Genomic DNA, 71762 nt, shown 5'->3' with positions numbered 1-71762 from the left:
TCAAATTTGTTAATATTCTTATTAATCACATTCAAATAATAATCCTTATTCATATGTACAAATATTCCACAATGAAATCCACTATTCTCAATAATTAAATTGTACAAATAAATAGTTAAAAAAGATTAAATAATAAGTTTGGGTTTAAAATAAAACAATCTAAATTCACATTATTTCATTCTGAAACAAAAGCTGCCACACAAGCAGAAAATTGCCTACTTTGCAAAATTACTCAGAGTAGGAGGCTAAAACGTAGTCCTAGAAAACAAAATATTTACTCAAAATATATTAAGCTAAGTCCTAGACTTTTAAGAATAAATGTAAGCAAACAATCCAACACATAGCTCTAACAGCCCAGAAATGGTCACCAGAACACATACAGTTTTATTTCTAAGTATTGTGCACTTTGGGTATAGTCAGATTTATGAACTGATCAAATTGTATACTGTAGTATAAAGTCCAAAACAGGTGTGCTGTTTTGGAATGTTAAGACTAGAAATATTTTATGACTAGATATATTGGAGTGTTGATCCTAAATTTCAACCTTCCTTGATTCTATGGCTTTAGGCCAGGAGCTGAGCTTCTTGCATTTTACTTTTACTATTCCTTAAATTGGTACAACATAACCCAATGTGACTTGGCCTCATTCTGCCAATATGCCTATATAATACCTAATTCTTAGGATTCCATTGTTCTTCTTGGCTTTTCAAAGTCATCATCTGAGGCAAGATATTTCTACTTCCCCCTTTGTAAAGTTAACTTTTAATGTATATTCAGTTTCTGCCTTAATTTTGAGAGTGTTTACATATCATTCTACTTATTAATTCAAAAAAAATAAATAACACAATATAGTATTTATGCTAATTCCAACTCTCTCTAGGCCTATCCTACATATCAGTCTGAATGTGGAGATACATATATGATAAAGAGGAAGAGGACTTCTAATTAGATGTGTACATTGGCAAATTGTAAGCTGATTTCCTTGTGAGCCAAGTTGAAATAAATCCCATATTCAACCTGGAAGTAATTACCTTGAACAATTGAACTGAGACAGATTGCTTTTTGCCTTCTTTATTCCTGAACAGTCAGTCATTAGTTGAAGTAATAAATATTGATATGGAGTATAATACTCAAAAAAGTCTATTAAAAATAATTTTGAAGTCCACAGTGGTTTTGTTATCCTGGGTCATGCCATTTGCAGAAGTGTGATGAGTGCTTCTGTGGTTTTCTTAGATTTTGTTTTTGAGTTGTTTATGGCTCTGATAATATTTTATACAAGGATTCATTAACAATTGAAAAATTTCTGATATGATAAAGCACTCTTGTCAACTTTGGCTTCTAGACACATGAAATGCATCACTAAAAAGAGGGGATGTGACTGATAGAATTCATATTAATTGGAAGCTGCTTTTGGGGGGCCACTCGGTCTCTGAGGGGTACTGCTGGAGAGGGCAGAACTGCTTCCTGGTATGTGATGTCATTCTGATTACTTTGTTAGGGCCCCAATTTACAAGCTTCACTCTCTGATAACTGATGTCTTGAAAAGTATTTCCATCTCTTTCCTGTTGTACAATTCAGAAAAGATATAAGGTCATCATTTAGAGAATGGTTTCAATATATAAAAGAGAGTAATTCTCACACAATAGGTGCATCATCTAAATGAGCTTATACCTCAGACAAAAAATATTGTTCTAATGGCAACTCCTTGGGTATGTTAATGATTCTGTCCAGATCTGTTCAACAAAGGTTAGGGTACTGGTTGGGATAGACAATGGAAAACAGGCAAACAACTCCCCCCCAATCCTTTCAAAAACCTTTACTCCTTACTCAACTGAAGAAAATGGAGCAACTCTCAGAACTACTTATTAAGTACTGAGCTTTCTGCTGCTATGCAGTGATTTGGAAGGACTGAGACTGAAATTAGATCTATTTTAGTATTGATTAGGGCTTGAAATAAATGTTTACATCCTTGAAATAACTTCTTGGTGATTGTTTATTCATTAATGTCTTTAAATATTAAGTGGAAAGTCCATTCGTCTCCTACAAGTTCTAGATGGGCTAATTAGCCATTTTGTAAATCAATATACTACAGTATTTCATTTAAATAAATTAATTTATAATCTTTCATTGACATGGAATTAAAATGTTAGTACAACTAGTTTTTAGTCCCTAATTAATCTATAATCAATGTTACTATATACATGAATTGAATAAAAAATTTCATTATCAATTTTCTTGGGCAAAAGATAGTGTGTAATAACTTTCTCTGATTGCCAGACCTGCAGAACAATACCCTGACTTCAGCTTTCTAAGCAAAATTGTCTAAGAATTAGAATCCTAAGAATTAGGTATTATATAGGCATATCGGCACACCATTTTTAAGGATATAGAGATGAACATGCTACTAGTTGTTTGGATGATGTTTTTCTGGTCCTTGATGTTGCCCTTATACTTGAAATTGCTTATCTCACAAATATGAAATTCAGTTGTTTTTACTGCAGGTTTAGGCAATATTCCCTTATTTTGTTCTTCCTAACTAAATACAATGAACAATGCATATCAATTTGTCTGCTAATGCTACTTAAAAGCAAATTTCAACATTGACACTTATCCATTCAATTATTTATTCTGTCATACAACAAATAGTTATGTATGGATGCACTCTCTAAATATTGGGCTAAACAGAGCCTAAGGTGTTATTTGAGGAACAACAAAACAAAGACAATATGAAATTAGTCCAATTAAAAAATTTAAAGGTCATATCAGGGCTGGGTTTGTGGCTCATTGGTAAAGAACTCACCTAATACATGCGAAAGGCTGGGTTCAATCCTGAGCACCACATAAAAATAAAAAATAAAAATAAAGATATTGTGTCCAACTACACCTAAAAATATTTTAAAGATTTTAGTGTTATATTTTAGTAGAAGAAAGCTAAAGTGATGATGAAATATCAGTAATATGATGCATTTTCACAACTATAAGTGTAAATAATTGTGAAAACACAAACTTAAATTTCCTTAAATAGTGATATTATTAGAATTTTAAATTGCTTGACAAATAGCCTTTAAAAACACCATACACCTTTCTTATGTATGTACACAATCCAGTGACTGATCAGCACTGGAGTGGCTCCAGAGCTCAGTAACCTCCAACACCCTATCACTGTGTTAAAAACATGGTCACCCATCTTGGTGTATGGCATCTAATAACTCACCTATGGTAGTACTTTAGCAAAATTTTGCTCAGCAGAAACTCTGCTCAAGGTACCATGGGAAAATAGAACTATCTATCAGATGTAGGTAATCAAGCACTACAGACTCCTAGGGTAGCAGAAAAATTGGGGTTTATATGGACACTTTTCTGATGTTCTGTTTTTATACAGAGTACCATTTTCAAAATTCATTGTCCTTTTAGTGTTTCCCCAAGGATGTTGGTTTTAATGCTATTCTCAATTAGTTCTCTGCAAGAAGAAGTTTTCCAAGGTCAAATACATTTGAGAAGCAATAGCTACCATAGAGGCTCTGAGTATTCCTGCTAAAATTAAACCTACTTAAATTAACCTGGTGTTTGTACCAACCAATTTGATTACAAAAAAAATAAAAAATCTTTCACATATTACTTTCAGTATTCTATTTAGTATTGTATTCACAGAAAATGACTCAGGGTATCCTTTTTCAGATAATACATACTTATTTATAGAAACATAAAATTGTGTTTGGCTTTTTGAACTCATGTGTAGCTGTTATTTGACTCTTAGAGTTTTTTTAGTCTGCTTACTTTTTAGACACATCTTCATGATTTACTTTGCTTGACTTCTTAAATGTAAATACCAGTTTTCTTTCTTTTTTAAAAAATGTCATTTTTAGTGTTCAGCAGACGCTCGTGGTCTTAGTCTCCGGTCTCTCCGCCCGCCCCTCCCCCGCCCACCGCGGTCACCCGGGAAACCGGCAGCGATAGCCGGCGGACTTGAAGCTGGTTTCATGGCAGCGGCGAAGAAAGCAGTTTTGGGGCTGTTGGTGGGGGCAGTGGACCAGGGTACCAGCTCGACACGCTTTTTGGTTTTCAATTCAAAAACAGCTGAACTACTTAGTCATCATCAAGTAGAAATAAAACAGGAGTTCCCAAGAGAAGGGTATGTTTCCTAATTTGATTTGTGAAGACAAATTGTGTTTATTGGTTCATTTTACCCTTCCCTGTAGATTTGTAAAGTAACCTTCCCCGGGCACCCTCCTGAGAAGACTTGAGGGATTGGTATTAGTCAAGAAAAAAAGTAATAACTTTAGATGGGTGGAACAAGATCCTAAGGAAATTCTGCAGTCTGTCTATGAATGCATAGAGAAAACATGTGAGAAACTTGGACAGCTCAATATTGATATTTCCAACATAAAAGCTATTGGCGTCAGCAACCAGAGGGAAACCACTGTAGTCTGGGACAAGTTAACAGGAGAGCCTCTCTACAATGCTGTGGTGTGGCTTGATCTAAGAACCCAGTCTACCGTTGAAAATCTTTATAAAAGAATTCCAGGAAATAATAACTTTGTCAAGTCCAAGACAGGCCTTCCACTTAGCACTTACTTCAGTGCAGTGAAACTTCGTTGGCTCCTTGACAATGTGAGAAAAGTTCAAAAGGCTGTTGAAGAAAATAGAGCTCTTTTTGGGACCATTGATTCATGGCTTATTTGGAGTTTGACAGGAGGAGTCAATGGAGGCGTCCACTGTACTGATGTAACGAATGCAAGTAGGACAATGCTTTTCAACATTCATTCTTTGGAATGGGATAAAGAGCTCTGCGATTTTTTTGGAATTCCAATGGAAATTCTTCCCAATGTTCGGAGTTCTTCTGAGATCTATGGCCTAATGAAAGCTGGGGCCTTGGAAGGTGTGCCAATATCTGGGTGTCTGGGGGACCAGTCTGCTGCTTTGGTGGGACAAATGTGTTTCCAGGATGGACAAGCCAAAAACACGTATGGTACAGGATGTTTCTTACTATGTAATACAGGCCATAAGTGTGTATTTTCTGAACATGGCCTTCTGACCACAGTGGCTTACAAACTTGGCAGAGACAAACCAGTATATTATGCATTGGAAGGTTCTGTAGCTATAGCTGGAGCTGTTATTTGCTGGCTACGAGACAATCTTGGTATTATCAAGTCCTCAGGGGAAATTGAAAAACTCGCTAAAGAAGTAGGTACTTCTTATGGCTGCTACTTTGTTCCGGCATTTTCAGGGTTATATGCACCTTATTGGGAACCTAGTGCAAGAGGGATAATCTGTGGACTTACTCAATTCACCAATAAATGCCATATCGCTTTTGCTGCACTAGAAGCTGTTTGTTTTCAAACCCGAGAGATTTTGGATGCCATGAATCGCGACTGTGGAATTCCACTCAGCCATTTGCAGGTAGATGGAGGAATGACCAGCAACAAAATTCTTATGCAGCTGCAAGCGGACATCCTGTATATTCCAGTAGTGAAGCCCTCCATGCCTGAAACAACTGCACTCGGTGCTGCAATGGCAGCAGGGGCTGCAGAAGGAGTTGGCGTTTGGAGTCTTGAACCTGAGGATTTGTCAGCTGTCACGATGGAGCGGTTTGAACCTCAGATCAATGCTGAGGAAAGTGAAATTCGTTATTCTACGTGGAAGAAAGCTGTGATGAAGTCAATGGGTTGGGTTACAACTCAGTCTCCGGAAAGTGGTGACCCTAGTATCTTCTGTAGTCTGCCCTTGGGCATTTTTATAGTGAGTAGCATGGTAATGTTAATCGGAGCAAGGTACATCTCAGGTATCCCATAAATAATACCAACTCATGGATTCCCAAGATGCAAGCTTTTTATGTAATGAGAGAATCCAGCAATTCTGTCTCTTAATGTGATGACACTATTCATAGACTCTGATTTTATTTATAAGCCACTTGCTGCATGATCCTCCAAGTAGACCTGTGGCTTGAGGTAAAGAAAATGCCACAGAAAGAATGCTACAGAAATATTTGGTGTGTTTTTTAACACTGACAGTTAAGGTTGGGCCAGCTACATTTGGGGCTGACCCCCTCCATTGTCATAACATCCTGCCCCATTCCCTCTAAGATTTAGGAAGAATTCAGATCCTATCCATTGGAGTCTTTCATCAAACATATTCAGATTCTAACGGACCAGGATTTTGATTATCTGCACCTTACATGCCTGATTAAGGGGTTAATACTAACCTGTTAAAAAGAGTGATTTTTTTGGTTTGCCAAAAGTTTTCTTTTCTATATATTAGAAAACCACATCTTCATTGAATGTTTAAATGTAAAATTCTACTAAAATTATTAAGACAACAATTTAGTATCTCATAGTTTGGATATTTTTCTGAAAAGTATTTGCCAAAACTGAAATGCTTCAGTATTTTACATTGTCTGACTAATTAGAGTGACTTTTTGTCTGGATCTTATAGGAAAGGATGTTTTCTTTTTCTTATTTCTTCCATCTTTCCTTTTTATATTTTTTTACTTTATATGTATAACATACATGCCTATATATTTTATATACTACTGGTAGCCCATTTATAAATTTAGGAGCACATTGTATTTAGTAGGTTAACATGGCTGGTTTTAAGTGGACTACTATGTATATAAATAGTTTGGGGGAAACAGCTGTATACATGTTTGGGCAACGGTTATGCATATTATTTAACCAAGAGAAATTTTTCTTAAAGAGCCAATATTTAAAATTTAAGTATATCTCCTATGTCAATAAAAGAAAATGTACTTAAAAAAAAATGTCATTTTATTGGATCCAACCTATGTTTCCAGCTTTCCATTTTGGATCGTCGGTATATTATATTATGCACTCATCATCAGTTTGAGATATTTGCTATTTACAAATGCCATGAGCATCTTTATGTCAATTATAGAAAAGAGATAAGGAGAAGGAATGGGCAATAATGGAACCATACTATAAACCATCACTCTCTGATTATGACTGCTGATCTCATTAACTAGTGACACATCCTTCAGAAGGGAAATTCACATAGCTCATGCCTCTAGTCTTTGTGATTTTCAAATTTTTATTCAAGAGGGAAATAATATTTTCCTATTTTTAGCTCCTTCAGTTTTTCCATAATAAAATCATTAATAATTTGGTTTCTAAGAACAATGGATGTCTTCTAAAGAAGTAACACTGGTCAAGATCTTGATTTTTATTTTGCAGAAATAAAAATATGTCCTATAACACCCAGTGTCTTTCCTTGCTAAGTTTTTGTGATTTCAATGAATTTGTATTGCAATTTCTATATTAACGAATAGCCACATGAAACTGTATATACCAATTAGTGTAGTTTGTTAATAAATACATTTGAATGCATGAGATGTAAGGCTTTCAAATTAAGCATTTAAATATAATTGCTGTTTAAACATCATTTGACTTAACAGATGAGTAGTTTTTTATAATTCCATGTTTGGAGTGGTCTATTATTAATTTATCTCTACACAAAGGAAAAATACAATGTGTTGCTTAAATTTAGCCAAACCAAACTATTTTTAATGTAATTTGTTTATATTTATTTAAATGTATTTGCACATGTTTAGCCCCAACTTTTCATTTCCACTAATTTGAATCCTGGAGGAGGAGTTTTGGTTTTTGTACAAATCACTAAGTTAGTATTATTGAGAATTTGAATCTACTTTACAATAGAAGACCATCTTTTAATTTTCATTGTTAACATTAATTAAGAAAGGAATGTACCAGAAGTAGTAGAGAGCTCAAATCCTAAGACTGACAAGTCCTGAGTTCATGATTGACTCTGTGCCATTTTCTATCTGAGGCATCATGAATAAGTTATTCTGTGCATTAAAACTTCAGTTCCCCGTTTGTAAAACGGACATTAGGATGGTGATGAATACCTACCTCATAGCATTGTTTTAAAGACTACATGGAATGAATTCAAGTAAAGGCCCTACTACATTGTCTTACAAACATTAAGTGTTGGGTAATGTGATTACCAATCTCTTAGTTTTATTTGTAAGCAAAATGTCTAAACTGTCCAGAAAAAAAGTTAACATGTAAAATTAAACTTTTATTTGCATGAGGCTCTGGCAATCAAAACAGACATATTTCTCAAAAATTTTCTATTTTTATGATTACCTTGTATATATTATCTAATTAATACAACCTGGCAGTATATTTTAAATTTAGAATATTCCAAAAGCACTTAATATGCCACCATACCAACAGCATCCAAGACATTTAAATCACAACATTTACCACATTTGGCAGAAATGTATATTGTAAGTGGGATAATAGGGTCTACTGTTGTTGCATGGCCCATGTGTGGCCCAAACAGTCTATAATAAAACCAACAAAGCAGTAATTCTTTCTCATTGACACACAAGTATTCCAAATTTGTCCAGTTGGAAATGGAGCTCTTTAAAATAATTTAATTTTAGGACATTGATCTAGATATTTTGTTTCCTTTTCAAAGCTATATAATTTGATTAAAATTTTGTTTGAATGTTTTTCTTTTCTTAAATATAGCAGATGTTACAAAAATAAAATGGGAAGGCTATGGGTAAAATGCCTTTGTTTGAAATATGCTATTATTTAATACTACAAATTCTATGAGGTTTAATTATGATCAGTCCATTAAGTACCAGAAAAACAGACTAGCCAGCACTCTAAGTCATCTGAAGAGACAGGCTCGGTGAAAACATCTAGTACATAGTACCCACACAATCAGCAAGTCCTTATGGATGCTCATATAGACTATTTCTGCACAAAGAAGCATTGTTGAAGGGATGTAAGTTTAGGATGAAATATAACCTGCACTTCACTCACTGTGGGTTCTTAGTTGTTCTCTCAGAAGATAGTAATTCTTCTATCCAGAGGGCTACTTCTGTATAATGCAAAGGTTCTTCAGGGGGAGTGAATATTTACCCTCATTTCCACTCTGCCTTTACCACTGGTGCTTTCTGACTGTATCTTTAAGGGATAGGAGCCTTCAATAGAGAACTTTATGGTAGGGACTGAGAAAGGATAACCTGGTTCCTTTTCCCCCCATGGAGCAATTAGCTTATTCTATAACAATTTTTTTTCTCAGTTAAAGACCACCTAATACATACACTAAATTGTTTTGTGTTTTTTAAATTTCATAAAACTAAAAAACCTCTTGACTAATGAAGCCTATGCGTATTTCTCCTAAACAAGATGGCTCAATAAGTTGACTAAATAATAAGATGCTCAATAAATTAGAGGAACAATTTGAAATGACAGGATTTTCCAATAGATAAGAAAATAAGAAAGTGAACTTTTAAAATTTATGTTATTCTCATTTGAAACCATTTTAAACTATTTTTTATATTTCTAAAGAAATATCTTATTTGTTTTCATTAGTAATACATGACAGTAGAATGCTTTTATGCATATTGAAATATCATACATTCATGGGTTATATTTTCTTATTTTTCTTCTTCTACATGTTGTTTAATCTCATATATATATATATATACATATATATATATATATATATATGATTATATATATTAATATATATAATATATAATTATACTGTTACATAATACTCATCTTCCTTAGTCCATATCCTCTCACCTTACCCCACTCTCCTCTACCTCATCTGAAGTAACCACATTCTTCTGTAGTGCCTCCCGACCTTATTGGGAATTAGCATTTATATATTAGAGAAAACATTTGTGTTTTGATTTCACAGGATTTGCTTGTTTCACTGAAGGTAATATTCTCCATGTCCACCCATATATCAGCAAATATTATGACTTCATTCTTCTTTTAAGCTGAGTAATACTCCATTGAATATATATTCCACATTTTCTTTATTCATTCATCTATTGAAGGACACCTAGTTTGGTTCCATAGATTAGCTACAGTGAATTGAGCTGCTATAAACATTGACATGACTGCATCACTATAGTATGCTGATTTTAAGTCCTTTGGCTTTAAACCAAGGAACAAATGGCTTGGTGTAAAGGTGATTCCATTCTATGTATTCTGCAGAAGCTGCATACTGCTATCCACAGTTGTTCTAACAATTTGAAGTCCCATATCAATGCATAAGTGTACCTATCCCCCCACATACTTGCCAACATTTATTGTTGCCTATATTCTTGATGATTGCCATTCTGAATGGAGTGGCTTAAAATTTTAGGGTAGGTTTGATTTGCATTACTCTAATTGCTAAATATATTGAACCTTTCTTCATAAATTTATTGATCCATTGTATTTATTTTCCTGTGAAATCAAACTAATTTCTGAATACTTTTTTATTTCATTAAAATTATTCTTAAATTACCTGAACAGTAATAAAAGCAATGTGTTATAAACCACAAGTGAGAAATTCATATGTTCCATGAGTACCAAGACAGTACAGACTAAACAATTAGAATAACATGATTTAAAATCAGAAAGCATGTATTTTGGAGAAATTTTTCAGTGTACCTCAAGGGGACTTTTGGGGAAAGAAATGTTGTGCAGGAATAATCACACACACACACATTTGGGATAAGAAGCAGGTTTATTATCAGGATCTGACAAGGCTGCTCTGCAAAAAGAGAGGAACAGCATCAGCAAGGATGAAAATCAGACCCAAATCCTCCTTGAGTGTTACCTTTTAAAGGATAGAAACATGGCCACACACTTGGGGTGGTTTTAATCTTGACTGATATAGTAAGCATCCCTTGATCTTATGGAAGGCAAGTTTATTTCTTAGGAAACAAGCAAGGCTGGCAGTATTTCTGTCTCACAGAGAAAGAATAGGGAAACTGGTATGTCTGTTTTATCTTCTCAAGGAGAGAACAGGGAAACTAGTATGTCTCCATATCAGAGGCATAAGCAAACATATCCATTTTCACACATAAACACACATATGCATGCACAATTAAAGCTCCAATGATACTTAGTCCTAAAGTGGACCATTGATTGGAAAATGTGCATATTCAAATCAATTTCAAACAAAAGCAATGCATCCCACATGATTTGTAAAGATTTGCGCAAGTATGAATCCTCTCATGCTTGATAACACTTGAATTGTACATAGAATTTTCCCCACATTCTTTACCTTTGTATAACCTTTCCAGTGTGAATTCCCCTGTGTTGACTAAGGCCTACACTTCAAATAAAAGCCCTGAAACATTCTTTACATTTTTATGGTTTTTCTCCAGTATGAGTTCTTTGATTTTTATTAAGGTATGATGTTTCATTAAAATCGTTGTCACATTCTTTACATTTATATGGTGTCTCTCCATTATGAATACGATTGTGAACAATAAGCCTTTGCCTAACACTAAACTTTTGCCACATTCTTTACATTTGTATGGTTTTTCTCTAGTGTGATTTCTTTGGTGCACATCAAAGCTGTTCTGAACAGTAAATTCTTTGCCACATTCCTTACATTTCTATGGTTGCTCTCCAGTGAGAATTCTCTGGTGCACAATAAGTGTGCCTAACATTAAAATATTTGTCACATTCTTTATATTTGTAAGGTTTCTCTCCAGTATGAATTCTCTGGTTTTGAATAAAATGTGATCTTTTATTAAAACCTTTGCTACATTCTTTACATTTGTATGGTTTCTCTATAGTATGAATTCTCTGGTGTTTACCAAGGAATAAAATTTGATTAAAAGATTTGACACATTCTTACATTTGTATCACATCTCTTCGGTGTGAATTCTCTGATATTGAGAAAGCTATTGTGTCTGAGTAAAAAAATTTTGCCACAATATTGATATTTGTTTCTTTTTTCTCCAGTATGAATTCTTTGGTGAATTATAAAGTTTGATATTTGATTAAAATTCTTGCCACATTCTTTATATTTGTATGGTTTCTCTCCAGTGTGAGTTCTCCTGTACCCTATAGTGTTTGGCCTAATATTAAAACTTTGCCACATTCTTTATATTTGTATGGTTTCATTCCACTATGAATTCTCAGAAAGCTGGTGATGTGACTGTCACAATCCTGTCCATCTGACTTTCAGGGGCTCATTTTGGTGACCCTGTTATTCATGTTTCTCATTTGTCTTGGGATTATTGCTCTAGTTTTCCCAAAATTTTCCATTGCCAAGCCAGTTTTATTTTCTCTCAGCTACTAATTCCATCTTTTCATCTCATTCATTACATCTCTAGGAGTCTGGAAGCCAGTGGTGTCCTTCTCAGCAGATGTCAGGTATGTGCCATATGTGCCCTCTAATCTACCCACCAACTTCATGTTTATTAATTTATACCCATCTTGACCCTCACAGGGCTGTCCTTGCACTGAGATCCTTACATCTTTACTGATCCAGAACTTTCCATGCCCATCTTTGGCTCTATTTCTGCCCACATTTATAGTCATCTGTTCCTGCATATCTGTAGTGACCTGAAAATGTAGGGAGATTAAACAACTGAATTTTATCATGTCACCCCATTTTGTCAGTGTTCAGCAGGGCTTGGCTAATGGGCATCAGCTGTTTACCTGGTGGTACTTAGCTGGTGTGTAGGCATCACTCACGTGCCAGGCAGCTTGGTGAGGATGGCTGGTGGTGGGGCTCACATGGGCCCTTCTCCATCTCCCCATACTCTTGGAGTTCCTCTGTGTGTTCTCTCCATCAGTGCAGTTGGACATAGTCAGTAGCACAATGCTTCTAGAGAGTAATTACTTTTGAAGTCATACCTAGAGTTAGCACAGTACTTCTGATATAACCCAGAGACCAAATCACTCAAAGGCCAATGCATTTGGGGAAAGGTGATACATACTGCAGTTCTTGATGATAGATATATTTTTTAAATGTAGTCATTTTGAATTTATTATACCTACTCATACTAGAACTAGGAATTTACTTTTCCTGGAGTCACTGGAGACTAATCTGAGCCCAGGCATCCTCCACTTAGGTTTATTGCTTCTGGACTGGCACAGACACGTGGTAGTGTGGCCTGAGAAGGCATTCGACAGAACTGCTTCCTCTACTCAGTTATTGTAGCCATGCAGAGACAGCTTCTGGATTTCTCTTTCAAGGAGGTATGCTGCCTAATACAAAGGAGTGCAAATGGCAGCCTTTACCATCAGTCTCTACCTCAATTGCAGAGAGCATTTCCCCCAGCATCATGCCTTTCTGGGCAGCCCACATCCAATGGTGAATGAAGTAGGAAGATCAAGGCCTGGGCACTTTGGTCTAGACCTTTCCATCTGAGTAAGATAACATTTACTAGTGACACTTGTTTCAGAACTCTCTACTGTCTTATACAGGCACTGTCAAGCTACATTGAAATTTCACTTCTTCTATTGCCAAACACAACTTCTTTTCTCTTCCTTTCATGAGTGCAGATCACCAATGAGCATGTTATACACAGACAATATCAGCCTCTGCTTCCAGAGTATGTGTCCTATGACACACTTCAACAACTATTTACCCATACCTAGGTAAGCACACTTGTATGTCTATATAAACCCACACATGTGCATACCCACTCAAGGCATGCATTGATACATGTATACATACACATACATATAAAATACATAGCATATACACACATATATAAAACACTCACATATACAGTGTTAGAGAGATGCCTTAGTTTCCATCCAAGACACTACATTTAGGTGATACTGTTTCTGTGTCCCTATATATGAGTTCCTCCTAACCAGAGAGTTCAATGTACATAACTTTTGTGGGAGAGTTAAGAAGAGCTTCTCCAACCATCCTGTGTTTGTCCTGTGGACTGTCAATCTTAAGACTGTCTTCTCCCTCTTTCTGTAGCCTTAGGTCTGGACACAAAACAAACAGGACCAATCAGAATCCTGATGGCATTGAACTGGATCTGGGAAGAAATCCTTTTGGTTCTGATGGAAATGTTGGAAAAATGTGTGCCAGGAGCAGCCTGTGGAGTGGATCTATCCTATACTTGGCTTTACAGAAGAGAAAATCAGCCATATACAGAGGGTGGCAGTGAATAACCAGTGGTCTGCCACTCTCATCCTCTGCTGCATAGAAACATTTCTTTTAATTGTGGAGCAGGCACACTCTTGCATCCCTATTACTATTTTCTTAATGCCCTACTTTCATTTTTCCCTTCTCACCTCTCTTCCAAATCCAGTGATCTACAAACAGCCACCAAAAAGCAGCTTCTTCTCAGGCTCACCATGGATCTATTTCTCACCTATGTCATTGTCATCACTCATCTTGTTACCCTCTCTGTCAATATGTGGCCTTGGACTTCTCCTCCTAGAGACCCTGCATTCCCCTGCTATTGCTGAGGAGGAAGGTTAATGTAGTCACAAGGAGAGTATCAGAACTTGCAGAATGAGACTCACCTTTACTTTAGTGTTAGACAAAATCTCTGTGGAGGTGGTTTAAAGACCAGCAGTTGGAAATTGAGGGAACTTGTTTGTGTATATTTGTTCTTTTTCCAGAGACAAGGCCATCAGCCCACAGTGTGAAAGATTAAGTAGATATGTCAATCTTGAAAAAAGGGAGTGGATGTTAGAAATATTAGAAATTTAAAAGGAAAGTTCATTTACAAACAAGCAACAAGTGCCTAGAGAAAGAAAATAGCTTGTATTTCTCAATCTCATAGATTTTTGCCAAAAGTCTATGTTGGAGGAAACCAATTAAGTGACATTTGCCAGCTAATAGGCATCATGGAAGGGATCTAGAGTGGGTAAGGGCAAGGCCAGTAGATAATCTAACCTCCAGATCATAGCAAATATTAGTTTAGCAAATTTAAGGGCCTGAAAATAAGTGATGGCAAGAAAATGAAGAAGAGATATTTTGGAGTAAAAAGTTTCCTACTGATGATGATGTACATGATCCATGGTGTGGCCATACTTAGTCCTGGTAGATCTAAAAGTTCAGTGTGTCTGAATGACCTGCAGAGCCTGGTTAAGCACAGACTGCTGCTTCACTCTCTGTTAGGTCTGAGATTTAACCTGAATAGGGTGGACCTTGAGAATTTGTCTTTCTAACACAACTCCAGTTTGGTTATGCTACTGTTCCAAGGGCCATGCTTTGAGAAACACAGACTGTGTTATGAGAAAGAGAAAGGAGATTAAGATAACTGATGTTGAGTTGATTAAGATCCTGAGGGGCAAAGAACATCAGTTATCAGCACAATTTAATGGGCTTATGAAGTAAAAGTTAAGCAGGTGCTCAAAGGGTTCAGGGTCAAAAGACCACATCAAAGTCTCAGGAAGGATGTGTGCAAAGAAGGGCTCTCATGCAATGTGCTGTAAAGCAGAAAAAAATCAGGATATTAGAAAGTGAGATTTTTCTACTTATATTAGTACATAAAACATAACTCTGACATAAACTCTGTCCAATAATTTGCAAAATATTTTTGATTTTTCAGAAGTAATATTTCATAAACATCAATTTAAAAATCTCCAAGCTAGTACTCTATAGATATTTGAAAAATGTATTCCAACTTTTTCACATTGACATAGAGATTACCATACTGATTTGCTTACAAATTAATAATACTCTTTCATGGGCTCTATACACTTTCTACATGTGGGCTCTCAATTCTTTTCCAGAGCCCTTTCATTAATTGTTCTTAGGTAATCAATAAAGCATTTGAAAAAGTATACTCTCAGGAAGCAGCAAATATGTAAAGTATTCAAGCAAACAAAAATACATATTTCTTACTGATGAAATTCAGCAGAGGCATTGTAAGGAAATTTTGTAGGCAATAAATTCTGGACCATTATTTCCTTGTGATTCCTCAGGTAAAAGATATTGACTTGCTTTCATCATCTGGAATTATGCCAACAACGTATACTATATTACTAAAATAATTTCAAAATCCTCATTATAAAAGGATTTCCCATGAAATAAACTATAAACTCATCATTCCTTCAGCAACTATTTATTGAGATGATAAAGATGAATGGGGTACAGTTACTGTCTTTTAGAAGCTTATAAGCTTGAGAAAAAGAAATCCATAACAGGTAACAAATTCTATCCATATAAAGTGATGGTAATGTATTACCTCTTTTAGGAGAATCCAAGAAAGACTTCAGTGAGGATGTGACTTCCAAGCTGTCTGAGTCTTTCGAGACAGCTGTGTGAGGGATGGTGAGGGATATGTGGATTCAAAGGGGTGTGAAGGCTAAAATAGATTAGAATTTGGCTGTGTATATTCTCGGAGATTTTCACAATGAAGCTGATAATGGAAACTAAAATCCTTTAATAGGGTTGGACATTTCTGTAATACAATGTATTAAGGTGATGGACAGCTTGGCACTTAAAGATGGTACTTATTATTGGTAGGGGCTAAATCTTGCAAGAAATTCTGAGGCCATTCTTATACACAATTATGAGGCTTTTCTCTTTCATCCTATACACACAATCTCAGAACTTGGTTTGCCTTTTGGGGGTGGGTTGGTGGGGATTGAACTCAGGACTATACCCCCAGTTCTTTTCCTTTTAAACAGACATTGTCCAAGGCTTATTTAGGAAGGTAGATACACATTCAAGGAAAATGTAGGAGAGAGAGAGAGAGAGAGAGAGAGAGAGAGAGAGAGAGAGAGAGAGAGACAGACAGCCCTGACTTGGGCTGAGGATCCAATATGTATAAAAGGACTGTACCAGCAGCTGAACTAAAGGTGGATCATGGTGTATTTTCACAATTTTGCACCATTTTCAGTCCTTTTTATATTTTATTTTCATACCAGGTCTCACTAAATTCCCCAGGCTGGACTCAATCTTGCAATCCTCCTAAATCTTTTATGGTATTTAGTATATCTGGTTGACTTTACCCTATCTTTTAAATTCTGTTGTTAAAAACTGTTTTTATTCTTTGGCTATAAACCATAAAGAGTTGATAAACAATGATGTAGATTGTCACTTAATTATTTGAACTTGTCTATGAATTTAGGACAATGAACAAAGGCTGATTAAGCCATACAGATGTGTATACATTTTGTATGAGATAAAGAAAAGGCAGCATAACATTTCCACATCTTTATATTGTTTTTCATGTATGTTGAGGACTAATACATGGAACAGATCTAGCTGGTAGACTATGAGTCATTCTAGGTCTAGAGAGGGATCTTTTGGACATCACTGTTGATGGGCAGTAGAACTATTTATGTTAAATTGTTTCTAACTATTTTAATCTTTGCCAAATTCTACAAAATAAAGATTATGTTTTGATATTTTGTTTGAAAGGGAATTATATTGAAATGTTATTCTATATTAAACCACTGAGATAAAAAATGTTTTGATTTTGCTGGGATTTATTTCATCTGATTGTTCATGACCCATAGTAAGCATTCTAGTGTTAGCTTCTGCTATTATAATTATTATCATTTCCTTGTACTATGTGATTGCTACTTTGTTTATCCACATTTTAAGAAACCAAGTTATGCTGGGTATGGTGGATTTAGTCATCCCAGCAACTTGCAAGGCTGAGATAGGAGGATTGCAAGATCAAGGCTAGCTTCAGAAAATTCTGCCCTAAACAATTAAGCAAGACCCAGTCTCAAAATCAAACAAATAAGCAAGAAAAACAGCTAGGGATAAAACTCAGTGGAAAAGTGCCCCTGGGTTAAATCCCCAGTTCCAAAAGTGAAAAAAAAAAAAAAAAAACTGAGTTATGCACAAACTTGTACAAGGTTACTCACCTAAAAGATCTCCCTAAGCTTTTCTGCCAATCAAAAGGTCTATTCCTCATTATTATGGGTTCCTTATTCCAGAGTCCTTCAAGGATGACTGAATTTGTGAAGTAGATATTTCTAGCCCACCATAAGCCTTCTCTGGCCTCTTCACTATGGGCAATCACAGGTAGTCACTAGGCAGGCAGATGAGTTTACCTGGTGAGCACTTCTGTGTTCAAAGAAAGAGTAGGGAAGTTATTGACCCAGCAGCCAGCTGGGCATGAGGAGAGAATGTGGGGAAAACACACTTCAAATTCAACATGGGCTGTCAAAGTGCTAATTAAACATACACATGTGAACATGCACACTCATACATGGACTGCTTAAAATCAAAGAGTTCCTAGTTGATATTTTTTTGCTACCCATTTGCCCTACTTTTATATTTCTAGTCATAGATTTCTGTGAGATGGATAAATGTCAAATAAAATGTATCTTTTGGGTACCATGTATCTTTCTAGGTAGAAGTTCTTAACTGGTACATTTTTTAAATTCAAAATGACGTTTTACACCTTTTATCTAGTTTAGAACCCAAGACAGACTTAGGTTCATCAGGGAAGCTTTCTCTGGCTCCCTGAGGTGGCATGAGCACCTCCCTATACACCAGCCTATTGCACATAGTGCTTGTCCCTGTCACAGTAACAGTGGACATTTGAGTTTTCTTTAAGTTATTGGGCACAGAGACCCTGATCATTTATAACCTTAACTATTCTTTGTAATCATCAATCCATGAAATTCAAAACTGCTGTGGAATGTACTCAGGGTTTCCAGGTTATAAGTGGTGGCCAGGGTTCTAAACCCTTGGCCTGGGCCTCCACTGATGACAGAACTTTAACCAACCACCTGCCTGCATCTGTCTCCTGAAAGAGTTCCAGTTTGAAACTGAGAGCACTCCATAATTCCCAAAGTTACTTCTGCACATTTAAGATGCTCTGAAAAACAGTTGTGTTATCACTTTTATGCCATTGTTGTTTGAATTAACTTTCAAAGGCTTGAAGTACAAGAGAAGGGAGATTATGAAAAATTTCTTACTACCAAGTAAGAGCTTCCTGTATTCTTGTGATTCCTATACGTAACTACTAAAGTCTCTCCTTAACTTTCAGAAGGGTCATTGCACTAGTGAGTATGTTTGACCAGCAAATCCTTCATTTCTCACCTATCTGTGTCATTTGATGAATGTTTTACTTAAAAAGACAGTCCATTTTCAGAATTTCGGTTATGTGCACACTGATTTGATTTGTAATTTATTTAATGGCAGAATATTTAAATGTTTCTTCACAAGAATTCAAAAAAGAAGTTTTTGTATGTATTCTCACTTTTCCAAAAAACTTTGTGTGTGTGTGTGTGTGTGTGTGTTCTAGACATACTCCATTTTTTATCATTCCTATTTATTGGAGCCAGAATGGACAGGTGGCATCATGTTTAAATTATGATGATGATAAAATGAGTATATTCATTTCTAGGTGATGACAAACTATTGTCTGTTAGTACTGTTGCTGGGATTACTAGGAAATAAAAATATCTGCAAGTGTAGCACATAAAATTCTGTGCTTGATAAATCTCTAAATTTAGAATTTCATAGCATATCTTTTGTGTTGCTTCAACCTTATAACTTGGCATTGAGTCTGTGGAATTGTTGGATGAATAGACACAGTAACTTAAAATATGCAATTAGTTCTGTCTCCCTTTGTTCAGTTACTGGTTTTTAACAGATGCTAATGTTAGTCTATCAGAGGGAGTAATTACACAATTGTAAATCAATTCCTCAAGAGAGACTCCCATAATTCAGGGAGAAGTAGCATCTCATTCAAAATTGAGGGTTGACTGTTAAAAGAAAGAAGAATACCACCCTCTTGTACTCATCATGACAGAGATAAGTTCCTGTCCTTTTTAGACTGTGGACAGTCTCAGTGGGTGCAAACCAGTTCTCAAACAGCACTGGAATGGACATGGTGTGGAGCTGGTGGTGGCAGTTCTTTGGAGGGCTTTGAATAGTTTGTGTTTTTCTTCTAAGCCAGGGTATAGGGTCTACTTCACGGCATTTAGTCTCCCAAGTTGAAGAAAAATGAACTAAATTAATTTTTGCTTGGTAAAGAAAGACTAAAAGTATGCTTCATTCCCAGTTACTTAAATCTCTATAGCGTACCCATTTATTATTAACATTAACATTTAAGACTAACATTTACTATCAACCTTACATCGGGATCATATTTTCTTGCCCAGGACCAAGGAGGCAAGGTGGAAGTTGGCTCTGGTCCGGGACTATGAGGGGATGCCAAAACCTACCTCCAATCATGTAGGCTGGCCCATAGGGTCCCATGACTGTTGGCCTAGGCCTATATTTTTTATTATTCTTTTCCTTATGACCTACTTTATCAGGAAGGGCCTTTGGACTTTCAGGAGTATTTACTTAAGCTTATTTAGATTAAATTTAACAAGCTTTTCATAAACTTCCTTAACTGTTTATTTCTTAGGGAGTTTTGCTATAATGCTTAACTGTTTATGAGAATTGGTTGCAAAATTGCAGTTGTTGCAAGCTGACCTATTTTCCAGGATTGTTATGTTTACCTAGAGAGCAACGTTAATTCCCCTAGACTCCATGGTCACATGAGAGGTGAGTAATATTCCAATAAAAATAAAGCCAAACAAAAACCATTCAATTCCCAGAAACATGATGCACTCCCCTGGAGGTGGGTTGCCTTGCACCATCCACCTCAGGAAGGCCTTGCCATTTCCTGGGTCAGGGGAGGGGTGAAGCAATTAACCAGTCTTCTAAAAGTTTTACCTAAGAGTACCAACTTATTTGTAAGATAAAGAAAAGTCAGATTAAACTAATGTCCCCTAGTAAGTCAGATCTCTAAAAGTAAGAAATTTTACTTTCTTCAGTTCCAAGATGAAGAAAGTACCCTACATGTGAGTGTACTCAAATCAATCAATGAATAATCAATGACATTAGGGTCAGAGTGGTTTATCCATATAACTACCATAAAACACTCAAACAACAGGTGCAATAACCATGTTACTTTCATCATTGTGCAGGAATCCCAATAATACCAGCAAGAACTACTGCTGCTACTAGGTCCTCTTACACAGGTGATAGAAATGTCTTCGCACATCAACCCTGTGGATCCACTCTGTTATCCAACTATTATTTCAAAAGGGAATGGGGACATGTCCCAAATAATAGCACTCAAACAACACAGAGCTACTCAGGTCACACTTACATTTGACTATGGGACACAGACACTTGAGAAGGTGTGCAGAAGAAATCAACATAATCTGCTTCTAGAAAGCATGGCTGAAGGAAGGAAGAGAGCACAAAGGAGAGAAGATCATGATACTACTACTGAAGCAGTTCCTACACTGGGGCACTGTGCTGTGTGCATGAAGAATCCTTCTCAACAAACAGGGGACCCCAAGCTATAGTGTGCAGTATCTGTTACACTTTCAATATTAGATGTCCCTCAATAGCTCATGTGTGAGACAATGCAAGAAGGTTTAGAGGTTATATATTACTGAGTTATAAGAGCCTTAACACAATCAGTGAATTAATCCCTTGATATAGATTAATGATTTGGTAACTGTAGGCAGGTAGGTTATGGCTGCAGGAGGTGGGTCTCTGGCGATGTGCCTTTGGGATATATGTCTTTTGAGTTGGGCTTAGCTCTCTGATTCCTGGCCTCTGACCAATTCTCCCACCAATGTTTTGCCTCACATAAATTCCCAAGGAATGGAGCCTGCTGTAAATGCACAGAGATCTATGAAACTGTGAGCTCCAAATAAACTTTTCCTCATCTAAATTTGTCCTTGTTGGCTCTTTTAGTCAAAGTAGTTACAAAGTTCACTAAAACAGTTATCACATTTCACATATGAGAAACCAATCCAGATAAACCAATGGTTCCAGGTCACTCAGTCAGATTCTCAGGTCCTCCTCATGTAGATATGGGAGCTCCACACTGTCTCAGATGAATTTACAAATGAAGTGACTCCTTATTACACTATTCTAATGTGTGTATGCTTAAAATTTTCCATAAAGCTATTTTTTTTAAAGTTGCTCATCTAAGTGATCCAAAATGTACTTGAACCATTTATTTAAGATCAAGGAATTAGAAAATATTTTTTTTTATATTTACTATCAACTTTGATTTGAAAACTACAGAGGATATTGTCAAAGTTATATATAGCATTCCGATTATGTAAATATTTTTAAATCACCTAGATGGATACCAAATTTAACATTCACTCATTCATTCATCTATTTTGGTGCTAGGGTAGAACCCAAGGCTTTGTGCATGCTAAGCACATGTTCCACCACTGAGCTATACCCCCAGCCTCAACTTTAATTTTTGATTAACCAACTGGATAGTACCACTTTTGTTGGCAAGAGAAGTTGTTTGTAGTTTGTTTTCAAGATCTTCCTTATTTTTCTATTTCTTTTTCAACAGCACTGAATCTGGCACACAAGAACTGAGGAAGTTGTAGATATAAACTATATTATTATTTATAAAAGATAGTCAGTTGTAAATAACTAATAAGCCCTTTTCCCCAACCTATAATTTCCACTGTTAAGCAGTCCAAAGAAGTACCAGAATATGAGAAAAGAGAAACTGCTTTCCATATATGTAAGGAGGCTCTATTTATTTAGTCACTGGTGATATACAATGGTAGTTTTCCCATGAAGGATACTTAATAGAAATGTACAAGAGTAACCTTAACATGTTAAATCATCAAGAGTTCCATAAGCCACTGCAAACATTTGTTACTAAAGGGCATAGTTGTCTTCCCTGGTTGGTGTCATTAAACAGATGAGAAGCATCACAAACCACCAACTGTGGCTGATCAGTTACATTTATCTCAACTTATAAAAACCCATTACATTTTTATTGACTACTTCACTTATTTTTCTGCCTAATGCATCCCTTAACATTACTATCTACACAAGTTCCTCTTAATGAGAGGGAAATCTCCTCTGTTCTTAGAGTAAAAGTGAAGAATCTAATCTCCTCAGGTTTACACATACAACTGTTCCTACAATGCAATGCTCCTCACTTCAAGGCTCTTCAGAAAATACAGCATTACTTGTCCTTGGCCTTCTTCAGCATCCACATGAAAAATTTCCCTATCACTAACAGAGTCTCATATGTAATGGGGTTCCCAAGCTGATGTAGAGGATATTAGCTGATGAGGATTTTTTTTTGCCCCCACAAACTTCATGCTACAAAACAAGACAATGTTTGTAAAGAACAGAAGATCAGCATGAGAACAGAAATGCATAATCAAAAATATCACTCAATGTCTATCCATGCATTTCACCAAGTCTTGTTGATGGACATATCACTGGTGACTGCTGGATTTCTAATTCAGGTGGCTGGGATCATAAAGTCTCAGGTAAATGAGATCCCCAAATCCATTATCAACACACATTGCCTAACTTCTAGTCCTGGTCCCCAGAATATTTTACACAAGCTGAAAATTGGAAACGAAGACCATTTAAGGTCACAGCTACCACTTGGCTATGTCATAAAAGCATAGTGCCACATCTCTTGGAACTATGAAAAGAGTGACAGCCACAAGCCTCACACAGCTTACCTAGGAATTTAGGATAGATATAAAATGATTCTCCAGAGACCCTCCTGCCGTATACTGTTGTGATTGCTGCAGGCTGAAAATGTTAAAATGGACCTCCATGCTTATCTCCACCACCTAAAAAACAAACATTGGGAACACATTTAGACTAAGGAGGATGAGATGAGACATTAGAAGTCGAATGTTCTCATCTATTAACTCAGTCCAAATGATACCTAAGTCAACCACAGAATGTGGAAGAATCACTCACTGCCCAAGATTCCTCAGGTCATCTGAGCTGTGTAAAGCTCAGATGGGACTCAGAAGAACATGTCTTAGTTTGAAGGACAAATAGAAGGTTCAGAAGATGGCTTGCCTTTTCCTTCAGTGTGTTGGAAGAACACCTTCCTTTAAGTTAATATGTGGGGGTAAATGTTCTTGTGTGTGTGTGCTTTCTTGCCTCTCCACTCCTTCCTCACTACCCCTTTCCTATGTCCTTCTCTGCATTCTGAACCTTCTTTTCTTCTGCATCACTTAAACTGGGTTCTTAAAAGTCTTAAAAGGAAAAAGAAAAGAATGCTATTCAAACGTTATCCCAATGATGACTTATTAAATGTGATATCTACTGCATCTGACCACCAATAGCCAAGCTTTGTCAAACTCTTACACAAAGTCACACATACAAAAAGAGAAAAATGGGCAAGAAATCACTTTAGAGAAGAACTAGATTAGCTCAAGGACTTTTGAAAAATTACACCATACACCAGGAGTACAAATCTCAGGCAGGCATATTTCTCATTGAAAGGAACACAATTCAAACACAGTAAGACTGGGTACTTTTGGTGAAACTGTCATATTTACTTTGTATTTCTCTCAAGGTTGTTAGTAAAGTAGAAAAGGAAAATAAATCCTTCTATAAGAGGTCCTTCATTTAGTTTTATGATTCTGATCATCTCTCTTCAAAAAATCTCAAACTTCAAGTTACAATACAAAACCCTTAATTATTCTGTATACCCAAAATAATTAGCAGGGATAAAATTAAAATCCAAGCAAGGAAACAACAAAAATACCTTCCTCTTAGTGTAATCAAAATAATATACAATGCTGGGTGCAGAGGGGCACGCCTGTAATCCTAGCAGTTTAGGAGGCTGAGACAGAAGGATTGCAAGTTCAAGGCCAGCTTCAGCAACTTAGAGAGGTCCTAATATCCTTTCTGAAAATAACAACAAAACAAACAAACAAAAATATATACACACAGCAGAAGATGCTGGTATTTTGAAAACAAATTTTATCAATATGTTTTTTCTAATTTTCTAGAATGATTACACACATTCTAAACAGTATGAAACTTAATTCTGACTGTGTATACTTAAAATGATTTTCATGTGCTGTCTAGTCATGTAAACTAAAAGAAGTCTTAAATATCTGTAACTCAGTTAATCAGACAATCAATGGGAGCAACACCAAATCACAGATATCAATAAATCCTGACCATCATGAATGATTAATATAAGAAAGGGACAACCAGACTCTCCCAATAAATTCCCCACAGAACCAAACACCACCAAGTATTTCACCTTCCTACCCTACAAAATAAGCCAAGTTTCATCAAGGCTCAAGACCTAACTCATAGTTTACAGGAAACTCAGAGGGAAGAGAAACATGGTGAATGAGCACACAGGAAAAAAATGAACAAAATATAGAATGATAAAAAAAATCTACAGTAAAACACTCAACTTCCTCACTTAACAAAGGAGGGGATAAGGCAAAAAAAAGCAAGAAGGATGAAAAACCTATAGATCAAAAGAGACTTATCAGATATCTTAAACAACTGCAACATATGCTTGTTAAGAAACATTGAGAGAGACAAGCAAGGAAATTGAATATTGATTGGCTTTTATGGATTAAGGAATGATAATTCAATTTTAGATCAGCTAATGATAGTGGGTTTTTAAAAACTTACCTTTTATGTATATGTGTGTATATATATATAATAAACATAATAAAAAATATATATTATGTATATATATTATAAATATGTATATATATATATATATATATATATATAATTTATAAATATATATTATTTATAAGCAAAATTGCAGGTCTAAAATTTATGTCAAACTTATCCAGAGCATGGTGTGCACACATATGCCATACATGTGATGTTTTTTCCTGTATATGCATACCTACGATAAAGTTTAACTTATAAATTAGTTATAACAATAACTCAATAAAAGAAATTAATAACAACTCAATAAAGAAACATAACAATAGGCTGTAATAAAGGATTTTCTCAAATGCTCTAATCTCTCTGGAAATAGTGAAGACATACTGGTATTTCAACCACAGCTTGACCATGGAGTGGGTAAATGAAACCATGGGAAGTGAAACCTCAGATAGGGGCAGGGGAGACTGCTGTGTATAAACCACATTCAATATCAAGTGTAGAACACTTCATTAACTAACTCTGACTTATTCCACTTGTGCTACAAGAACAGAATACCACAAATGAATAACTTATAAGAACAGAAATGTATTTTCTCCTGGTTCTGGAGGTGGGGAAGTCTAAGATCCATGTGATGGCAGGTTGGGTAACCTGGAAAAGACCACTTCTTCCCTGGGGGAGGGTTGGGGGGGGATGCTGCATTCTCACACAGTGTGCAGCTTGCCCAACCTGGGCTGATGATTGAAGCCAAGCTGCACACACACACAAACCAAGAGCTCTGCCACTGAGCTACATCCACAGCCTACGTAGCCTTTTCTAAGACCATCATCCTACTAACTCCTTAACTGTGGACAGAACATATTCAAACCACAGTGTCAGATGTGCCAGGTAATTTCATTTAATTCATCCTAAATAAAGGACATAATGTGTGTCAATCTTGCTTCAATGCAATGAGTATTTTTAGCGTAGCCAGAGAGAAGAGGAAAGATCCAAAATATTTAAGTTCATGGAATTCTAAGTGTTTATTTTTTTTTTAGAGATTCTGCCATTATAAGTATGTCTTAGAATCACTTACCTTTATTCCTGCTTTTACTAAAGCCGCTTTTGTGCTGCAGCTACTACGCCTCCCCAGACACTCTCCGCTGCCACGCCCGGCCTGCCATCCTCAGGCCCAGGGCCAGCACAGTACCTGAGAGGACAGCCCATCTTGGTTGACTGCCTTCCAGGCCTTAACTCATCTGCTTCGTCCTCAGACCTGGGTGTCGGGGTGGGTGGGGGGAACTCCCCCCACACCCAGGGGATAGGGCACTCCCCCTGGGGGGGGGAGGCCCCTCGGACCTGGGTGTGTGTGGGGGAACTCCCCCCCAGCACCCAGGGGAGTGGGCACTCCCCCCTCGAGGCAGGGAGGCCCCTCGGACCTGGGTGTGAGGGTGGGTGGGGGGTAGCTCCACCCACCCGCACCCAGGGCAGAGGGCACTCCCCACTCTGGGGGGGAGGCCCCCTCAAAACTGGTGAGGGGTTGAGTTCCCCCCTCCACACCCAGGGGAGAGGGCACTCCCCCCCTCAGCACTCAGGGGATAGGGCACTTCCCCCTCCAGGGGTGAGGCCCCTCTAACCTGGGCGTCGGTGGGGGGGAGCTCCCCCCCCTCGCCACCTAGGTGAGAGGGCACTCCACCATCCAGGGGGGAGGCCCCTCTAACCAGGGTGTGTGGGGGGCTCCCCCCCTCCGCACCCAGGCTAGAGGGCACGCCCCCCTCCAGGGGCGAGGCCCCTTAACCTGGGTGTTGGGGGAGCTCCCCAGCACACCCAGGGAGAGGGGCACTCCCCCTCCAGGGGAGAGGCCCCTGTAACCTGGGTGTTTGGGGGTGTTACCCAGCACACCCAGGGCAGAGGTGCACTCCCCCCGCCAGGGACGAGGCTCCTCTAACCTGGGTGTAGGGGGAGCTCCCAAGCACACCCAATGCAGAAGGGCACTCCTGCTTCCAGGGGGGAGGCCGGTAAGACCTGGGTTTTGGGGGAAGCTCCCCACCGCACCCAGGGCAGATGGTCACTTCCCCATCCAGGGGTGATGCCCTCTGAACTGGGTGTGGGGGGGGGAGTTCCCCCCACATCCTGGGGAGAGGGCACTCCCCCCTCCGGGAGGAGGCCCCTCTGACCTGGGTGTGTGTGGGGGGAGCTTTTACCCCCTCCACACCCAGGGGACCTTTAGACCAGCCCTGGGACACCAGCCCTGTTTCATTGATTTTGTTGTAATTAAAGGGAGCAGATGCTGATAGCACTGAAAATACTGATTGACCCTTCTGAGGGATATTAAAATGAGAAGGTGCAGAAGGAACATTATGGAGTACCCTTTCTGCTACCTAAAGTGTGGTCTTTGTCCCCATTGCCTACCCAATAATGATGGCAGGGTTTGAGAAAAATGGGGAAAAGAGTTTTAGTGTTTTGCCAGCTAAGGAGATACATGATGGTCTCCTGTCCCAGAGGGTGTGATTCACTCTACCTTGGGGAATACATGGCTGTTAAGAAGAAAATGGGGGCTAGCATTCAAATATGATAGGTAGATATAATTAATGGGCATCTATTGGGTGTCCTTGACAGCTGTTGCTGGAATTCATAAGGTTGAGATTCTCTTTCTTCTTGTGGGCAGTGACAATCATCAGAAAATGTGTATCAGCAGAAAATGATCCCAACTACATTTCCTTCTTTCTTGGTATAAACCGTGATTAAGTAGGTGTATGTATGCATAGGTAAACAACCATGGTGCTGCACTTTTAAGATCAGTGTATTTTGTGCACTTTCAGATATATGTTTTCTCTCAAAAAATAGAGTAGCTCCAAAGATCCTAGATTAGAATTTCAAAATGATATGAGACTGGTAGGACTATAATAAGTAACACTCCCCCCCAAAAACATTTGGGAATACAAATGCACACCAAAATGTGCACTGTCCCCACCAATTAAGTGAAAATAGTTGTGATTACATTTTTCATCTCAACTTCCTCCTAAACTCACTCCACTCCAGTTATGTCCTTCCAAAGGATACTACTGTGCTATATGTGTTACTCCCTTGACGTCTTGGGTTCATGGACTCTGTGCAGCAAGGAACTGAAGAACAGGACACAGAGACTTATTGCAAGTGACACAATAGACTTCTCTGAAGAGAGTGGTCTAGAGTCAGAAATTTTGGAGTGTTCTTTTTCTAGATTCTGGAATTTCTCCTTTTCTTATCTTCTCTGCTCTCCATGCTTTTCTCTCTGTTGTTCATTTTTGCCCTCACAGTTGTCCATGCCTCTATTTTAGTTGTTTTCTTGGATACCCCACTTAGATGAATGAATACGGAAGTAACTATCTTACTAGGTTCCCTTCTTGTGCTCATAAGCACTTCTCATCAACCCAGAAGTTGATCTCATTGGAGGACCTTCTCCATGCTCCTCTGGTCTGCACCCACCCATGACTTCTTCACTTGGCATCTTGCCCTGCCTGGCTATGCCCTTCTACATCTCTCTCATTTGGACAAAGCCAATGGTTTTTATGCCAGTCTTGGATATCAGGAACAAGTCCAAGTTCCTCCAGTGTTGAATATTAACCCCCTGAGAAATGTTAACCAAGCATAGAATGCAAGATTTTTAAATTTTTTTAAATTTGTTCTTTTTAGTTATATATGATAGTAGAATGTATTTTGACATATCATATATACATGGAGTACAAATTCCTATTTTTGTCGTTCTATATGATGTAGAGTTACACTGGCCATGTATTCATATATGAACGTAGGAAAATTATGTCTGATTCATTATACTATATTCATTATACTGTATTTCCCATTCCCATCCCCAACTCTTTCCCCAGTTCCCCCTGTCCTGTGGACCTCCACTCATCCATGCCTCCTATTGTGAGTCAGTATCTGCATATCAGAGATAGAGCATTCAGCCTTTGGCTTTTTATAATTGGCTTATTACTTAGCATGATAGTCTCCGTTCCATCCATTTACTGGCAAATGTCATAATTTCGTTCTTATTTATGGATAATATTCCATCATATATATGTAACACATTTTCTTTACGCATTCATCTGTTGAAGTACACCTTGGTTGGTTCCATAGCTTAGCTATTGTGAATTCAGTTGCTTAGAAAAATAGCTGGTTTCATGTGTAGTGCTTCTCCCTGATGAAGAAGCAGTATCTAAATGGCTTTTCCAGCAAGTTTTATTTATATATGTGTCTTCATCAAGTTAAAGACTATAGAAGCATTAAGCTTTATGCTCAAGAAAGTTACAGGAGAAGAACCATCTATGTAGCTTTGCCACAGTTGCAATGTTCAACATTAGGAGCCTTGGACAGCAGTCAAGAAGCCCAGTGTCTAAAGTTACTGTTAAGCAGGCATGCTCAGGAGTAGCAGTACTGGTGAGATATTGTGGTTGTCCTGCATGCTCAGAAGTCCTCTATCCCTAGGAGTTATGCACCTGAGAATAAGGGCAAAGCTGATTAGGACTCTTGCACAGAGCCTCTCTTGGTGGGCCACCACCAGGCAGCAGACATGCCACAGACATGAAGTCATTAGAGACCCCCAATCTCAGTCACTGCTCTCCCACTCTCTGTCATTGCTCTCCATGCCTTTCTTGTCTCTTGTATTCTTGCTTTTATTTGAATCCTTGTCTGTCAGTGGGGAACCCAAACTAAGGCCGTCAAATTTCTAGTTCATTTATCATATACAACTCTATACAATTCATAGTATCTCTGAATTTCTGATGATTTGGTTAATAAATACATTTTATTGTGCTTTAATCATTTCTATTGTGTATTATAATAACAAGAATTGTTATCATTTACTTTTTCAAATAACTTTTACAAGCATATTAACCTAATTCAGTGTTCCTTCACTCACTTATATTTTTCTTTTAAAAGTTTTTTTTTGTGAATTATGGAAATATCAATTGACAAGAGATCTGAAAGATTACTATTAGTAGACCATTATCACTCCCCTAAGTAAAAATAAAAAGAAGAAAAGCAAAACTCTTTTGGAAAAAAAGTGAGGTGGGGCAGATGCAGAAGAGCTTAAATTCCACTTAAAAGGTCTGGAATACCTGAAGTTTTTAATTTCTTCTTCTGCAGCTAAATGGGCTTTGCTCTGTCCTATTAAATCACTGTCTAAAAATTGACCTAGAATTGTAAAGGTGATTGAACACTAAAAGATTCTTAAGTTGTTGGAGGTAAATCATTTCAGTATTACCAGGTGTTATTATACTTCTTAGAGAGAAGGAAAGGGTTTAAGGATGTTAGGAGGAAAGTCACTTGATTCAAGTCCCCCTGGGGTAGATTGTTAACCTACTGGGGTTGCCTGCCTTTTTTGAACACTCTTCCTGTGCTGGGAAATTCTCCAACTTTTGATTCCAGGCCTTCCTGTGACAGAGTCAGACACCTTCTCCTACCTCCCACTTAAGTTGGAACCAGTGAGTGACACAGGATATTCTAATAAGACACAATCATGCAACACCTCAGAACAAAGACAAGCTTCCAAAAACTTTCTGGGTCAGCCGTGAGCTGCCGTGATGATGCCATTTGGTGACTCCATTGGGACCCATCTTCTGGTAGCATTTGCACATATCTCTGGGCCTTATGACCTTCAAAACTGATATTCTGCTCCTCCTGAAGACTCTTGTGCTACCAATAACATTTGATACATTTCATTACTGCTTATAATATTTAGAATTAATTTCTCTTACTAGGAACTATAACTTTAACTTTCATTTGTTCTGTTATATATAAAACACTTTTGTTGTGGATAAAGTATCTCTGAGAGTTATAGTCTCAATGAAATCCTAATCTCAAAATTGTATGTCTAAGACAGGAATATTTGTCCCTGTATTTCTTGGTTAAATTTTGTACCATTTTACTGGAAGTTTAAAAGTAAGGGATGGTGCTTTGGTTGTGACTCAGTGGTCGAGCACTCTCCTAGCACACTTGAGGCCCTGGGTTCAATCCTCAGCACCACATAATTGATAAGTAAATAAATAAACAAATAAATAAATAAATGTATTTTAAAGAGTTGAAAAAAAGCAAGGGGGACTTTTTCTTTTGTTGTATTTGGAGAAAACCATTATTAGCCCAGAAGCAAGCGAATTAACACTCTCTAAAATTTCCAATAACTTTGGAAATTGAACATAAATTATTTTTATATCATATATATACAATTTTCATTTGTACATTTTTAATCAGTATGATTTGGGTTCCAGTAATGTTAGAACTGTTATTTTTTAAATTACAAATTAAATACTAATTTTAAGGACACAGAGTTGACTTTTCAAATACTGACATTAAATTCTCACTTTACCTCAAAATTTTGGTAATATTAAGATACTAGGACAATGAACTTAAGGATCCCTGAGTCCAATCCCTGCTATAAAAACAAATAAGACAATACTTAGGACATTGTTTTTGAATAGACTGAAAATAAGACTAGTTATTGAAAACATATCCTGTAACAGGCTACATTTGGCTGTGGCCTTGATCATTGTTACTCTACTTGAAAATTGGAAGAGAAAAGGAAAAATCCCTAATTCCGAGTATTGAGAAAGAAGTCAAGGTATCACCTCTGCATCTCCCCAGCATCTCCTCAATTCACATCAACATTCTATTATGTGGCTCTGTAGATAATTGGGAAACCTGTGTAGTCTTTCCTAACTTCTTTAGGAGATTGTGATGTTCTACCCTCCTTATCCAACAGATGTGACTTGTTCATCGATAATTCTCTAAGATCCAACCTCCAAATTTCCAGGACAATTATCCTACATCTTACTCTCATATCTTTTTCCCATGGAGAAAAATGAAGTTGACCATGGAAAAGCCTTAATATTTTTGCTGTGAAAGACCTGCATTTTAATTATGGCAATTTACATGAGTCTCATGTTTAATGGTGAACAATATGAATTGAAATGTTTGCTAATGTGACATGACACTTAGGGAAGGAACAACCCTTCACAGGCAACATGTAGCAGTGATTTAATTCGCTGTGGTAGTAACTTACCAGAGCCTGAGACATCACCTCCCTTTATGAATAATTTTACATAAATAGTTAAGGGTGTCTGACATTTTATTTACATGTGCCATGGGGAAAAATACAAAAACAAAACAAAACAAAACAAAAACTAACATTATTTGGTTTGCTGTCAAATGCTGTCTCTATTTTTGTTGTCTGCAGTGCTCTGATTCAATGCATTCTAATAAGTTTTTAAGAATGCATGAATTACAGTCAGAGAAAGGCTGGGATGACACACACTCATTATAGAATATAAAGGAATGAAACATTATCTATTGTTCGGCATGACAGAAACTCTTAATACCCTTTCTCCTTAAGAACTGAAACATTCTCAGTGCAACTGGGCATACACCACTTGGCATAATTTGAAGTGCTTCTTTAAGAGGCTTTAAATCTTAAGTCATGCTTGAGGTATTCTGCAAATTTGATGTCCTCCAGATTTTATCAGGCTACATTATTATCTGGTCTTTGGAAATCTTCTTACCTCCATGGCTATTAGAGGTTCATAGTTCATTGGGTGCATCTTGAACCAAGCAAAGGTAAATGTGAAATACAGTGTTGTTTCTGTGAAGGCTGAAGGCATCCCTTTTTCTGCATGCTCATCCTCTTGATCTTTGGCATGTTATATCCAGTCAATGATGAAACAAATTTAAAAGTTATAGCATTAATTATATCAGTTGTTTTAGGTGAAAAAAATAATTTGAACACTTATTTGTGCTTCAATCGCCCCTATACAATGGCAAATCAGTATATTCAAGCTGCCTGCCTATTGCTGGAAGTAGAGCTTGTATTTTAAGTGATCAGAACTAAGAAACTTCCCCCTGGGTCCATAGCCAATGTCTGCATGCTAAAGCCTTCAGCAAGAAATTTCCTAATGCCAAAAGAACAATCCTAGTGTATTCTAACACTGGCTGATATTCCCAGCAGCTGCAAGAAGGATGTGTAGCCTTTAGAAGAGGATTCTGTACAGGATACCACAGTATCTAGAACAACTAGGTAATGTGCTCATGATCACAGAAATAGTAAAATGCTGAAATCTAACCCAAGTCTGTCCAACCTTAGCCTGCCCTCTTAGCTTTGATGCTATATCAGTTCCCATTGCTCTATCTATCTGGCCAAATTGCTACTATCTGATAGAAAATTTATATTTATAATACACTTTTATGGTTTAGAAATGTCTAGTATGTCCTTCAAATTAACAGCTGCTAAGGGGCCAGTTCATTGCCTCGTGTTCTCCCTGGGTCAGAGACAGGGTCAGCCAGTCTAAAATTGAAACAAAGCCAGATGTTACTTTAGGAGTAAAGATAGATCTTAACAAATAATACACTGTTGCAATGGAGAAGAGTACAGTATGTACTGAACTAAACTTCCATTTATACAGTGGTGACTCAACATTTTATTTTATTTTTGCTATTTTTTGTGTTTTGTTACCAAGGATTGAACCCAGGGGTACTTAATTACTGAGCCACATCCCCAGCCTTGCTACCCCCATTTTTTTGAGACAGTATTTATAAAACACATTTGTTGATAGTCATTTTCCCCATAATTAAAGGTCTTTTGGGGTGGTTGGTATCAAAATAACATTGGTTTTCCAGGACACGTGGGTATATGCCTGTAGTCTCACCTCATTGAGAATCTGAAGCAGGAGGATCACAAACTTGAGGCTAGTCTGCTCTCAAGTAATACCTGGTCTCAAAATAAAATACCGAAGTGAAGGGGTACCCTTCACCCTCAATGGTAGAGTGCTTCTGAGACATTGGTCATGAGTCATTCTAAACTTAGTAATTTAAATCTTTTTATTTTTTATTTATCTCAGTGTTTTTCCAGTGATTTCATCTTAGATATATTGATTATTTAGATACTCATTGTTCCTCTCAAAAGGTTTTTTTTAAAATGTTTGGTTTTATCTGTATTTTTTTGAAGTTCTATTTTGTATTTTATTAATGTCTATTCTCACTTTATTTTTCCTTCCTTTGTTTTCCTTAGATTTCTGGTTTGCCTTTTCCTTTTTTGTAAGTTAGAAGGGTAGATTATTGGGTTGAGAATGCTTTTCTTTTACAATGTAGGTTTCCATGTTCAACGAGGAAATTCTACTAAAAAAATTGCAAAGAACTTGGAAATAAATGAAAGTGAAACTGCAAGGTTGCAAAATTTAGGGAGTAAAGCAGAAGCAGTTCTTACATGAAAACTAGTAGCTTGCATGAAAACTAGTATCCATAAAAACCTACATTATCCCAAATCTAGGAATTCCAGCAACAGCTGTCAAGGACACCCAATAGATGCCCCCTAATTATATCTACACATCATATTTGAATGCTAACCTCCGTTTTCCTCTTAACAGCCCTGTATTCCCCAAGGCAGAGAGAATCACACCCTCTGGGACAGGAGTCCGCCATGTTTCTCCTTAGCTAGCAAAACAATAAAACTCTTTTTTTCCCCCATTTTTCTCAAACCCTGCCATCTTTATTGGATAGGCAATGGGGACAAAGACCACGCTTTAGGTAACAGAAAGGGTACTCCATAATGTTCCTTCTGCACCTTCTCATTTTATTATCCTTCAGAAGGGTCAATCAGTATTATCAATGCTATCAACATCTGCTCCCTTTAATTACAACAAAATCAATGAAACAGCTGGTGTTGTGGCTCGGTGGTAAAGGGCTTGCCTTGCATGAGTGAGGCACTGGGTTCCATCCTCAGCACCACATAAAAATAAATAAATAAACAAATGAACACATTGTGCCTATCTACAACTAAAAAATATATTTAAAAAAATCAATGAAACATGAAAACAAAGAGGGACATTTGGGAAATGCAAGGAATTGAAGAAGAGGACACAGAGACTTATTGCAAGAATCATCTTAACAATGAGCTTGAGCGATTGTTAAATACCAACCATCTGGCGATAAAACCCTGGTGCCAGCCATTTTTCAGTGAAGGCGGGTCCCACTGTGCCTCACGCCCAGCTTCGGACTTTTCGGGGGGTTGGAGCAGCTGCACACGGGGGGCGGGGTAAGGCAGCGCCCCACGCCCAGGTTGGGACATTTCACGGGTTGGACCAGCGGCACCCCCCCATGCCCAGTTTCAGACTTTCCCCGCACCGGAGGCGGGGTAAAGCACCGCCCCACGCCCAGTTTCGGACTTTTGGCGGGGTGGACCAGCCGCACGCAGGCGGGGTAAGGCAGTGCCCCACGCCCGGTTTCGGACTTTTCCGCGGATTGGACGCGCCACACCGCAGTCGGGGTAAGGCAATGCCTTTCTGTCCGGAGCACTGGGGTTAGCGCCCTACCTGGTTCCCTCCTGGCTCCGACCTGGATCCTGCTGGTGGAGTGCACTCGCTGCACCCCTGTGCGCATGAGCAGAAGGCGGGTCGCGGCTCTGTCCCAAGGGTGGACGTGAGGCGGTCCAGGCGCACTCTAGAGGTTTCCTTGACATTGTGGGTGCTGTTGCTTGGCGGGTTCCGTGGACCCACAGGGTGGAGCGACTAAGGAGAACTGGAGGGAGCTGCAGGAAGGAGCGTGGATGGCAGAATTGTGAGTGTGGGGCGTTTGTCTCGCGATGCCGGCCGGGTCCCTATGAGCCCGCACACCGGACCTCCTCCCTTTCCCCAGGACGTTGCCTCCCAGTCGTGGAGCTGCGCCGAACTCCCCAGGGGGCTGCGGCCAGCTGGTGCCTCCTCCTGTTTTCCCACCTGGGAATAGTAAGCTGCTTCTGCATTGTGTTCCAGTGTTTCTTTGCTAGTTTTGTGGTGTGCCACAGGATCTGTGCTGCGTCGGATTCTCTCTCAACTTTTCGTCAGGGTTTGGAGATTGGGATTCGGGAATGATGGGGTGGGGTGGGATCTGACTAGTTCCCATGGCGTTTGTTTGAGAATGATCCTTTACAGACATCCAGACTTACTTTCCTTAAGCTTTCCGCACAATCTCTAGCCTTTTGTTTTCCTTAGGAAACATCCATTTGTGCTGCTGGAGTTTGGGATTTATTTTGTTGTTGTTGTTGCACATGCTAAGTGGAAATAGGGTTATTTTAAAATATGCGTGCCCCCTCCTCACATTCTCTTTCTGCATCTCATTTTTCCATTGTGTATTCACAATGTAGAGGATCCTTGATTTTGTGACTCCTCGGACTTTGTAAGTGATATTGCATTGAAAGATAAAATGAATTATTACGGTGGTTATTACAAACTCCTAATAGTGCTGGGTTGTAGTAGTTCAAACAGACTCCTGTGTCTTTTGTGATATTTCGATTTAAAGTCCTTTCTGCTCAAGTAGGAAATAGCTGCCTCTGATTTAGATGCTAAATGGTTGTTGTTGGTGGTAGTATCACTGATAGGAGTGGGATAACCAGTATTAGCCAATAGCACCATTATTTTCTATTGTCTGTGCATTGCACACTTTAGCAAATTAAGTATGATAATGTATTTAATGATAGCATTGTCCCATGAGACAGATAAGAAACAAATGCCTAAATACCTTAATTGACCCATGCGGTTATTGCTATACTAGCTTTCTTTGGGCCTCCAGGATAAGCATTGATTGTTAGAACACCTGCATCTTCAAAACTCAGGCAAATACTCAGATATTTTCCTGGATCCTGGCTGAAGTAAATTGGCAGTTAAGGAGGCAAGTGGAGGTGGACATCCCAAAATGAGAACCCAGAAGACAGGGTCAGTGACTTTAGAGTCATCAAAAATAAGAACAAAAATAAGATAGGGAAAAATGTTTAGTATGCATATAATCTGCAACTTGGAAGGAGTCTTCAGGCACTGTTGAAGCTGTGGAGGAGAGGAAGTATAACCATTGGCAGCATTTGTTTTTTCCATCAGTAGATTGTTTTAGATGGGGACCTGTAAAATAGCTAATATTATAAACAATATGTTAAGCACTAGTGATTGTAAATTTATAAAATACAGTCAAATATTACTTCAGGATATTTTTTAATTCATTTGGTCAAACTGTCAGTATAACATCAGAAGAGGTATTAAGGAGAATATAACAAACATACTACACTGATGATGAGCTAAATCCAAGTTAAAGCATCGATCAGAAACCATAGGATAGTGTTTTTCTTTCATTGTCCTTGGCTAAGGATTCTAAAGGTTCAAGAATTCTTTTAAAAATACAAGATACAATGGTTTGTAAAAAGCAAGGATTGCTGCACAGGGTGGCACACACCTGTAATCCCAGCTGCTCAAAAGGCTGAATCGAGAGGATCACAATTTCAAAGGTAGCCTCTGCAACCTAGCAAGACGCTGTCTCAAAATTTATAAACGGGGGGCGGGGGTGGCTGGGGATGTGGCCAGGTGGTTGAGTACTTTGGATTCAATCCCTGGTACCAGGAAAAAAATTGAAAAGAAAAGAAATAAAGAAAAAAATATTTACTAGCCTTAACAGTCTTCTTTTCATTACAAGTGAGTTATTCTCAGTTAATGTATTTCTGATCAGAAGTTGTTATAGAAATATTTTATTTGAAATAAAACTTATTGTTAAGGAGTTTGAGTTTTACTTATAGTACTACTTTGATTTACTCTCCAGTGCCTGTTTTGGGAATATTCCTAAATCGGGTCAAGAAAATGAAAATACAGAAAGTGTATTTTTTTAACATTTTTATGTTTCATTTGTTCTGCTTCCATAAGCTGAGGCAAATTTCACAAAGCAAAATTGTAGGGAAAAATTAGGACTTGAGAAGATTATGAATGCCATTAAAATGCTAGTGTGGTTGGGCATAGAATTTGTAAGCCCAGGGTCTTGGAAAATGGCTTGCCAAGAGTTTTTTGTTTTAGCCTCCTTAATATTTATGTGGGAGTTAGGTTTTGAAATTATACTTTTAAATAAGAATGCAGGTCTCTAGCTTCTTTTAATATTAGTAGGCTTCCTTCTTGGGCCAGCCTTCCCTGTGGCAGTTCTACAGCATAGTAGTAGCTGCCTTAAGTTGGAACTTGGGTTTCCTCATTCACCGTAGACCATGGTACATTTTTTTTTCCCAATAACTTACATTTGATTCTGCTGTATATAAGTCTTAAAATGATAAATTAAAAAAAAAATTTAAGGCTTCTTGTGGCCACATTGTAGTAGAAAAATCCAGGGGATTTTAAGGAGCTATTATTCATGTGAAAAGGCTCTTCTAACTTTAAAAATTTATTCTAAGGATTGCTGTTATGAACGGTTATCATACTTAATTAATAGTTCTTTTTGTTTTCAAGATGCAGCATGACTCTTTATTGTGAAGATAAATAGCCATCTTTGGTGGGGAAAACTCACAGAATGATTAGTCATTTATAAGGTTATGTTATCTGAATCTCCTTTTTCCACATTATATGCTCCAAACCTTCCATTACATTTTGAAGACATACTGTTTCACATCTAGTTAAATTAGCCACAGCTACTTAAGCCCACTTCACTTATCATCTCTCTGATGGAAGCTCAGCATACAGTGACCTCCAAAGCAGATTCCCTGGTTATGTATACAACTCATTCCTCGTTTGTGTTGTTTGCGTTGCTCTAAGGGACCTTGTATACATCATCCTCTCCCTATTTCTCTTATCTATTTTTGTGCTCTGGTCTCCAGACTAGTATTTAAGTTGTTTTTGAGAAGTCTTATAACACTGGTCAAAGAAGATATTGGCCATGCCATCATTTGCAACTCTCCAAGCTTCAGAATGAGGGCATTAGTAGTAATAGCTACCTTAAGTTCGAACTTGGGTTTCCTCATTCACCATAGCCCATGGTACTTTCTATTTTTCTTTCAAAGTCAAGATAACATTTTTATTTGACTCTAAAATTGAATTTCATATCTAATACCTATGATTTGAGAATGTGGGCTCTTAATAACAAAGCCCTAAGGTCATAAGGTCAAATACACTTTTGTGTTCATTCCCTGCAAAAGTAGTGGGTCTTGTACTTGACGCTTCTCTCTCTACCAGCCTCAATCTTATTTGGGGTGGTCACAATAAACCTGGGTACCTGGTTGCACTGTCCCAAATGGTAACAATAGGAACTATTTATTGATCACTTACCTATTGCAACTCCTGAAGTTTTGCATTTCTGGTTTAATCCTCACACAACCTTATGAGATATATAATATACCATATTGCAGATAAGAAAACAGGTTAATACTCAGTTAATAATGCTTGGCACATGGTTAATAACAAGTGTAAGCTGGGATTGTCACCACCTTTATTATGAAAGATTCATAGTCTTTCCCATTTTAGCAGCAACATAAACTGCCTTTTTCTTGTATGTCAGGTATGATTTTATTTGAAACTGAAGAACCTGTATTTTTCTGTTAGCTCATCCCTAGTATTTTTAATAATTATGCATTAGTGTAATTGATCACGTGCTTACATATATACACAAATGTCTTCAGTAATCAAACTTGACAAATTTTAAATTGAGCTAATATGCAGTAATGTATTTTATAAAGTTGTTTTAATTACATAATTTGAATTTTCATCATTTATAACAAAACTCAATTATTTTAGGCACAATTTCCGCAATCTTAATATCATTGAAATAATTCAGAATCACCTTATACATAGTGATTGTCCCATATAAAACCTGCTCTATGTCCTTCATCACTTGTAGGACTGAATGGATGGTTTATCATAACTGCTGTTCCTACTCTTAGTCAATAAGTATTTGAAGATTCTCACTTATGGAGAAGGATGCACCATAGTGTAATCATATCAGTAGGCCTCTACCTAGGATCAGGTTTGAAGAGCTGAGGTAATATCATTTAGCAAGTATTTTAGAGAGCTCATTTTGCTTTACTAGTACCCTAAATTCCTTTAGAGAGACAAATGACACATGAAGCAGTCATGGTTGTCAGAGATTTGCAGTTATTTGGAAAGTGATGCTCTTGTGAAATGGTGTGATCCTGTTCAGCATAGGAGATGATTGAGCTTAGAGTGTGGGTGAGTCCTTTGGGAAATAGGGTGAGGGGGAAAAACTTGCTGTTTGCTGGAGCAATTCCTGGAGCTAAGCCTTGGGGAGGAAGTAGTGGGTGATAGGGTATTGTTAAGTCAGAACCAACAAAGGACTCTTTCCTCTGAAATATCAGGTCTTTTATTTTTATTGATATTCTAATCCAGAGTTGGAAACTCTCAAATCTGCCTACCTGCTGTGCACCTTGATGTCATTATCTCCTAAGCTAAACATTAAGGAGTACTTCTGCTCATTTAAAATTTTGCAAACAAGGTGGCAATTCTATCGGGTATGGAGGTGCATGCTTGTTATCACAGTGATGCAGGAAACTAAGACAGGAGAATCGCTAGTTTGAGGCCAGTCTCTGCAATTTAGCAAGACCCTGTCTCAATGTAAATCAATAACAACAAGAACAAAGGTTGGAGATGTAGCTAAGTCGTAGAGCACTCCTTGATTCAATCCCCATTTCTGCAAAAAGAACAACATAAAAACAATTGGGAAGATGCCTGTTTATGTATGTATCTTGTTTTTTCTAGTCCACTTTTCTAATTTCATTTTGGCATTTTTAGTCACTCATTCTCCCTTTGTATCTATTTAAATTTCTTTTTTCTGTATCCTGTAAGTGTTTCTCTCCCTCTCTTTTCACTCATTCCTTTTTCCACATTCCCTTTAGTTGGCTATAATCAGTATTCTTTTTTACTTGTCAATACCCGTGAAGTGATGTGGAATACACTGCCCTTTTTCTCACAGCATTTACTTTGCCTTTTTCTCTTAATTTCTGCCTGTTGCATTCTTACCCTTCCCTCAAAGAACAGGTTAAACTCCATCTTCTCCTTCAAACTTTGTGGCTTTGGTGGGAGCTTCCTTGTGGCCATTTTCTCTGGATGGAAAAGGATCCCCTAATCCTGTGGTAGGTAGGTAGTAGGGAACTATTGAGGTTTTGCACTTGAAGATGCACAATACTGGAGAACATTTAGGACAGTTGGAGAGAATCCCATACATTGGGAATGGGAAGGTAGAGATGGTAGAAGGAAGAGTGCAAAGTTGACTCTACATAGAATCATTGAAGTCCCTGGAAGGAAAGCACTGCCCGGATGTTGCCTGTAATTTAAAACAGGATGGCAGAGATGATGTGAGTATGATGGAAGGTACCATGAGGGTGGAATTTAAACTTATAATTTAAAAATAACTAATTTTTTTATGTTTCAGGCACTATTTTAGTAAATTTTCTTATGGGAAAATTTCCCATAAGAATTTCCCATATCATTTCCTGATATATATATTTTACACACTATGCAAATGGCACCTCTGTCCACTGGTTTAAGGCACTAAGACCAAGATCAGGATCATTGTGCATTGAATCCCAGGTCTTGCTCCTGCTCTGGGTATTGGGATTTGAATAAAGAACTCCAAAGGCCAGGCCCTGAGCAACTGGGGTCTTGGAAGACTGAGTTACTTTGTTTGGTCAGCACTTTGCTTAGTTGAGGGTGTGAGCATTTGCTGGTGATACCAGAAGTGGGTGGGCTCTGGTCCCACCCCTGCCCCAGGACATCTGTCCTGGGCCACCTATCCTGGGCCATCTGCTTCCTCTGAAGCCCTCTTACTTGCTTGCACTTCTCCCTGAAGGCCTGCCCTCAGGCCCTGTGGTCTCCATCCCAACACTAATGTTGGCAACCTCTGGTCTCTCCAGGACCCCCTACTGTGTGCAAGCATATCCAAGGAGACCAAACCCAGGCACAGGCTCCAACGCTTGGTAGAAATCACAACTGTGAGGGTCTCTGTGGGTTCCCAGCACCCTCTTCCACATAATGCCCAATGTTGGGCTTTTTCAGCCCGGGGTGTGTGGAACGGGAGAACGTGGAGATCTGCTGTTTGGAGGCTGGGGGAGGTTGGCACATCCCCCTCAGTGGACACGACCCTACTGAGGAGACCAACAGGTGCAGGAGGTCACAACTGGAGGCAGGAGGTTGCAACCACAGTGTTATTGTCTGTCTGGACAAGTGCAATGCTCTCCCCTCCTACTCTGATCACATCCTTTTTGCCTACCAGGTGATGGAATCCCCAGAGTCTAGACCAATGCCCTTGATGAGATGAGCCAGGTCCTCAGCAGTCTCCAGACAAGGATGCCTTGTTTGGGACAAGAGGGATCAAGCAGTTCTGCATGGGTCGCCCCCTCCCCTACCTCAATTCTGGACCTAGCCTGCTCTGCTCAGTACCTCACTAGCATTGCCTACTAAACTTTGCCCTTGAACCTGGCGGGGTTAGAGGAGGGCAGACCTGGTCCAGAGACTGGGGCCAGCTCCCTGCCAGAAGGTGTCTTCCCCTGAACACCCTCTTATGATTTCTTCCCTAGCTCCTCATTTCCTGACCTGAATTCTTGAGGATGAATTCTTTTCTTGCTTTCTTTGTCTCTTCCTTTTCTTGGTTCCATCACATATTTTGCCATGTCCTTCCTGTTCTAAAAGCACGTTCCTGTGATCCCTCTCATTTCCCTGTGCCCATTCTTATGTGTTTTAGTGCCATGGCCAATGTGCTATTCTTGCAGGTTCTGTCCAGGGGCGATGGGGAATAGAAAATAAAATACCCACACATGCAGATTTTGTAGATTAATTGCTGGGATCAGTTGTAGTGCTTCTCTCTGATGGAGAAGCATATTTAAAGAGTTAGCCAGCAGTCTTTATTTATACATGTCTAATTTTCAGGTTAAAGACTACACAAGCCTTATTCTTTGTACTCAGACAGTAACTGGGCTAGAAACATTTATGCAGCTTTTCTACAGTTGCAATCCACAGTTGCAATGTGCAATGTTAAGGGCTTTGTGCAGTGCTCAAGAAAATTTATTGTTTAAAGTGACAGGTAAACAGGCAACCTCAGAAATGGAATTTTGTGGTTGTGTAGCAGGACAGTTCCTCTATGCCCTGGAGCTATGTGCCTGAGTTTAAGGTTGAGGCCGATAAGACTTTTGCACAGAGCCTCCTCATACAGGGCATTGCCACAGCAGCTAAGCATCCTGTGCTGAATGCACAGGAACATTCCCAGGCACCAGGCGTGCAACAGCCATGAGGTCATTAGAGACCCCAATCTCAGACACTGCTCTCCCATTCAGTGTCACTGCTCTCCACATTTGGGTATCTTCAAAATTTCTCTCTCTCTTTGTTGATCAGCAGTGGCAGTTATTTGTTCCTTATCCCTTAGTACTGGCCTCCAATTGGTCCCCCAGAAATGTCTTGGGAAGTCCTAGCTATCCTCCCTCAATGCTGAGGGAAGGGATCATCCACCCCCACTTTCCTCTGCTCTTGCAGCAGGGTCCCTAGAGCATCCTTCCAGGGACTGGGATGGCAGCCCAGAAGGCTGTAGCTTGGCCCCTGGGAAATGTGCTGGTTTAGCACATGCCTCTTCCAGCAGGTTTCTAAGGTTCTGCTTGCATCTCATAGAGAAGCCATGTTTTAGGTTTTTTGCTCTTAAGAAGCCCTCCCCAGCACACCTGCTGGGGTCCAGGCTGACTTTGCAGGTAGCTGTGCCCAGGGCCAGGGTTGGGAGAAGGGACAGATTCTTCTTCTGGAATTCACCCAGTTGGGTTGGAGCTCTGGTGTTTTGTCAGGTCTTTTCTCTCTTCCTCTGTTTCTTTCCACTCTTTGTGATCAGAGTATTTCCAGAAGTTCCCAAGGTGGAGGAAGTAACACCGCAAATTCAGTGAGCAGGTGAACCCTCCCTCACATCCTTTCATTTCATCTCCAGCCCAACAGGAATGAATTTTCCTTTAGATTGGGCTTTGAAAACAGATCCACATGGTCAGTCAAATTCTCAAGTTTCTCAATCTACTTTCTGCAGCTACCAACTGGAATTAGAACCCAGACATGGCTCTGATCAATTACTTTCCTCTCAAAAAACCAAATAAAATTAACAAAAAATAAATAAAATTAACTAAAAAATTCATCTGAGTCATCCGTTTGTACAGACCTGTTCCAGGGTCTGGAAATACTCCTGTGGTATGCTTTAGTACCACCAAAGGGAGCAGTGGATGGCACTGGCAAAGGCCATGAGAAGGGCCAGTCATTCAAAATGGGAGTGGCATGCAAAAAGGGAAACAGGGGTGAAGAAGTTGCAGTTAGGCTAAAGTCATGTAAGAGCTTGCACTGGAGGTTTCTGAGATTCTGTTTTACATGTGTTTTTTTTTTTTTTTTCTTTCTTTTTTCCCCAACAAATAAGCAGCTCAGAGTCAGGCAAGAGTGGGATGATGCTCATTGCCACCAAAGCACATTTGAGCTGCCAGGCAGCAGGGACTTTGCTAGTGGTCTTTCATGGCTCATTGTGGAGAGGTAAGTTGGGGAAGAAAGCAGTGTTTGGAGGAAGGGAGGAGAAATATGTTTTTGCAGTTAAGAATTTGGAGGTCCAACCTCCCTGACACTCTAGCCAAAGAAGGTCTTCTTCATAGGAATAGCAGTCCCAAAAGAAGAAAATGACCCAATCTTCAGCAAGCAAGCGAGGATGTGGACTAGACTTCAGGCAAATTCCAAAGAGAAGGATGCAGCTTCCTGGGATGGATTTGTACAGAGGAGCTCCAGAGCCAGTTAATGAGCTGCAGCCTTTGGCATTTGACTCATGCCAATCATGCTCCTGTGATCCCGATTAATTGGGAGGCTGACGCAGGAGGATGACTTAAGCTGGAGAGTTAAGACCAGCATGAGCAATGTAGAGAGACCCTTTCTCAAAAAACAAAATGAAACAAAATGCCTCCAGAAGTAGAAGTAACCTCACCAGAAGGAAAAATGCTACATACTGATCAAAGAACAGATTTACCATGGACTTTTTCAAAAACAAAAGAAGCACTAAAAGCTATACGAAAATGGATAGATGTTTCAAATTCCAAGGAAAATGAATTTCAAACTCAGAATTCTTTCATCATTTAAGTAAAATAGTACATTAGATACAGGTTTAGATGTGAATTTTCTTTTCTTTGCTTTCTTTCTTTCTTCCTTTGTGTGTGTGTATGTGTGTGTGTGTGTGTGTGTGTGTGTGAGAGAGAGAGAGAGAGAAATTGATTGATTGGTTCCGGGGATTGAATCAGGTTGTTTTACCTTTGAGCCACATCCCCCAGCCTTTTTTAATTTTATTTTTGAGACAGGGTCTCATTGAATTGCCCAGGCTGACCTCGAACTTGCATTCCACCCGCCTCAGCCTCCTGAGTTGCTGGATTACAAGTGTGCACCACTGTGCCCAGTTAGATGTGCATTTTCAAAAACTCCAACACTCTTTGCATCTCTTTGCAAGGAAGCCTCAGGGGGATGTTCTCTACTAACATCAGAGAGTAAATGAGGAAAGAAGTAGATGCAGTTTCTCTCATTCTCATTAGGCCCAGCTGTTAAATGGCTTTCCATGCATAGGTCAGCTATTAGTATGTTGAATAGTCTTAGGAGAAGGCAGAAACAATAACACTATAGTAGGCTGTATTTATAATTAGATACATGGACCTAGATACTTATGAAGCAAAGAGGTTTATTGAGTTCACAGTTTTAGAACTTGAATATCCAAGATGGGACAGCCCCATCAGTTTAACCTCTGGTGAGGGACTAATGGCAGATGGCATCATGGAAGAAGTGCATGTAAGAAGGAGAGGGTACATCAGAAAGCTGCAAGTCACCATGAGGTGGAGGCGCTGCGCTCATATATTGTTACAACTCTTTCCTGAGAACTCACTCCAGGAGAACAGCATTCCCTTCAAGGAAGCACCACCATGACTTAAGGGCCTCACACCAGGACTCAACTCCTTTTTGTTGGGGGTGTTGGAGGTTGAACTCAGGAGCACTCTAGCACTGAGCTAAATCTCCAGCCCTTTATATTTTGAGAGAGGGTCTCACTAAGTTGCCGAGGCTGGTCTCAAAATGTGACCCTCCTGCCTCTGCCTCCAGAGTAGCTGGGATTAGAGGCATGTGCCATTGCTCCCAGTTTAGGCCACACCACTTAATATCACCACAGAGTACCAGGATTTCAGCACATAAGTTTGGGATAGACTGTATCCATAGCAAATACCTCCCCACCATGGGAACTGCAAAATTTTGGCCTCTCTTATAGCCAGGACTTGTAGCTTGGCCCAATTGATGAGATGTGTCTGTGTAACATTAAGACAGTGAACAGGGCTGAGGAGGATGATCTATCCTTGGCTCTGGAGTGGCAGCATTGACACACTGCAAGGCTGAAATCCTGGCACAGAAATGTCAGGGGTACAATCTGGAATCCAGAGTCTGTATGAAATAGCAGCAGTTTTGCCACGCACAGTGGTGTCCACTCAGTGCACCACAGTCGTATGTCTTTTCTTGTTGCACTTTGTGTTTTTCCTGGACTTGGCAATTCTCTCAACTTTTTATTTACTTTGTCTTCATTTTACTAATTATGAATTTTTCCTCATACTCTTTTATTTTGTGGGGGAGAGGGGGTCGCTCATCCACATACCTACCAGTTTTTGTATTTTATTTAAAGACTGGACTCCCTGAGTTACTTGGCATCTCACCGAAGCTGAGGCTGGCTTTGAACTCACCATCTTCCTGCCAAAGTCTCCTGAGCCTCTAGGATTACAGGCTTGCACCACTTTGCCCAGGTCTTCCACATACTCTTCAACAGGATCATATTTTTTTTTACAATGCAGCAGATATTTCATCATCTTTGAACTCCCCTGCTTATTGAGTAAAAGTCCACTTTTGTTTTTATTCTTCCAGTGTTGGAGATTGAATTCAGGGACATTGTACCACTGAGCTCCATCTTAGCACTTATTACTTCTGTAATTTTGAAACAGGATCCCCCTGTATTGCTAAGGCTATCTGCAAACTTGTGATCCTCCTTCCTTAGCTTCCCCATTAGCTGAGATTTCAGGTGTGTACCATTGCGCCCAACTGTTACCACTTGATTCTTGGTTGCAAATAAAGCTGCTGACTCGGGGCTGGGAAGTAGCTCAGCCTCACATGCATGAGACCACAAAACACAAGGCCTTGTGTTTAAGAATAATAGTACATCTAGCCTAGACATATCCTTTAGGGGGGCCCTGGGCTATTTATTTCTCCTGACTTCTACTTCAGGTCAAGAAGTTGGTAAGGACAGCAGAAGTACAGCCTGCTGGGACATCTGCTCCTCTGCTTGTTGAAGTAGAGGATTCAGGTGTATTGGGCTTGTGGGCCAGAGTTATTTCTTCCCCTGGTTAATCTCTCCCCTGTCTGCTTTTGCCTGGGGTTTTGCTGTCCTCTCCTGCTACCATCCTGAACCCCCTTTCTTCCACTTCTCTCACTGCAGCCAAAGCCATCTTCCTTGAACAAACAGGCCAAGTCTGACCCCTGCCTAAAATCCTCTCATGGGCTCCCGTTGCAGTTATAGCAAAGCCTGGAATCCTGGTTGTGGCACCAGGGCCCTGCAGGATCACACGCTTGCTGTCATCTCCCGGTTCCCAGTCACCTGTCTTGGGGCCTTTGCACTCCCATCCTGCTGCCTGGAACCCTATGGTTACTCCCATGTCTTGGGTCTTTGTTAGCTTGTCTCTCATTTGGGCCTCACCTATTCAGTGTAACCTCCCCTGATGACCGTCTCCTGCCCACCCTTTCTCTTTTCCACATTCTAGGCATTTTCTTCTTTGAAATCATCTTGTTTATTCATTTCCTTCCTTTTAAAATTTGTCTGTTTCTATTAGACTACAACTTCTCTAGGAGAAGGGGTGGTGCCTGTGCAGCGCCTAGTGGGAAACTAGAAGGTGCTCACAGAAATGCCTGCTGAAGAACTGGGCCAAGGAGGGAGCCTCCTCCATCCCGCTACTCCTGGGGTCTCCAGGAGGCTGTGGTGGTTGAAGGGTCTTTGTGCTTTTTCTGGTAGACAGAGCCAGATGGCAGTTTCTGGGACCTTCCTGGTGAGTGTCTAGGAGTTCTGCTGGGAACTGGGCCCCCGGGCACAGCACCTTCCGACCCTGAAGTGCCCACTCACTTGTCCACAGAGGTTGGACAATGGGAAAAGTGTCAATTTCAGTTAAGAAGGGACTCTATATATTGAACCCAGCTCAAGGAGCCAAGCCCAGACACTGCTGGCTCAGCATGGTGCAACAGGCTGGCCTCCGCGATCATTGGTCATGTCCCTCACAAGTACCTCTGCAGGGTTTTCTCTTTCTCCTTGGTTGAGGAGGCTGTTGGTCTTGTATCCTCCCAGCTTGGGTTTGGGGTAGACACTTGGACTGTGTGCATTTCTGCCTTCTCGAGGTTTCTGTGACTGAGGCCCCTTTTCTCAGGTTAGTTGGGTTGTGAATTCTGGCTCTGGTATCCAGAAGGGAGATGATATCTTGTCATTGGGTTCAGACTCAGGCATGGCTCCTGTGCTTGAGCAGCTCATGGATACTCCATAGGCGACATGGAGGGAACATGGCACACATTGCCTGGGGTTCCCTCAGGGAGATGTTTGTCACACAAATGGGCAGGACACATCTTCACTTCTTTCTCTCAGGGCTCATGTGTTCCCCTGGAAATCCATTGCCCAGGACGTGTAACTGAAGGTCCCAAAGCCTGTCTTTACATCAGCAGAGGCTGGGTGGCACTGCCTGGTCAGTTAGTCACCTTTGAGATGGCCAGGGAAAAGCAGTAGAGTCTACCAGACTGGGAAGGTTCTGGCCCAGAGCCCTGGCAGAGGTTTAGGATAAAGAAAGGGAATCCCTCAGGTATCCGGGGCTCAGCCAGGCCACCAGGCAGTGGGACTGTCAGCCTAGAGGGGCAGTCAATGATTGTAGCTTCAGCTGGAGGAAGGATGTTCAGTTTTGGTGTATGTCCCTACTTGCCCTCCCTCAGAAGGCACAGAAGCATTCGTGCTCCTGGCAGTGAGGCCCATGGGCCACATTGTGTTCCTTAAGATGTTTGTGGAGATTACTTTGCTGCATCTGCAAGGCCCAGGTCACACCCACACATGTTCCTTAGCCTTGGGCTAGAGAAAGAACAGCCCACAGGGACACTCCAGGACACTGGAAGGGATGACAGGGTTTCCTGAGATGGAGACCCACAAGTATCTCTGCTGTACTTCAGCTGCCTTTTTGGATCTAGTGGCCAAGAGGTGGGAGGAACTGAGTCTGTGCTCTGCTACTTCCCTGATGCTCTCTGAATGTCAGGCTTGGACAGAACAGTCATCTTGGGAAGGCAGAGGCCTGGGAGGGAGGGATTGCTAAAGTTTCATCCTGGAATGATGCCACCCTTGCTCCTGGGGTGCCCCTGGCCTTCTTTGACCCTCTGTCTAGGCCATCTCACCCACTCCCATTGGTCTCCATTTGTCACATGCTGGCTTCAGATTAAATCTCTGCAACCCCACAGATGGCTCCCATGGGTTCTGGACCAGGTCACTTGGCCTCTGACAGGGGCACACCTGTCTTTATTGGTGTCAATCAGCAGTTCAGATTTCATCTGTCTGAGGTGGACCACCTGTTGCCTCATCACCAGGGCTCTGTATCACCCTCGGCTTCCCTGGGCAGGCAATGACCATCAGCCCTGCAGACTCCCAGGCCCAATCCCTCGGCTATCCATTGCTCCTCTCCACCTGAACCCTTTCCTCTTGGGAGCATGTTGGATTCTGCTTGATGTTCAGTGCTGGGTCAAGAAAACTCACTGATGCTCACCCACTGCCTCCTCGACTTGATTCTCATCAGTCCCTCCATAGCACTGCCAGTGGCTTTGTCTTGGATGAAAGTCACATCCCATCATTGATTTTCCAAAAAACCCTCCTAGGTCAGCCATCTCACTAAGAGCAGAAACCCAGGTGCTGACCTGTTTTCCAGGATGTGCAGGATTTGGTCCCTCATGACCTTGACCCCCATCTCTATCACGTCTCCCCTCCACTCTCTGGCCCTCACTCCAGGTCCTCTCCATGGGGGTCTTTCCTAGCCTACTACATGCAGTGTTCCTGCCCCCTAGCTACTCTCCATGACAGCACCATGTGGCACTGTCCTCCCCTACATTTGGGCCATGTGTGGGCACTCTGCTTCCCTGCCTATGTACTTGTGGACCAGTGTCTCCCTGTGGAGTGTGAGCTCTGTCAGGGCCATCACCACCCTATTCCCAGCTCCTCCTGCAATCCCTAGCACTTAATCAGGCTTCATACTTACTAGTGGAATTAAGGAATGTATCCAAGACTGAGTGATACATATAAAATAAAAAACCCAGTAATGCATGAATGCAAGTTATGAGATGAAGCTATTAAAGATAACCATGAGTTCTTGAATTCATAAATCAGGCAATTGTTCCTGGACAGGTGTAAAGAACGTGGCTTACATTGACAAATGCCATGAGGGCTGGCAGCAAACTCAGCGATGCGGCCAGCAAGAAAGTTTTCTGGGGACTAGGGAGGTGTTGTGGCACACTTTTAGACTCTGCAGGAGCTTGGTACCTGAAACATTCTTCTACAATTTGTCCCTAGAGGCCTCTCTCCAGCCACACATTGCCACTGCCTTTCCCTGTTCTCATTATGAAACTGTTTCCAGACACTTTGGGCAAAGTTTGAATTCTGAGCTAACCAGATGCTCTAGATGAGGTCTTCCATCAGTGCCAGTGGTCAGGCGGATTGCCTGTTTGCCTCTAGATGGCAGTACAGAGGACACAGGTTGGCTCACAGGGGCAGGGCACCTTCCCAGAAAAAGACTTTCTAGACACTAGAAACTTCCATAAAGGAAATGTGGCTGCACTCATGGAAAGATACGGCAAGTGGCAGAAAACCCAACTGAAACTTCTCTGGAGAGAAGAGAGAGTGAGACAGGAAAGGAAGAAGGGACAAGCTACAGACATGGCCAGGTCCAGGGACTCAGTGACATCCTCATGCCCATGCTTGTGTTCTCCATTTCCATTTGGAGTTCTGCTTTCCTAGGTGGGTCTCTTCTCGGTTTCTGCCCCTAAGGGCAGTGGACAGTTCCTAGAAGCTTCATGTCAATAGTATATCTTTTCTGCTACTCCAGAAGGAAGTTTGGACATTGAAACCTAGTCAATGGACTTGATATTCACATGCCCTTCCTGGGATTATTGGAGCCAGGGAGGTGACATCCAGGGATGGGTTGGGCCTGAGTTCCATTCCTGTGTCCCATCTGACCCACAGTTGAGGGAAACTCTGACTTCTGATTGGCTGGGCCTGTGTCTCATGCCATCTTAGTGGCTAGGAGTGAAGTCAGCCCATCTGAACCATGTGAACCAATGTGTGAGGCACTTGTGAAAAGTCTCCAGATAGAAAAACTAAATTATTTCAACACCCAGAAGCCCCCCAGGCCCTCAAGCTGGGGTGACTCTGCTGCCAACATATATGAGCGGTTCTCCCTTGTCATTCTCCATGTGCTTGAAATCATGAGCACATGGTTTTGGTTCCAGGATCCTTTTGTTCACCCTTCTGTCTATGAAATTCATTTACATTGTGGCATTGTGTGTGCCTTTGCAGATTATTCATCCTCCCTGTGATATAACATTATACTTGGAAAGAATAACCGCAGTTTATTTCCCCACCCTACTGCTGATGTGAGTTTGTCAGGGCTGTCACAAGCAGTGATGTCACAGTCACTCTCACGTGTCTCTGGGCCCATCTGTTGAGGAGTGGATGTGTTGGTGCAGGGCACAGGTGTGTTCACCTTTCATAGATTCTGCCAGAGAGTGTTCCAATGTGGTTATATCAGTTTGCATTCTTGCACAGTTCTGAAGTCCCTGAATTTGCTGACATCTATGAGAGGGAGAGTGATGGGTCTAGGCTTTGTCCAGAGCAGAGGGTTGAGGCTTTTGGGCTGATGAATTCTGAGTCCTGGGAACAGAGAGAGGGAAGGAGATCTGGCTTTCTCCTGTCCTGTCTCCTGTTCACTCTCTATCCTGCACAAGCCTTCATGGGTCTTCCACTTTTTCACTTTCTGTGGAATTATTTCCCTGCCACCTAGCTGGGGAAGTGTGGTTGAAGACTTCACTTCCAGTGTGTTGAGGGCAGGGGAGCAGGAGTGCATTTTCTCAGAACCCAGGCCTTTTGTTCAGAGCTCCTGGTAGGGCTTCCCTTGTGTGCTCATCTTGGCCTCACCAGATTAGTTGACCCAGTGTGTCCCACTGACTTCCCCACTTGGCCAAAGAACATATGGCATCATAGACATATTCTCCAGGATTCCTGATCGTCCCCCAGGTTTTGAATAATAAAGGAAGGGTTTGGCCTGGCCATTCTAAGAAAGAGGAACCTCAAATAGGATGTGGTTTCACAATCCAAGGAATCATCTGCCAGCAGCAGTGCCCTGGGATGACAAGGCAATGTGTGAATCACACTGCTCCAAGCCACTTGCGCATCCCACTAAGGATGCCTGGCCCCAGCTGGCACTGCCACCAGAGAATATCACTCTTAGATTAAACATGTCTATAGCTGGGTACCACTACACATGCTTGTCATCCCCACTACTCAGGAGGCTGAGGCAGGAGGATCGCAAGATTGCATTCAACCTGGGCAACATAGTGAAGCACTCTCTCAAAACAAACAAAAACTAAATGTCCTTTCAACTACTTTCAAAAGTCATTTAAATACAGGAGACTGTGATGTTACAGTAGGTAGGGAAGTTTCATGGGATTGCTTTCCTTTTTTTGTAGTGCTGGGGATGGAACCCAGGGTCTTGTGCATGCTAATTATCTCTAATACTGAGTGACCTCCTCCAAAAACATTGATATATTTTATTGCATTAATAATAAAAACTTCTCTTCACCAAAAAGTGATCATATACAAAGAGAAAAGATGACTCAAGAGTACGAAGAAAACATTTCCACTTCATTTAATCCACAAAGGAATAGAATGTAGAATATATAGATTCTATAAACTAACAAGAATAAGATAAGTAACCCCACAGGACCCATGCCAAGGTTATAAGTAGGCTTTCTGCAGAAACTAAACATTTTGTGAATTATCAGCGAGAAGCAATTTAAGCAAAGTAAGCCAATTTCATACCCATCAGATTGGCAAAAATGAGTAAGTTTGACAATAGTAAATGCTGAGGGTAATTTGGAGATCAAGCATGAGCTCACGATGGGCAGCACCACCTTGAGGAAAACATGGGGGTACTTGAGCAAGTGAATGATGGATTTATACCTATCATAGGTTTCACTATATGGGACTCTTGGTCACTTGACATGTAGATAGTGCACAGTTGAGGAATGAACTTCAAAACATTCTGTTTGTTTGGGAGGCAGCTCAGTAGTAGAGCAATTGTTTCACACGCAAAAAGCCCTGGGTGCCATCCTCAGAATTGCACCTCCATCCCCCCCCCCAAAAAAAAAACACAGTTTATTTAATTTACATTAATTGAAATTTAGAAATTGATACCTGGTATTTATCAGAAAAGCTTTATTTGTTTGGAAAAAATTGGGTTGGTGAATATTTTTAACCTGTAAATAGCGTGAAAATTTTGAGTAGACAAAATAGTTCTTGTGGTATTTGTTTAGGTTGGGCTGGGGATAGAACCCAGGGCCTTGAACATGTTAGGTAAGTGCTCTGGCACTGAGCTAAACCACCATCCAAGGCCAGTTATTTCTGATTAAAATCTGAAAGGGAAATGGCAGAAAACAAAAAGAAAAAGAAAAACTGGCAATGAAATAAGCATAAACTATACAAAAGATTTCAAAGGCTCAATACTAAAAATAGTTGGAATATCTCTAGTATTTTTTCCTGTGTTGATTTCATGTCAACATGATGATAATTTGGATACATTGGACTAAATAAAATGCATTCTGTCCTTAATTTTACCTGTCTTTTCCCTTTTAATTTGAATATTTGTCCTTGACAGCAAACATGAGGTTCACTTACTGCTCTTGGACCAGCCTCCTCTCTGCTCCCAGGTGCAGGCTAGGAACCCAGTATAGGAATATACATTGTAGCATTTTTTGTAACAACTAAAGAAAATAGAAACAAACCTTCACAGTTTATCACCATGATCAGGGCAAATATATGGTGCTTTCTTTATACAGTGAAATACCTTGCAGGAGTTAAAATGAATGTACTACTGCTACATGTATTCATCCATGTGGATGGATCTAAGGAACATAAATTGTGTGGCCAAAGCAGGTTGCAGAAGATTCACTAGTTTAGGAAGGTTGAAGGCATTCAAAAATATTAGGACTTCTTTGTGGATACAAATTAGTAGTAAAAACACTGATGGAGGCTATAGATAAACAGATTCCAGATGGTGGTGACCTGGAGGGGAAGCTGGGGGTGAGGGAAATGAGGGGCTGACCTGGTTCTGGAGTGTATGGAAGACAAAATTTCTCTGTAATGTTTTGTTATGTATGTGGTGGAGGCAGGTTGGGGGCTCAGTTCAATCAATATATCTCACCAAATCTTACACACACACACACACACACACACACAAATACACACACACTGGGGTGCACACCGGTTACTCTAATTGCTTAGGAAGCTGAGACAGGAGGATTTCAAGTTCAAAGAGAGTTTCAGAAACTTATCAAGGCCCTAAATGCCTCATGGAAACCTTGTATCTAAATAAATACAAACATAGGCTGGGGATGGGGCTCAGTAGTTTCATTCCCCTGGGTTCTATCCCTGTGGAGGAAAAAATCAATAAAAAGGATGGGGGATGTAGTTCAGTGTTAGAGTGTCCCTGGTTTAAATTCCCAGTGCAAAAAATAAAAATACAAATTTTGTCCAGTTATAGCCTTTGGCCTTTCGCGAATCCTGAGTTGTACACCCAGGCACACTGCCATCTGTCCTTGCTAGCTGGTGGCCATGATGGTAGCGTCTCCCTGATGCATACTTTCCAGAGGAAAATTATTTGGTCTATGGTTCTGGGCCCACGGTGAGGGAGGCAGATGTGTCCACCAGGGTGAGAGGCAGCCGAGTGCAGACAGTTATCTGGGGCAGTAGGAGCAGCAGCTACCTGGGCAGTGGGGGCCCTGTGGGAGGAGAACACCATGGGCCCACCTGAGAGCCCTCAGCCCTGAGCTTCACACTGCCCAAGGCACCCATACACTATTCTCAAAGGACTCTCTGCCTTTGCTTCCTTTACATGTCTCGTAGCCACAGAGAAATAACAAAGCAGAATGCCCCTGGGGATTGACTGTCCCATGGAATTCTGGACCGAGGAGGAGAAGAATCAGAGTGTGGTGGTTGACTTCCTTCTGCCCACAGGGATCTACCTGAGCTTCCCTGTGTCCCGCAATGCCAACCTCAGCACCATCAAGCAGGTACTGCCTGGTCTCCTGGGAGCCCTGGGAGCTCAGAAAGACAGAGGCATTGTTCCTCACACTTGAGAACCTCAGATGTAAATTTTGAAAGATATACAATGTCAAGAACTTGTATAAAATGTGTGGTTAACCTCCACTTACTATCCGAATTCAGCTTACCCTATGGCAATGTGTTCCACTCCCTAGTTACCAGAGGGCCAGCTACTAGCCTCAGTTGCCCTTAAGCCTCCAGTGCTGGAATGGAACTTTGAAAGTTTGACTCACATTATGCTGTCTGTCACTTTAGTGACCACAGTCTGCTCCCAGCCACATAAGGGCCTTGCAGGAATTTGTCTTTAAAACTGTTGCCAACATAGTGACCATCATCCTTGGAAAGGGTCCTCAGGTTCATTGAATAAATTTCAGGATGAATTACTGAGTCAAAGCAATGAACATCTGCTTTGGTAGATGCTGTCCTGTGGCTTTCAATGGCCTTGTGCCACTTACAAACTCGGGTTTAATGGGTCATGCCTTGGACTGCCCGAGGGCAAGAATTTATTTCACAATTTTAAAAGCTATTATTGAGAACAGGAAAAAAAAATGATAGAAGCAATGGACCACACTTGAGGGACTTTTTTAATGTCCTGGAAGATTTCTCTCTGCCTTCCTTCCATCCTTTCTTAAATTTTTCTACTTCAAAAGTAGCTGGGTGTGTCCCCAAATGTTCTGGTGGCTGAGACGGGAGGATTGCAAGTTCAAAGCCAGCCTCAACAACGCAGTGAGATTCGAAGCAATTAAGTGAGACCCTGTCACTAAATAAAATAGGCAAAAGGGCTGAGGGTATGGCTCTGTAGTTGAGTGTCCCTGAATTCAATAATAATAATGGCCCATAAAATTTTGGAAAATAAGAATGAAAAGGAAGAGACCTGCCTGTGATCCTGCCATAGAAGACAGCCACAGGCACTACCTTAGCCATTTCCTGTTATCTAACTACATTCTAACTAAATTCTGATTATGAACTTTCATGACTTGTTTTTCTGAGTGACCACAGTAACATCTTGTTCATATTCTAGTTCCTGTAAACATCATTATATGGTTCACTTGATGTGCTTACAGAACTTCAAACAATGTGCCTAAAGTTGAAACACTACAGTAGCAGACTTGTCCCTGGGGTCCCATCTCTCACTTCATTGTGGTTTTGATTTCTTCATATTTTTATTGATATGAAGCTTTGTGGGCTACGTATTATGTGTCACAGTGGTTCAGCTCTGCCACGGCTCAAGGCCACCATCAACTTGGTGGGGTGAAAGCAGCCCTAGATAATGTGTCTGAGGCGGGTGTGGCTGCTCAGTCCCCAATCTCCACACATCAAGTCCTTCACAGAGCACAGGGACAGGAAGCTTGCTGACTAGCTGGTTGGTCCCAAGGGCCAAAGGGGTCCTAGGAAGCGATGCTTGGGGTCTCCCTTTGCCCTCTATGTGGCTCATGCAGAGTGGGATCCCCAGACTAGAGGCCTCTGCCTGCCTCCCAGTAGCTGTCATGGCCAGCAAGGCTGACCATAACCATTCCTCCCAGATGCTGTGGGACCAAGCCCAGAATGAGCCCCTCTTCTACATGCTCAGTGACCCTGAGGCCTACGTGTTCACCTGTGTCAACCAGACCGCAGAGCAGCAGGAGCTAGAGGATGAGCAGCAGCGGCTGTGTGATGTCCGGCCCTTCCTGCCCATGCTGCGCCTGGTGACCCGCCAGGGTGACCGCATGGAGAAGCTCATCAACTCACAGATCAGCCTCCTCATCGGCAAAGGTAGGGCTCACAGATTAGCCCCCGCCTCGGCAAGGTAGGGCACACCTGGGTGGCTGGTGCCACATGCACCTGCACTGAGCCTGCTCCTGCCCTACAGGACTCCACGAGTTTGACTGCCTGCAAGACCCAGAAGTGAATGACTTCCGCACTAAGATGCGCCAGTTCAGCGAGGAGGCGGCTGCCCGCCGGCAGCAGCTGGGCTGGGAGGCCTGGCTGCAATACAGTTTTCCCCTTCACCTGGAGCCCTCCACCAGGAGCTGGGGGGACAGCAACACCTCTCAAATCTCCAACCCAGACCTGCTGGTCAATGTCAAATTTGAGGGCAGCAGGGTGAGCCCATAGCCCATGTCCTAGGGAGGCTGCCCCACCTGCGGCACATGGGCTGCTGTGCCCATGGGGACCCTCCACTGATAAAACACTCCAGTGTCCCAGGCCCCCAAATTTCTCTTCTCTCACTGGCATCACATGGCATTTGCCAGGTATGCAGGCATGCAAGGGGTGTAGTCAAGCATCCCACCAGGTAAGCTCACCAAGGCTGAATTGGTCCCTTAATTCACTGGACAAGTATTTCCTGGGTGTCTGCTGTTACTTTCACCGGTGAATGACCCAGGCCCTGCCCTTGTGGGGCTCACACTTGGGGATACACAATAAAGGCAGGCAGGTGTCCTTGCCCCTTTTCCCCAGAAGCCCATGGGCCTGAGAGCAGCATGCCAACCCTCCCTCCTCCCCACAGGAGAGCTTCATCATCCAGGTGTCCACCAAGGATGTGCCCCTAGCGCTGATGGCCTGCGCCCTCCAGAAGAAGGCCAAGGTGTACCAACACCTCACAATGGAGCAGCCTGAGGACTATGTGCTGCAGGTGAATGGGCGGCATGAGTACCTCTATGGCAGCTACCTGCTCTGTCAGTTCAAGGTGAGGCCTGCAAGGAGCCCTCTGCACTCTGGGATCCCTACCACTCTAGAAGGGGCCAGCATAGGAGTGGGAGAGCCGGACTGTGGGTCTCTCTTGGTTCCAGTGAATGGATATGCCACCCATTGACAGTTCAACTTTACACTCTCATCTCAGTACATATGCAGCTGCCTGCACAGTGGACTGACCCCCCACCTGACCATGGTGCATTCCTCCTCCATCCTTGCCATGCGGGATGAGCAGAGCAAACCAGCCCCTCAGGTCCAGAAACCACACACCAAACCGCCCCCCATTCCCATGAAGAAGGTGAGATGGTGTCCTCCCCTCTCTTACCCTCTTTCTCTTCCTCCCTCCTTTTGGCCAATCCTAGAGCCTCTTGGGCAGCACCAGGGCTAGGCGTTGATCCAGGGGACTTTGGATGGTGCAGTCCTTTTGGAGAGTCAGGGCCTTGAGCTGACACCCAGGGTGGGGTCCTATCTGAGCTACTACAATCCCAGATTGCCTACTTCTCTGCAGATCTCAGGGGGGCTGGGGCCCCTGGGCCCCTGTGTGGCAGATTGGTAAAGGATGGTGTTGGTGACAAGTTTCTGAACCTTGCCACCAAGTTGTGACCCTCTCCCCCTCTCCCCAGCCTTTCAGCAGCCAGGGGAATGAGCTGGGATTTAAGCCCCGCTCCTCTCCTCTCTAGCCCTCCTCTGTGTCCCTGTGGTCGCTGGGGCAGCCTTTCTGCATTGAGTTGATCCAGGGCAGCAAAATCAATGCTGATGAGCAGATGAAGGTAGGGGCTCGGGTACCAGGTAAGGGGACAGGTTTTTTTTTGCACAAACAGGGTGTGCTGTGGCCTGGATGGGCAGCAGAGAAAGAAGAGTGGGAGGGTGTCACACAAAAGTCACCTGGACACATTACTCATTATCTCTGCCTGGATTGGCTGTAAGCCACATCCAAACAATAAGAGGGGAGGGGAGCAGGCCAGCAGGCCAGGGAGGCCAATTAATGGAAACCTGGGCCAAGCAACTTGTGGGTATTTGACTTTGATGGAGCTTGTGGAATCAGGCACAGCCCATTGAAGTAGGAGGCCCAGTCAGAGATGTGTAAGGCACCATAGAAGCTGGCTGTAGCTGGGCTGAGGTGCTTCCAGGGGTTACCCACCCAGGGGTGCCCAGAGTCTGGAGGACACTGCACATGGTTCCCCCTGGAAGCTGAGCCCCCATGGGCTTGGGGAACAGTGCCCTGTTGTCTCTTCAAAAAGCACTTTCATGGCTCCTCTGCACTCAGAATCACCTGCAGAGGTGGATTTATTGTCCCACTTCTGGGAGGTGATGCCTGTCTGGGTCCACAGAGCGTAGCATGTCTTGTCTGGGTCTCTTTTTTTGGCATTACTTTACAATCTGGGAAGGGGGGTGCATCTGCAGGAGTCACGGAGGATTGGGTGGGAGCAGCTCTGGGGATGGGCTGGCAGGTTGGAACTGGAACAGGTGCACTGGAGACTGGTTAGGCAGTATTACGAGCCATATGGGGCTCATAAGATGCTAGGCATGAAGGTAGCCAGAGCTGTTAGAAGCAGAAGGGACCCTGGAACTTCTGAACTCTGATGAGGAAACTGAGGTTCTGAGTTGACCCACAGAGTCAAGTGTACTGAGACTGGATTGCCCCAGTACAGCCTGGGGTACCAATGCCCCAAGACACCTGTACCACTGAGCTGCCAGCCTACACTCTGCTGGACCACTCTCAATGCAAGAAGTAGATTTGGACCCCTGTGTAAATGGGGACCTTCAAGGAGAAGATTGGAACTTTAGATGGGGTGGCACCTTCACTCCCTCACTCATGCCCTGTATCCCTTCCCCAGCTGGTGGTGCAGGCCGGGCTCTTCCATGGCAATGAGATGCTGTGCAAGACGATGTCCAGCTTGGAGGTGAGCGTGTGCTCAGAGCCCATGTGGAAGCAGCATCTGGAGTTTGACATCAACATCTGTGACCTGCCGCGCATGTCCCGGCTCTGCTTTGCACTCTATGCGGTGATGGAGAAGGCCAAGAAGGCGCGCTCCAGCAAGAAAAAGTCCAAGAAGGTGGTGGGTTGGGCTGACTGGGAGAGGCCCAGGCCTCAGACACCCAGTGAAACCCCTTACTGGGGCCTCTTGCCATCCTGCTCCCACAGGCAGGCACCCTGAGGACAGGGGTCCTGGGAGAGCCTGGGGGACCCCAGTCTCTCTGCCCGCCCTAGTCTGGCTCCTTAGTCTGGCTTCCTGTGCTGCCTGAGTAACAGCTCATGAGTTGCCTGACTTTAAATATCTAGCCCAGACCTGTGGTCCTTAGGGGTCCTGGAGGCAGCCCCCTTGGTGGAAGGACAGTGTTCTCTGGGGGACAGAAATGATGAGTTAGTGGCTGCCTGGGGAGAGTGTGGCTGGGCCCCAAGTCACTAGACCCAGGATGTGACTTGCCCCTTGACCTGGGCCAGCTATGGGACTGGTGGGCTTACTGAAGTGTCTCTGGATGCTGGGTGTGAAGATGCAGGCAGCCAGGAAGGGATCTTGCTGCCTTAATTACTGAAACTCTGACAGGAAAGAGATAGCGGGTCCTTCCCCTCCTCCTGGGTCTAACTTGGAGACCTTCCATGCAGTCTGGGTCTTCTCTCCTGGTTGGCCTGGAGACTGGTTCCATTCTGCATATGAACAAGAAGAGGCTCACTCTGATCTATAGTATCCTTCTCCAGGACTGCCCAATCGCCTGGGCCAACCTCATGCTGTTTGACTACAAGGACCAGCTCAAGACTGGGGAGCTCTGCCTCTACATGTGGCCCTCTGTCCCAGGTGGACCCAGGCCCAGCAGGGAGAGGCTCTTGGAGGGTGAGACATCCAGATCTGGTTCCCCTACAACTACATCTCTCCCTGCCTTCAGATGAGAAAGGAGACCTGCTGAACCCCATGGGTACTGTGCATAGCAATCCCAACACAGAGAGTGCTGTCACCCTGGTCATCTACCTGCCCGAGGTGGCCCCTCACCCTGTGTACTACCCTGCCCTGGAGAAGGTCAGTGAGGTCCTTCCTGGAAGCTGAGCGCTAACCAGGAGCTTTCCTGGAGGTCCTCAGAGGGGGTCCCTGGCCACCCCAGGCCTTGCCCATTGCTGGGGGCTGGGTCATCATGCTGATTTGAGGCCTTCCAGTAGCTATGTGGCCCACCAGGGGATGTTGGTGATGTCTGATGACATTTTGCTGTCACAGCCAATGGGAGAGGTGCTACTGGCCTGTGGCAGGCTGAGCCTGGAGATGCTACTGAATGCCCTGCAGTGTGCAGGAGGGCTCTCACCAGCAAGAGTGGTTGGCAGTAGTGCTGAGGTGCAGACGCCCTGCCTAGAGCCCTGCCAGTGCTGGCCCAGGCCTGGGGAGCTCACAGCAGGTACACTTGTTGCAGATTCTAGAGCTTGGACGTCACGGGGAGCGTGGGCCTACCACCAAGGAGGAGGTGAGCTGGGGTGCTGGTGGGGCATGGAGCCAGGTGCTGGGCTGGAGGCCTCACTCTGCCTGTGCCCCTTAGAAGCTGCAGCTGCAGGGAATCCTGGAGCAGCGGGGGTCAGGAGAGCTCTATGAGCATGAGAAGGACCTGGTGTGGAAGATGCGGCATGAAGTGCAGGAGCACTTCCCAGAGGCTCTGGCCCACCTGCTGCTCGTGACCAAGTGGAACAAGCACGAGGATGTGGCCCAGGTGGGTGGAGAGGGGCACCAGGGGCACAGCTGGAGTAGAGAGATAGCAGTGGGCCGCCCACCACCTGACTGCAAAACGTCCTCCAGATGCTCTACCTGCTGTGCTCCTGGCCTGAGCTTCCTGTCCTGAATGCCCTGGAGCTGCTGGACTTCAGCTTCCCCGACTGCCACGTGGGCTCCTTTGCCATCAGGTCCCTGCGGAAACTGACGTGAGTCCCAGCTGGGCACTGAGGCCCACGGGCTGCCAGCTCCTCACTAAGACAGCTTGCCCTGGCAACCTGGAAGTGGGTGCTGGGTGGAGATGAGCCCAGGCTGGCCTCACCCTCTTTCCAGTCACCTGCCAGCTGGAGACCTCTGTCCTGAGTTTCAGAACCCCAGACTCAACCAGCCTTCCTCCCCTACAGCGACGATGAGCTTTTCCAGTGCTTGCTGCAGCTGGTGCAGGTCCTCAAGTACAAGTCCTACCTGGACTGTGAACTGACCCAATTCTTGTTGGACCGGGCTTTGGCCAACCGAAAGATTGGCCACTTCCTCTTCTGGCATCTTCGGTAGCTGGATGCACCCCTGCTGATTCCTTGGGAACCTAGAAAGGCCATGGGGGATGAGGGTCTCCTGGCCTGCTGACCTCATGTTTACTGGGCTGGGGAGGGTCTATGTGCCACTCCTGGCCATTCTCAGCCCCATCTTCTCCCTCCAGCTCTGAGATGCATGTGCCGTCCGTGGCCTTGCGTTTCGGCCTCATCATGGAGGCCTACTTCAGGGGCAGCACCCACCACATGAAGGTGCTGATGAAGCAGGTGAGGCTCAGAGTGCCTGTGCCTGAGGCGGGCTCCCCTTCCAGGCCCCTTCACAGTCATACTCCTGGTTCTGGCTCAGGCTCATGTGCACTGCTGCTACTCCATTCTGCCCACCAGGCAGAAGCACTGAGCAAGCTGAAGGCCCTGAGCGACTTTGTGAAAGTGAGCTCCCAGAAGACCACCAAGCCCCAAACTAAGGAGCTGATGCACTGGTACATGCGCCAGGATACTTACCTAGAAGCCCTTTCACACTTGCAGTCCCCATTGGACCCCAGCACGATGCTGGCAGAAGTCTGGTGAGCCCCAGGCCTAGCCCCACCTGGAGCCAGGCCCTAAGCCCCCTCCCCCACCCTGAGCCCCCAACCGCCCAGGCCAACACTGCCCTCTGCCTGCAGTGTGGAAAGGTGCACCTTCATGGACTCCAAGATGAAACCCCTGTGGATCATGTACAGCAGTGAGCAGGCAGGCAGTGGTGACAGCGTTGGCATCATCTTTAAGAACGGGGATGGTGAGCCAGGCTGGGCAGGGGACATGCTGAGGCCTTGGCCTTCTCACCTAGGCCCATACTGTTCTGTGGTAGGGCCCCAGGGGGTTCCCTGAGAAGACAGAGCTCAGATACTCTGAGCCTTTCATGGGTGTATAACCCACTAGAAACTCCTGCCCTTCCAGATCTCCGCCAGGACATGCTGACTCTGCAGATGATCCAGCTCATGGATGCCCTGTGGAAGCAGGAGGGCCTGGACCTAAGGTGGGGCCTCTGTCCATCACCTGTTTGTTTGGATCTCTAACAGGCCTCAGAGCCTGCGCCTCTGGAGGAGTTCCTGGTCTAAACTGACACCTCCATGTTGGCTGTGAGAGGGGCTCTTCTCATAAGAGGGGTAGGGCAACTGGAGGGGTTTGGGTAAGGCCATTCCTGGTGCTCAGCTCCTATTTCCGGGCTTCCTACCCCTTGGGGAGCTGTGCCACCTTCTTCCAAGCCCGCTGACTCATTCTCTTCAGAGAAAACATGAGCCCTGCCAAGGTGTGCTCTGCATCTTGGGTGCCAGTTCTGTGTCTCTGAGGCACCTTCCCCAGGGCCCCACACCCCCTCTCGCATCCTCAGGAACTTGAGCAGTGTCCCCTCTGGTTCTGTTGGGCGCCTCAATTTCTTGGGGGTTCCAGTAGCCCCAGAGAATGTCCTTAACCACAGTGTCTGCCTGTGCCTCCTCTCATGTGCTAGGATGACCCCCTACGGCTGCCTTCCCACTGGTGACTGCATGGGCCTCATTGAGGCGGTGCAGCACTCGGACACCATTGCCAACATCCAGCTCAACCAGAGCAACCTGGCTGCCATAGCTGCCTTCAACAGGGATGCCCTGCTCAACTGGCTCAAGGCCAAGAACCCTGGGTAGGCTTTCTTATTCCTGGGAGAGGCTCGATAGTGTGAAAGGTGAGGGAAGGCCTGCGACAGTTCCCATGGCTGCTTGGCTCAGCTGAGCACTGGCCCACATCTGATTTGGGGCAGGACAGAGAAGGTCACTGTTCCCGGGTGTCCATTTTCATGGCTGTGTTATGCTACTCAACTCTTTGGGCGTTAAAACCACCACAGTGTTTAGTCACAAATATGTAGCTTGAGTGGGTTCTGCTGAGTGTTTCTGCTGTGGTTTGAAATAGCTGGTGCTATGGCTAGCATCTGTGATATTGCCTGGGCCCAGAGCATCTACCAAGGGCCCAGTCACACACCTAGGGACTTGGCTGTCAGTTGTGCCTCTTTATGCAGCCTCTCTTCATCTAACACATAGACCTTGGCTTCTCTGCATGGTATTGTGTGGAAGAAGCGGGCAATTTCAAGCTGGGCATGGTGACCTATGCTCCAGAATAATGCCCTCCTTGTTGATTAACACATGGCCAGATTCAAGAGGAGGGAAAATATAAGGAGCCCTGGTTTTCAATCTTCCCCACCCAGAGAAGCCCTGGATAGAGCCATTGAAGACTTCACCCTCTCTTGTGCCGGCTACTGTGTGGCCACATATGTGCTGGGCATCGGTGACCGGCACAGTGACAACATCATGATCCGTGAGAATGGACAGGTAAGGGGCACTGTGTTCAGCTGCCCAGTGAGCTTGTCCTACATGCCTGGCCCAGGGGCCTTTCTGCCCTGCCCACAGCTCCCAGAAGAGTGCCCCAAGTCCTGCTGACTTCCTCTAAACAGAACCTCACTTTGTGAAGCCTATTCAGTAGCTGCCCTTCATTCCCCTCAGCTATTTCATATTGACTTTGGCCACTTTCTGGGGAATTTCAAGACCAAGTTTGGAATCAACCGTGAGCGAGTCCCATTCATCCTCACCCATGACTTTGTCCACGTGATTCAGCAGGGCAAGACTAGTAATAATGAGAAGTTTGAAAGGTGAGGTTGCCCAGGGCCCCAGTGAGGGGACAGTGTCCAGCCAGGGGCAGGGATGGGGACATAGCCCTCAGACTAACTCCTGCCTCCAGCCTGGGGGTGCTGCCTTCTCTGCAGGTGCACCTCAACCCCAGAGTACCCTGTTGGGCAGTGCAAACAGGAGGTCCATGGGAGGTGTAGGAGGCAGGCCCAGGCAGGGGCATTGGTTAGAGGATCTGGGTACACCCACAACCAGACCAGGGGCAGACACTCAGGGCAGGTGCTGGCTGCATGCAGAACCCTTGCTTGTTTGGGGCTAGGGGTGGCAGGGAGGACCCAGGGCTTTATCTATGTCCTCCTCCTCTGCAGGTTTCGAGGCTACTGTGAACAGGCCTACTGCATTCTGCGGCGCCATGGGCTCCTCTTCCTCCAACTCTTTGCTCTGATGAGGGCAGCAGGCCTGCCTGAGCTCAGCTCCTCCAAAGACATCCAGTACTTGAAGGTATGCCAGCATAGGGCCACACCAGACTAGAGGCCAGGGTCCACCATACACTTCCCAAGGCCTGCCTGAACCTCTACAGCTGTGGAGGAGCCTGCCTCCCCTATGTATAGTATAAAAAATGAGCTCATCCTGGTCAGAGTGCATCTTGCCCGAACAGTTCAGGGACTTAGGAGATTCACCTCACAGATGGGGGCCCTCATGCCGTCCCAGGCCCAGCAGTGCAGTATGGTGGGAAGTGGCCAGAATGTTGCACTCCCTGGGCCTAGTCCTGCCCAGTTGAAGGTGAACTGTGATCTTGTTTGGTCATCCCATGTGTCCTCAGTGTCTTTCATGCATGAGATATAGTGTCTTGTAGGTTTGCAAGACACTTTTCATTCCTGTCTTTTCAGTTGGTGAGAGGCAGAGTGGGAGGGGGTGCATTCCCTAAAGCTTCTCCTGCCCTTCTCTCAGCTAAGGTGAGGCCACCTGACCATCTGCTTGCAGTTCTTTTAGGAAGGAATGTCAACAACCTGAGGGGGTAGGAGTACAGGGAGGCAGAAGGGATTGCAGATGCACCAGGGTCAGGACCCCTGAATGTTGATGCAGTTGTGATGATTCTGTCCCAGGACACTCTGGCACTGGGGAAGACGGAGGAGGAGGGGCTGAAGCACTTCCAGCTTAAGTTCAATGAAGCCCTGAGGGAGAGCTGGAAGACCAAAGTGAACTGGCTGGCACACAACCTGACCAAAGACAACCGGCAATAGTGGCCACCTCTGAGCCGCCACAGGCTGACAAACCTGTTCTGAGGACAGCTACCCTTGGTTGTCCTAGATGGGGCCTACACCTGAACTACACCTCATGGGAAAGAACAACACAATTGCCTTTTGTTTACACTAGTTATTTAGACAGACAGGAAATGTTTAAAGATAATGGGGGAATGTGATGGACATTATTATCCAAAGTAGATGTACAAAGACACAAATTGGTGTAAATATATTTTGTATATAACAAGAGATATGAAAAATTGTGCTCTATTTGTGTAATAAGAATTGTAATATATTCCGCTGTCATATAAAAAAAAACTATAATAAAGAACCAAACAGCCAGGGCTGTGGTTGTAAGCTCAGGAGTAGAGTGCTTGCCTCGCACGTGTGAGGCGCTGGTTTCAATCTTCAGCACCACATAAAAATAAATTAAAAATAAAGGTATTTGTCCATCTACAAGTGAAAAATAACAAAAAGAACAAAACACCATAAATGCAAATGCACCCTCGTGCAGAGGAGGGGTGCTGCACTGTGTCCAAGCACTGTGAGTTTTGCACCTTGAGGTTGTACCTTGCTCTTGTCTTTGGATGGGCATTACAGGTCTTCCAGTTGGTGGATCTTGCCCAGCAAATTCTGACCTCCTCTTGGGGAAGCCTTGTTTCCCAGGCTCCCCTCCTAGCACTTACTTGGCCTCCTGTCCACTTAGGACACCTCAATTCCCAGATCACCTTCTGCCACCTGTGTGGCCCGCCCTTCATGTTCTCCATTGACCAAGTCCTGGGCAGATCCCAGAGAAGCCAGGGTATCCTGTAGACACAGGGATGCTTTTTCTTCACTGCTAAAGTGACTCTGAGGTAGAGGATGCCCTCTCCTTTTTCACCTTCAGGTAAGAAAATAATACCACTCTATTTACTGAACCTCTACAGCTGCAGAGGAGCCTGTCTCCCCTATGTATAGTATAAAAAATGAGCTTGGCAGAGCTCCTCCTGGTCAGGGTGAAAGGTCAGAGGGGTTCTGTGTGGTGATGTGTGAATAGGCTGCCTGCTCTGGCAGGTTTAAGGGAGGGATGGGGCTTGATGTCCCCCCAGGGCTCACCTTTGAGGAACCATCTGGGAATAATCTTGGGCCATGTGAGGCTGGGTCTTTCTCTCTGAGGGCACTTACTCTGAGATAGTCCAAGCTTAGCCTCAGTAATCCCAAAGGACTAGACAAGAGAAACGGTCCCTACTGCAGGTTCCTGTGCCTCTTTCAGCTTTCTGAAGCCTGAAGTAGTGAAGCATCCAGGACTTGGGCTTTTAGAAACCCATAGTGGGCTGGGGCCAGAGCCCAGTCTTAGACCATGTGCTGAGTATGCATGAGGCCCTGGGTTTGATCTCTAGCAGTGTAAACAAAAAAATATGAAGAAGCCCCTGGTAATCCTGATGCACAGTTAGCTCACTCAGGACCTTCTGGGCTCACTGATGATCTCTCAGGTGACTCCCAAGACTTGGCAGAGCCAGCAGACTCTGGCCCTTAGCAGCAGAGGTGCACAGCTTAAAAGGAATTCCAGATGCCAGCTCTCTGCATTTTCAATAGCTGTTGTGTCACCAGATCACCCGTCTCATCTGCGGTAGCCAGAGATGACACTTTTGTTCCCAAATAAATGCTGAATTTAATCAGGCCACCTGCCTCCTTTATAATAGGAAAAACCACACACATGTCTATGTATTATGCTTCAAGGCATGGGCTACAGACCTTGCACAACCTCAGCGATTTCTTGGTGTATGGTCTGTTGCCCAGAGAGAACAGCTTCTATTTGTTTTCAATCATTTCATGTTGCAAGTTAAATATCACTGATGTGGGTTGAGTCTGCAGTCTTTTGTCACAAGGCAGAAAGGCAAGTGGAAAGAAATTAAAGCCTTTCTATGGTCTTATGTTCTTGGCTCAAAAAGAAATCAAGGGAAAACAAAGTTTAAAGAAGGCAGTAAACAGGCATCACTCCAGCTGGAGTTAGAACCAGAACTTTACTGTAGCGTACACACTTTCCCACCTAGCATCAATACATGCATCTGGGCAGGAACACCAAGGCACTACAAACCATATGAGGACATCCCTCTCTGTTAGCTTCTACCATTGTCTAGACAGCATCTACACAGACTGCATGTGGATGGGCAGCCACACAACAGCACAGCCATCCTTAAGACTGGCAGTGAGGACACAGGGGCAGTGTGCAGGATGACCCCCAGCTTTACAGTCTAGCATCTGACATGTACATAAAGAGCTAAGTTCTTTGTGGCTCTAGCCCCAAATTCTTTTGCTCCTTGACCTTCCCATGGATCAGAGCAGCAGGACTCCTGGCTACTGCAGTGAGGATCTGACCCCAATGCAGGGGCATTCTGCAGGAGCAACCCACAGGGGCTGGGGTGGGGTAGATGCAGACTGTTTTGGAACATTGTAGCACTCTACCTTCCTCCATTATGAGTGCAGATCCCTCAGGAAACCACTGCTATCTCCAAAACCAAGTGGTCAAGGAATCTGCACCACAGCTTTCAGTTTCAATGAACTGTAGAGAACTTCAACAGCAGGAAAATGGACATTTACGAAGCCTCAGTACAGGAACACAAAGCCTGGGTGACAGAAAAGGAATCTTCTGGTCCTGAGAGGAGTGCATGAGAAGCCAGGGACCCCACAGCTCCCATCCCAAACATGACGCTAGAAGTGTGCAGAATCCCATAGACGAAGACCCATTTCCAGACTTCAAACACAAACCACTACTCTGGTCCCAAACAGCACACCAAATCCCACATAGCCTCATGCCTAGACCAGAGTGAGTAGGACTCCCCTCCTAGTTTCCTGAGGGAGAGGGAACAGAAGCATGGTCACTGCACTTGGCATCCTAGTTCTGAGTACACTAGCACAAAGGACACAGAGAATTACAATGTATTTACAAAGCATTAAAAAGTCAGTTGATCATCTACATATTAACCCCATTCTTCCACTTGTAAAAGCACTAGTTTGGAAAAAATAAATAAAGACCTTCAAAAAGAAAATAAAAAATGATTACCAATTTTTACTCTTTGTCAGCTAGTCTAGTCACTGCAACTTTTCTGGAGGTGCAAGAGGTGGGCAACTCACTGGATGGCAGGAGCCTGGAGTGCTGCAGCTCCTGAGCTGGCATGATGTGGCAGGGAGGAAGAGTCAGCTTCTGGCTTTTGGGAAAAAGAGATCCAGCAGGGGTGGGCAGATGGTGGGAGCCTACAGTCCCACACACTGGGCATGGGAGGATAATCAGCAATGGGGGTCTTCAGACCTGCTGGCTGAAGAGATTTTGTACAAGGAGGACCCGCTGGCTGGGAGACAGGTAGCAGACATTCTGAGGTGGGGATGCAAGAGTCCAGATTGCACTCAGTAGCTGAGTGTGGAGCATTCCCACTCCAGCTGCTGATGCTGGCTGAAATTCTGGCTGTCCCCAGGGCCACCCTCCTTCTGCTCACAGCTCTCCCACTGGTCGATAGTGATGTCTTCCTCCTCCTCCTCTCCAGCCTCACACTGCTCTTCCTCCTCCTCCTCCTCCTCCTCCTCCTTACCACTGTGCTGGTCCTGGTAGATCTGCAAAGAGAGGGAGGAGCGAGTCCAGGTCATGGCCAAGTCACCCTGTGTACACCATCCAGGAGCAGCAGGAGAAGGGAGATGTCTACCTATGAGGGAGACTGTCCAGGGACAGTGGCCTAGGCCTCACTGGAAGTGGCCTCTTCATGGAGTCCAGGCATGCAGAGAGCTCCTGGATGGGGCTGCTCAGTTCCCTCCTTGGAGCACTGACTCTGCATGGAGTGGGAGGAGCACCAGCCTGGAGCCAGCTCATCTCTGCACTTACACTTACTAGGTTGTATGAACTTCAGTAAGGCCTCACTGAGCCTCAGATTACCCCCTTGGATTTGAGGATCCTAGCTCACCAAGTTGTGTGGTTATAAGGTGGAGGCCCATGGACATGGAGGAGCCTGGCCTACAGTACTCTGCAGCCTGGGGCCTTGTCTGCTCCTACCTCCTTTTGGAGTTCATGGTGATGGTCAAGGCAGAGTCATTGCCATCCATTTCATTCTCCTTCCCCATGTCCTGGTCCCATGAGGTTCAATGATGTGCAGCCCAGATATGAAACACCCCCAGGATGATCATCAACACCAGGAAGTAGATGCAAACAACAATCACCATGGTGGCAGGATTCAGGATGACTGTCAAGGGAGAAAAAAGTACAAACAGGGCTGCAGAGAGGTCATCCAGATTGAGGCTTCCCACCTGTCATTGGCTATCCTTGGTTGGCACACTCCACCTGAACCTCAGAGACTAGAAAGCGCCAGGAAGAGCTTTGCGTGGTCACAAATTGCTCCGTCACTGTGGCTGTGGGCAGGCAATCATTTCCTTGTGTGTGATGGGGAGTGGGAATGGTGCTTCCGTGCTCCCAGCCAGGTGCGGCAGGGATATCTGCCTAAGCTCTGTGTGATGCTTAGTGTTTGCACCTAGGTGCCTCCCAAGTCCTTCCTGTAAATGACTGAGGACTGAGCAGCTTGTGGCCTGACAGGTAAACAAAAAAGCATTGCTTAGGGTGAAGAAACTGTGGTTGGGCAGCCATGTGGCTGGCATGTTCCACAGGATTGGCAGCATGGATCATGTTCACCTGTAGTGGACAGGAAGAAAGGATCACTAGGGATAAGCATCCTGACTGTTTCCAAGAGGAGAAATGGGGCAGCAGCAGCTGTGAACAATGCTAGTCTGAGTAGCCCCTGGGCCCTGCTGTAAGAAAATGGTGCATGTGTCAGTGACCAGAAAAAAACAAACAAACAAAAAAACACTTGTAAGAAGTTAGAAACCATTGTAAATCTGATGTTGTTCCATGTCCAAGAAACAGCACTTTTCTATTTTTTTATTTTTTTTATTTTTTTATTTTTTTAAAGAGAGAGAGAGAGAGAGAGAGAGAGAGAGAGGATTTTTTTAATATTTATTTTTTAGTTTTCGGCGGACACAACACCTTTGTTTGTATGTGGTGCTGAGGATCAAACCCGGGCCGCACGCATGCCAGGCGAGCACGCTACCACTTGAGCCACATCCCCAGTTCAGCACTTTTCTAATAACAACAAACAAACAAACAAAAACAAAACAAATAAAACCACTTGTAAGCACTTAGAAACCACTGTAAATCTGATGTTGTTCCATGTCCAAGAAATAGCACTTTTCTCATAATTCCTTTATAGTTAATTTTATAAAATAATCTATCCATGAGAGCAGAGTGGCAAAGCAACCTTAGGTCCTAGTCACTTGGGAAGTGGATGGTTTAGATGTTTCCCCTTCCTTACCGCAAAACCTAGAAACTGGAAAGATCACACAATTCAAAATCTTTTATTTCCTTTTATTGTACAGATGGTCAGTTGCTAATAACAACCCTGGATCCAATTCCCCAGACCACAGAGCCCTTGAGCAATGACAAAGCCACAGAAGATGCTGATGAAGGCTTCAGAGCAGGGTGGTGCTCTCCCTGCTGTGGTCTGACAGTGACCACTGCAAGCTGGGGCAGTGTTAGCCCTGTGTGCGGTGGGTCAATGAATCAGTCCAAGGACCCAACTTCACTGCCAACAGAGCCAGTGACCTGACACCACTACAAGGATCCTTTAGTTAACCAGCTGCTGTTCTTTATAGAAGAGCATCCTTGTGTCT

The 71762-nt window shown here is 42.8% G+C and overlaps 2 protein-coding genes and 1 pseudogene across 4 annotated transcripts; all 3 read left to right on the top strand.

Moving 5' to 3' along the window:
• Nucleotides 1–3922: 3922 nt before the first annotated feature.
• LOC139704200 (glycerol kinase-like) lies at nucleotides 3923–6179 on the top strand. The gene is made up of 2 exons (XM_071607255.1): nucleotides 3923–4132; nucleotides 4284–6179. The coding sequence occupies exons 1-2, from the start codon at nucleotides 3981–3983 to the stop codon at nucleotides 5791–5793; spliced, it is 1662 nt and encodes a 553-aa protein (XP_071463356.1). The 5' UTR covers nucleotides 3923–3980; the 3' UTR covers nucleotides 5794–6179.
• Nucleotides 6180–38545: 32366 nt separating this feature from the next.
• Nucleotides 38546–38692, top strand: LOC139704208 (small nucleolar RNA SNORA70; annotated as a pseudogene).
• A 16447-nt stretch (nucleotides 38693–55139) lies between these two features.
• Nucleotides 55140–66077, top strand: LOC139704201 (phosphatidylinositol 4,5-bisphosphate 3-kinase catalytic subunit delta isoform-like). Of its 3 annotated transcripts, none has more exons than XM_071607258.1 (22): nucleotides 55140–55283; nucleotides 56838–57066; nucleotides 57164–57396; nucleotides 57800–57979; nucleotides 58220–58282; nucleotides 58665–58754; nucleotides 59823–60044; nucleotides 60686–60782; nucleotides 60871–61001; nucleotides 61384–61434; nucleotides 61507–61674; nucleotides 61761–61882; nucleotides 62078–62221; nucleotides 62371–62470; nucleotides 62588–62766; nucleotides 62866–62978; nucleotides 63140–63218; nucleotides 63690–63857; nucleotides 64416–64539; nucleotides 64711–64856; nucleotides 65202–65334; nucleotides 65940–66077. In XM_071607258.1, exons 1-22 carry the CDS (start codon nucleotides 55140–55142, stop codon nucleotides 66075–66077), a joined length of 3054 nt encoding a protein of 1017 aa, XP_071463359.1. The 3 variants fall into 3 exon arrangements, with proteins under 3 accessions (XP_071463359.1, XP_071463358.1, XP_071463357.1); XM_071607257.1 differs by having other exon boundaries at nucleotides 58133–58282; nucleotides 61510–61674; XM_071607256.1 differs by having other exon boundaries at nucleotides 58133–58282.
• Nucleotides 66078–71762: the final 5685 nt, after the last annotated feature.

Source organism: Marmota flaviventris, unplaced genomic scaffold (assembly GCF_047511675.1).
Source record: "Marmota flaviventris isolate mMarFla1 unplaced genomic scaffold, mMarFla1.hap1 Scaffold_44, whole genome shotgun sequence".
NCBI classification, from domain to species: domain Eukaryota; kingdom Metazoa; phylum Chordata; class Mammalia; order Rodentia; family Sciuridae; genus Marmota; species Marmota flaviventris.
This window is presented reverse-complemented; position numbering and strand designations above follow the sequence as displayed.

Coding starts and splice junctions, on each gene's coding strand:
- LOC139704200 (XM_071607255.1), top strand. CDS start 3,981: ATGGCAGCGGCGAAGAAAGCAGTTTTGGGGCTGTTGGTGGGGGCAGTG. Junction 4,133..4,283: donor CAGGAGTTCCCAAGAGAAGG/GTATGTTTCCTA, acceptor TAATAACTTTAG/ATGGGTGGAACAAGATCCTA.
- LOC139704201 (XM_071607256.1), top strand. CDS start 55,140: ATGCCCCTGGGGATTGACTGTCCCATGGAATTCTGGACCGAGGAGGAG. Junction 60,045..60,685: donor AGAAAAAGTCCAAGAAGGTG/GTGGGTTGGGCT, acceptor ATCCTTCTCCAG/GACTGCCCAATCGCCTGGGC. Junction 65,335..65,939: donor AAGACATCCAGTACTTGAAG/GTATGCCAGCAT, acceptor ATTCTGTCCCAG/GACACTCTGGCACTGGGGAA.